Source organism: Silurus aristotelis (assembly GCF_946808225.1).
Source record: "Silurus aristotelis genome assembly, chromosome: 13".
Lineage (NCBI taxonomy): Eukaryota > Metazoa > Chordata > Actinopteri > Siluriformes > Siluridae > Silurus > Silurus aristotelis.
Window position 1 is genome coordinate 14,649,820 of NC_139586.1, and position 72,089 is coordinate 14,721,908.

General features: G+C 35.1%; 4 protein-coding genes and 1 pseudogene across 8 annotated transcripts in view; all 5 read right to left on the bottom strand.

The window, feature by feature from the left end:
• The window catches only part of slc29a1b (solute carrier family 29 member 1b), a 13,567-nt gene extending 10,405 nt beyond the window's left edge, over window positions 1-3,162 (bottom strand). For 2 of the 3 annotated variants that reach the window (XM_083558761.1, XM_083558760.1), the window contains exons 1-3: window positions 3,084-3,162; window positions 228-286; window positions 36-117 (exon numbers count right to left, since the gene is read on the bottom strand). In XM_083558761.1, coding sequence (XP_083414887.1) covers window positions 36-117; window positions 228-286; window positions 3,084-3,110 — 168 coding nt within the window. In that variant the 5' untranslated portion in view covers window positions 3,111-3,162. Of the gene's footprint in view, window positions 1-35; window positions 118-227; window positions 287-372; window positions 497-3,083 lie in introns of those variants that run through there. The other variant, XM_083558762.1, reaches the window with a different exon arrangement.
• Window positions 3,163-7,436: 4,274 nt separating this feature from the next.
• vipb (vasoactive intestinal peptide b) lies at window positions 7,437-10,385 on the bottom strand. 2 transcript variants are annotated; one of them, XM_083559520.1, is made up of 7 exons: window positions 10,326-10,385; window positions 9,701-9,821; window positions 9,485-9,589; window positions 9,210-9,314; window positions 8,673-8,804; window positions 7,897-8,002; window positions 7,437-7,600 (listed from the first exon to the last, which is right to left on the bottom strand). In XM_083559520.1, exons 2-6 carry the CDS (start codon window positions 9,817-9,819, stop codon window positions 7,897-7,899), a joined length of 567 nt encoding a protein of 188 aa, XP_083415646.1. In that variant the 5' UTR covers window positions 9,820-9,821; window positions 10,326-10,385; the 3' UTR covers window positions 7,437-7,600. The 2 variants fall into 2 exon arrangements, with proteins under 2 accessions (XP_083415646.1, XP_083415645.1); XM_083559519.1 differs by having other exon boundaries at window positions 7,851-8,002.
• A 9,102-nt stretch (window positions 10,386-19,487) lies between these two features.
• LOC310735772 (sulfotransferase 6B1-like) lies at window positions 19,488-23,159 on the bottom strand. Its single transcript, XM_083558839.1, has 7 exons — window positions 22,855-23,159; window positions 22,369-22,475; window positions 21,590-21,679; window positions 21,296-21,422; window positions 21,005-21,099; window positions 20,141-20,297; window positions 19,488-19,771 (listed from the first exon to the last, which is right to left on the bottom strand). Exons 1-7 carry the CDS (start codon window positions 23,057-23,059, stop codon window positions 19,644-19,646), a joined length of 909 nt encoding a protein of 302 aa, XP_083414965.1. The 5' UTR covers window positions 23,060-23,159; the 3' UTR covers window positions 19,488-19,643.
• A 2,813-nt stretch (window positions 23,160-25,972) lies between these two features.
• Window positions 25,973-33,148, bottom strand: LOC310735773 (sulfotransferase 6B1-like). The gene is made up of 7 exons (XM_083558840.1): window positions 32,789-33,148; window positions 32,321-32,427; window positions 28,125-28,214; window positions 27,826-27,952; window positions 27,636-27,730; window positions 27,336-27,492; window positions 25,973-26,504 (listed from the first exon to the last, which is right to left on the bottom strand). Exons 1-7 carry the CDS (start codon window positions 32,982-32,984, stop codon window positions 26,377-26,379), a joined length of 900 nt encoding a protein of 299 aa, XP_083414966.1. The 5' UTR covers window positions 32,985-33,148; the 3' UTR covers window positions 25,973-26,376.
• A 715-nt stretch (window positions 33,149-33,863) lies between these two features.
• Window positions 33,864-51,381, bottom strand: LOC310736193 (sulfotransferase 6B1-like; annotated as a pseudogene). Its single transcript, XR_014538191.1, has 9 exons — window positions 51,316-51,381; window positions 51,139-51,259; window positions 37,083-37,274; window positions 36,636-36,738; window positions 36,117-36,206; window positions 35,689-35,815; window positions 35,494-35,588; window positions 35,073-35,229; window positions 33,864-34,881 (listed from the first exon to the last, which is right to left on the bottom strand). The product of XR_014538191.1 is annotated as a sulfotransferase 6B1-like (transcript).
• Between the last annotated feature and the right edge of the window lie 20,708 nt (window positions 51,382-72,089).

The following is a 72,089-nucleotide window of genomic DNA, read 5'->3' on the forward strand; positions in this document are numbered from 1 at the left end:
TAATAATAATAATAATAAACAAAATGGCACAATACCATAATGGCAGTCATGAAGAAACTCCATGGCAATAAAGACACTAATCCAAGCATTAACATAATCAACCACACAGCTTTAAATCTAAATGAAAAAAGAAAAAAATAACAAACATTTTTGTGTATTAATATAATGTTCAATAATAAATCATAATCCATCTTATAATTTAGCTGATAAAAGACAAGAGTACTAACCTGTCTTCTGGATCCTGTATGGCCATTTTTCTGAAGAAATTGTGCTTTATCCCAGACAGCTTTAGGTAAAAAATATGCATAAATTAATGAAGTAATTTATCTTGAGCAGTAATATATATCACCTACATTTATAAAGTACAAATACATGTATGTTTCAATTTGTACAAACTGCTGAAAACTGCTCTCGGTCCAAGATTTAAACAAACTGTGTTTGTTTGTCTGTTGATTTCATTCAGAATTTTAACATCATTAATATGCAGACACGGTCTAAAGCAAAATCAGACAATGACCAGACTGAAGCTTTTAGAGTTAATCGTTTACTTAAGGCTTTCATGTGCTCAATATTACATCAAATATTTTTACATTTAATTAAACTGTTTATAACGCAGATTGCCACAGAAACACTTATTTTTGCAGTTACACAAATATGGAAACCCTGCTAGAAACCTACCACCAAATGTTTAAAAATTTTTGCTTGAGTGCTTTTAAGAGTTTAAAGTACACTTATGAAATACTGTTGATGGTTTCAAATACATTTGAAAAACAAACTACAATGATTACCCTGCAAAAAACTTGTAATTTACAGTTTTGTTTTTTTTTACAGCAAAAGAGTAAAATAGTGTTTGATTATTGTAGAGGATAGTAGAGCAGTGAAATGGTCATATATATATGGCTTCAGTAAATGTAAAAGTACTACAATTATGTGTCTACTTAATATTTAAAAATTCAATAATTAGGGGTGGGGGGTGGGGGGGGGGGCTGGCTGGTCGGTTTCCTTTTGACTTCTTGGCTAATCCTACAACACTTTATTTCTCAGTGTATTCCTTTGTATTTTAAAAATTGCGGCTTCCCACAGATTGATCTGCCCTTTATATAAAGTGCTCTTAATAAGATAAAAATTGATTGTCTAGTGTAAGACACAAGCTTAAAACTAAAAACAGTGATCGAAATCCACAGGAGGAAATAAGTCCCATTAGTTTTTTGTACAAGTTTTTTTGTACAAGATAATGAATGTTTGATTGTATTTACAGCTTATCCCATATGCATATTTTGTGGCAGTGACTGATCACTACATTATAAAACAGCCATTAAACCTCTGAAGTTCTTGACAATAATGTGAGATTCAAATCCTCAAAATTATGACTTTTGTAGAAAAGCTGGAATGATATTTATCTTTTGATTGGGAGCTGCTATAACAGGAAAAATTCAATTCGGCAAGTGTGTCCTGACACTTGTCTCAGCTCCTCCTGCTCATCAACTTTGCTGTTCAAAAACACCATGGAATGGGTTAGGGCCAGAATTGTTTCAAACAAAGCAGTACAAAATATAAATCAATTAATATCAAAGACTTACTTTAGAAAATATAGGTGTTTGTTTCCTGTGTGCAGATTTTTATGTGATATTTTATTTATTCTCAATATTTTTAACATTGCAAGGAAACAAAACGTTAAGCAGTAAACAAAAAAGTGTTAAACAACCCGAAATATGTTTTATATTCTTGATTCTTCAAAGTAGCCAACTTTAGCTTGATGACAGCTTTGCACACTCATGGCATTCTCTCAGTCAGCCTCTTGAGGTAGTCATCTGTAATGGTTTTCCAACAATTTTCCCAGAGGTGTTGAGTGCTTATTGGCTGCTTTTCCTTTACTCTCTGATTTAACTGATCTCAGTGGGATTTAGATCAGGTGATTGTGGAGGCCATGTAATCTGATCCAGCACTCCATCAGTCTCCTTCTTGAACAAATAGCTCTTATATAACCTAGAGGTGTGTTTAAGGTTATTGTCTGGGGATGGCATGTAGCTGAATGCCATGCTGGTTAAGTGTGCACCTTAAGTTTGACTAAAATCACCAACAGCATCACCATCAAAGCACCCCCACAACAACACACATTTTCCACCCTGCTTTGCAGTGGGAACCTCACATACCAACAAACCAAAAAATCTTTTTCACTAATCTAATTTCCATTCCTTGTGTTTCTTGGCCCAAGCAAGTCTCTTCTGCTTGTTGTTCTTCTGATGTAATGGTTTCTTTGCTGCAGTTTGTCCATTAAAGTCTAACTCACACAGATTGCTCTGAACAGTGGATGTTGAAACACGTCTGCCACTTAAACTTCAAAGATTTTTATAAATCAGCAGTTTCTGGGACTGGTAATTCTAAACACATCTTCTGCAGCAGAGGAAGCTCTTATTCTTCCTTTCCTGTGATGGTCCCTATGAGAGCCTGTTTCATCACTGTGTTTAATGGTTTTGGAGACTGCACTTGGGGATACATTTATAGTTCTTTAGATATTTTAGATTGACTTAGCCTCATTTTTAAAATAATGATGGATAAAATAATGTATTTTCTCTTTACTTAACTGAGTGACAAAATATGGATTGGTACAGTAGTTGTAGTAGCACTAATAGGGCTATTGACTATGTACTTATCCTTTCCTCTGCACAAGACTGTCTAAATGGGCTAAAGCACATTAATAAGAAAATAAATGTTTTTATCTAGTGTAGCTAACATAGACAATCAAACATTTTAAAAGATGTTAAAAAACATCTAGATTAAAAAATTAAGAGAAAACACTGAAAGAGTGTGTGTGTGTGTGTGTGTGTGTGTGTGTGTGTGTGTGTGTGTGTGTGTGTGTGTGTGTGTGTGTGTGTGTGTGTGTGTGTGTGTGTGTGTGTGTAGTAAACATAGTTTACTATAAACGTATAGTTACTGAATAGATGTTATAGAATAAAATCCATCACAAATTGAAATTTGACTGTAATTCTACTACTCTTACTCAACACATAGATGTTTCTCCATTTTCTGTGAACATCAGTACAGATTCATTGAAGAAGTGTACAAAAGCATCAGCTTCTTACCTTAATATCTGAGAAAACTTTGAACATGCATTTGTTTGGGATTCTTGGTCTCAGATAGTCGTTTTGCTGTCACATGTTCTTTCCATGGCACTGCACTTTTAATCCTTAGGCTAGCGTTTCCTGCTTTCTGGAGAAATCATTGAAGCTTATTCTGCACTTTTAGAGTATCGTAATCTTTCCTGTGGTTTGTTTAGTCAGACTGCTTTCACGTTTTTTTTAGTTTCTGTGTGTAAGTAGGTTTTATGGTAGGATTGCAAATATGCAAGATTTATGTCATCTTACAGTTACAGGGATTTCTAATTGTTTTTTTGTTCTATTAAATGTTGCTATAGTTTACACTGTATTGGTAATAAAAAAATATTTATCTATTTAAGCACTTTTTATTTGCTTTTGCCACTTATTTAATAAAGCAGTAAATAATTTTTTTTATTTTACAGGCCATTGATTTTGTTTTCCAGTAAAAATATAAATCGTTAACATTGCTCAGCTCACTCATACATCCTTCTCACTTTAATTTACTTTTCAAATTTCTAAATATTTCACTTGAACCCATTTCATCCAAACAAGTCTTTCTTTCAAAATTTATATTTATATCTATATCCAACTGTTTTTCATATGTCAATAATAAATGAGACTTGAAGAAAGACACAACTATTGAAATTCATTAAGCATTTATTAGACACTGAGAAATTATTAACAGACAATGATTGAGTTATTTCCGCTTTCGCGTCTTCAGCTTGACAGTACATTAGAAAAAATAATGTGTGCTCAATCACACTGACAGTAAAGCAGAGATAATAATATTCATACACAGCTGATACATTACTAAGTGTGTGTGTGTGTGTGTGTGTGTGTGTGTGTGTGTGTGTGTGTGTGTGTGTGTGTGTGTGTGTGTGTGTGTACTATTAAGGGCCTCACATTTAAAGAAATACAAAAAAAACCACCTGCCTGACAATAATTGCAAATCATTCATGGTTAAGTTAACAATAAGTTTTAATCTAACTTAACTATTGAAGAATTCAGCATTTTTTACCTAACACAAAATCAGTTAGGGATTAGAGTTGTTTTACACATACCTTCTAGCATTGTAAAAAAAAAAAACTGTTTGAGTTATAAAAACACGTGGAAATTAGTACCTGTATTTCCTAAAGTAACTTTTTAATATTTATTGAAAGAATATTTTTAATTAATTCTGGCCCTAACCCATTCCATGGTTTCGGATCACCTTTAACTCAGTAAAGACCAGTAGTGGATGGTGAGGAAGTATTTTTACTTTGTTACTGTACCTCAGCTTATTTTTTAAGTATCTGTTCCTTATCACAGAATTTTCATTTTGGGAAACGAATACATCTACATTTAATGTGTAATTCTTTACTTTTTACTCCACTATTCTTCAGGAAAAAACGTTCCTCACTACTTTAAAATGAAGACATAATTTGTCAAGTGAGACCGTGCCACAAGATTACAACCACATGCTTCCAGTGTGTGTGTGTGTGTATGTGTGTGTGTGTGTGTGTGTGTGTGTGTGTGTGTGTGTGTGTGTGTGTGTGTGCACATGAACAATAGAAATTCTCTACTTAAAAACTAAATGCAACAGTTATTGAACTATATTTCTCATATTGTAGATTACTACTTTTAGTTTTGGTACTTAAGTCGATTCAAAAGCTACTCTTTTTATACCTTTACTAATGTGGAAATGTAAAACAGAACTTTTATCAGCAAGATTTTGAGCAAGTAGCTCAAATATAATATATATATTTTTTAATGATGAGAGAGGACTTTAGCCTTTTAGAATATTATCAGACCTAGCCATTAGTGGATATTTTTGTAAATTAGACGGGTTCTGTATAAGAATGGTGACATGAGAGGAAACTTGCCAGGTTGTGCCTTCTTTCCTTTCTCTTTTTGTTCATGGATGTTACAGATATAGTGTTTCATTTATAGACATTGCCTTTTATTTTTGGTTAGTTTGTCTTGTTTTGACATTTTGTTTAGATTCCTTTCTCTTTTATGTTCACTGAGTAACAGGCATGGCTTTCCTTATTTTGTCTGCTAATTATAAGCTTCACATGTCTATAATTTTTTTTAAACAAAAACATGACAACAAATCAATGTGTTTCTAATTAGTTGTTACATCCTCACAAAAAAATTACTAGTGTTAACATTTGCTTGTAACTGGGGTTGTGCCGTCACGGGTATGTTTTGCTTTGTATCCTTTCATGTTGTTTAGATGCAAATGTGCTACCTTAATACTTATGTAAGGTACATAAGGGGTTCGGTTGTGTACTTTATATTATTTGTGAGGTATCACATTAGCAAACTAAAGGTATATACTAAAGGTATTAAAGACATTGAAAAGTAAACTCATTGCTTTTACTGGTGAATGTTAAAAAAACACCAGTTTTGAAGGTTTTTATGATATTGCCTATAAAATGGTTCCTCTTCTGGCCACAATGTGGTACAGCAATCTGTTCTTCGACAAGAGGAGCTTAAGAAGATCTACAAAAAAAAAGGTCAAGAATGATGCTTGGACAATTACATTACACCGGCCTAAATCTTATAATTGTTTTTATTATTTTTATTTTTATTTTTTATTATATATTCATAGTGTTACCATTCTTTATATTAGAATGATAACTGATATGGTCCTGCAAGATAACTCATCAGTTATCATAAAGATATTCTGTTCCATATTTCAGGATTCTTATTCACAATCTTTTTAGACACAAACATTCATAATCTGGGGTTCATACAGAAATAATGGTGACAATGTAGATTTATGATCAAATCAACTAGCTAGTTATGTGTATTTAAAGTCTTTATTTTTTTTACACACTATGATCATGAATATTTAATTGGGTAATCATTGTGCATTATTTGGTTGCTGCAACTTTAAATTAAAGCATTAGATTGTTCCACCCCATTATCTAGTTTGAGTGTCTTGGTTGATTCTGGTTGAGTCTGGAAATTTTTTCTTGTTGTCTGTCTGTCTGTCTGTCTGTCTGTCTGTCTGTCTGTCTGTCTGTCTGTCTGTCTGTCTTTTTTTTTTTTTTTTTTTTTAAGTAGCTGGCTTTTTGTTTGTTATACAAAGATGTAAATTATATATTACTGTTCAAGAACTCAATGCCCATTTTCTTCATACAATTGTTGCAATAGGATTATATTATTGTTCTCCTGTTTGAACAAGTGAGCTCTGTAGCTCTGTCAGTCTCATACCTGGTCTGTTGGACACTTCTTTAGAAGATGCCCATGAATTAGATTTGACAGTTGTAAGGTTGTTGTAAGGTTGTAGTGTCTTCAATACCAAACACTGTTGATCATCTTATAACTTTCTCCAACTCTCTGAATAACTCCAATTCAGTGATATATGAGCAGTTCCAGCAGGAGTAATCTAATCTGTCCTTTGAGCTGTGAAACCTCAAATAGGCGGATATATTTACTGTTACTTACAGATTAAGAAATTTATAATTTTTATTATTATTTTAAAGACATTTAAAAACTACCCTAAATTTAATATCTAGAGAGAGTTACTTCAAAAATTGCAGAAAAGTCCTATTTTAATATGCATTATGTTGCATGACAGCCAACAAAGAAATACTCATTTGGAAGTCAAAACTTTCTAGAGGATTATTTATATAGCTATGCAGATCTCTATAATGTAACATTTGGATATACTTATCCTTGCTAACACCAGATGTCATGATTTTGACATTTATCCAAACATGGTCATGGGATATTTTAAGGGTATTTCAAGGAATTCAAATTAGTCAGAAGAAAGACTAGACTAGTTGGCGGCAGACTCATCATTTTTTCTTCTAGAAGCATAAAGTATCCATTACCTCCTCATTGAGTAGGTAAATTGAGTGTAAAGTTAGCATTCATCAAAACAGAACACAAACTTACGGCATTGCATGACACATACTTAATGATTCCTACCCAGAACATACTTAATGTTTCCTACCCAGATGGGCCCACCCGCCCTGCCCACCCGCCCTAAATTTGTTAGTAATACCCCAGTGTTAGCTTTTTATTGCATCTCTGCCAAAGCTACAGATATATGTAGACACATCTTCTGATTTCTGCAGATATGATATTTTAGTCAGTAAAAAATTCTTAAATACTATGTGACAAATGTATCTGCTTTTTTCTATTATAAGATTATGGAGGCATGTCAATTTTTCTATTCTCTTGGCAAAAAGTTTTTCTTAATTCTGGAAGGTAAATTGTCCATGCTCATTTCCTGTTTTGACAAAATCACTTGCAAAACAACATTCTTCTTTGAATCTTCTTTTTTAAATAATTTTTTTAAACATTTTTTCTTTCATTTTGATACATTATAATTTATAACACCAGCAGAAATATTAAAAATAAAAATAAAGCTTTGCAATAAACAGGTACAGCAGAAATAGACTTTGTTTTCGATACACTTTATGTTTGCTCTACATCAACCAGAATACAAGTCCAATATTCAAGATTTAAGGTGCCAGATTAAATACTGTCTTCATCATCTAGACTTTCTGGAAAGAAAGAAACAAAGAAAGAAATTGTGTATTAGTTTATTGATGTTGTAATGCACAAATGCTGAAAATAGTGAACACAAAACAATTTATAATTTGAGCACTGGAATATATTTAAGCTTTTGAAGCGGTTTCTTGAGATTTGCAGTGGAACAGTTCATTTACAGTAATGAACAATAGAAATGAACATAGAGCAAAACCAGTGTTAATTAACAAACACAAGTATTAGTGGATTAGTCATGTGACAGACCTTGCAGCACAGTTTTAAGGTTAGAATCAAAGGAGAGCAGTCATACTCAAGGGAGCTGCTGGAGGAACTGATCAACCTCATCCTCATAGCTCTGAGGTAAGGATGAGTCAGTGCTTTTGGACTGGTTAGACAGTGTTAAGGCATCTTCTGGGCTACAAGGAGATATAAGAACAGTGCACAGCTTCTTACATGCATAGCTTTGGAGAACAAATTCAGCAGTGGGGATGAGTTTCCTTATCTAACACACCTAACTATTAGTCTTTGAGCAAGCAAATCAGCAAATGGAGTTTATATTACTCTTTATTGTTATGTATTGTTATTGTTGGCTATCTATCTATCTATCTATCTATCTATCTATCTATCTATCTATCTATCTATCTATCTATCTATCTATCTATCTATCTATCTATCTATCTATCTATCTATCGATCGATCGATCGATCGATCTATACTTTTACTTCAAAAAAATTAAGAAATAAATTTCACTTATTTAAAGGTGCACCTTTGGCACCTTTTCCTGTTATAGTTATTAAAAAGGTAGCATTAGTAGTGTGACCCAGCATGACCCAGTCACAACCAGTAATGGCCCAATCTTTCATGAATAATAAACTGTTAAATGAACAAAATAGAATGATCTTGTCTTGTTTTGTGGTCCTTACCTTATAACAATTAATTAAATATAGGTTGTTGTTGTTTTTTTTTTTTTTCTTAAAACATTTTAAGCATCAAGGTGCCTTAATTTCTAAATGTGAGGAATGGCATTTTTATATGCTTGCATAATTATTGCTTGCACAAATGCCCATCTCTAACAATCTTTCTCACCTTCTCTTTCCTGCTAAGACAGAGTTCAGGTACTTCTTCGCCGCCATCTGCTTGCGATATCGGCTGTAGTTGTCTGTAAACACCGCGTCTGAGTGACGCTTAATACGTAGGTCATCTGCACTCAGCTCATCGCTAAAAATTAAACCAAACATATACAGATATTCATAACCTTAATAAATGATTGTTCTTTGTAATGTCACTGGCCATTTATTTGTAATTCACTACTACTGTTTTATAGACATATACATCAATGTAATTAAATAAACCATGCAAATAAATGTTCATTTGGGATAATAGCTTACATCACAATATTGTGATGTAAGCTATTATCCCAAATGAACAGTTATTTGCATGAGTAATTCTGTTTGGACAGATATTAGTACTGGTAATTAAATATTCTGCTACATGAGACACACTGAACAGCCATTTGTACGCTTAATTAGGTTCAGGGTCATGGGTAGTGAATGTTTTTAGGGAAAATCTTAAACAAAATCTCTAAAATCTAAATTCTGCAATAATGGCGAAATTCATTTTTACCTGACACGCTTGGCAAGTAAGGATTCAAGGTATTCTTTAGCTGAAAGTTGTCCGAGCAGCTTGCTGTATCCACTGGTGAAGAGTCCATCAGCATGTCTTGGTGGTCTAAATAACGAAAGAAAAATTAATCCATATCAATAACAAAAAATATGAACATATAGTTATTAAATAGAAGTTTAAAACAAACATTAATTGATGCATCTTTTTAGTTTTAAGTAAATATTTTTAATCTACAACTTTTATACAAAGGCTGGTATATAAAAATATTTATTTACCTTTCAACTGTGTTTGCAATTTCATACAGAAGTTTGTACATTTCCAGATCCTGAGAGGGCTCCTTTGACCAGGCACCATCACCATCACTGTTCATACTGCCTGACCTACAGAACATCACCTTGTCATTCTGTACTTTATTTAAATATTTCAAAAGAGAAAAAATAATAGGCCATTTATAGCCATTTTTAAATACATTTTGAAGGAAATCTTCTCACCTGATAGCAGAGTATGTGTTGATGGCTGGAAGAGCTGAAAGTGTTCTGCAGCACAGCACGCTACACACAGCCACAAAAAACATCTGCGAGGTGTTCACTGATCTTTTAGCTTTCTTCATATCTAACACAATAAGAGGCAGTAAGAATGGGTCAAGTGCATGCTGAAAAATTATGGGACAAAGCAGCACTGTTTTTTGACAATGCGTTTGTTATCATCACATGGACATCATTTATAGCTTTAGTAATATCTTTAAAAACAGGTGTACACAGTAATAGCTTCCTAAGGACCACTGATATACCTTGAAGGTTTAATTAAAAAAATAATGAAAGGGACATGACATGCATCTTCTCAGGCAAAACACATACTAAAAAAATAAATGATATTATTTTAAGAATGTCTGCTATATCATCAGTCTAAACCTTTTTAAAACTTTAGATGTTGAATTTTAAACAGTGAATCTATAGATTTTCTCTATATTTTATTTTAAACTGGGGTTTAAGAATGTTGAATATTTTCACATTTCTTGCAGTTTGATCTTAAACTGCATTCCTAGAATTTGTAAAATGTTCAACATTAAGGTATGCTAGTTATAATATTTACGTATATTTTTATTTTGTCACTTACTGTATCAGAAGACGCTGTCCAAGGTGCTAGAACCCAAAAAGCCCTGCACACACACACACACACACACACACACACACACACACAAAAATCCCGATGTTCGGAAAAAAATTCTGAAAGTTTTCTTCTTTTGTCTTGTTATTCAGAGACGAGCTTTTCTACATCTGCTCCTGTCCTTCTCAACCTGCCGCATTTTATATACACGGTGGTTTCGTTTTCCTCTGACACTTTCCTGCGTCATGACGGTCCCGCGGGCCGAGCAGAGAAATGACTGGGAGGAAATTAACGGCCAGTGGTCTGGTACTTCGATGAAATCGCGTTTGTTTAACTGATGAGGCTGACTCGTTTTACTAGCAACCGCCTGTGTGCAAAGTGGCCAAGTACATATTCATTCTGAGTATAATTAAAAAATAATAATAATAATAATAATAAAATAAATATATAAATAAAATGCACACCGACGGACATAAATAAATAGACAGACAGAGAAATTCACTGATTTTGTCTCCCTGTACACAAAAGTAAATTCTTAATCAATGATTAAAATGTTTAACGTAACATTCAATCCACATATGGTGTATGGAGGCTTTTCAGCTGTCTGGAAAAACAGCTTCACTGTGGAAAGTCAGTGGATGCTTTGAAATACAGGAGGATATTGCGGGAAGGTTTGCTTCACTGAACAGTTGTTTTTTAAAAAGGAATGATCACACTCAACAAGACAGTGCTCCTGATCACATTGTGAACGCCACCAAAAAGTGGCCAGAGAACAAGTCTTTATTTTTTCATCCTTGCTCATTTCCAAGAACCCATGGAGAAGTCATCAGAACGCCACAGAGACAGCAATCCAAACTCAGGATTAGAAGCAAAATTCAACACTTTAGTATCTGCTTATAAACAACATACCTACTACAAGTGTAAATTGCATTTCCAGGTCTAGATAATTTTAGATTTTGATTATGTGGTGCTGATAAATTTTTTTGCAGCAGCAGCTCTGTTTGGTTGTAATTAAATTAACAGGTTTTAATATATATATATGCTTGTTCTAACGTTGTTTCCATAGTAACACCGGGACGTGCTGGGTGGACATGCCAAATAATCCAATTTTAATTAGTTTAAATTTTAGTGGAATTAAACAAGCAAACCATTTACTCTTTACTTTGTGACTGGCCAGTTAACACCATACTGCTGTTGATTATTTTCCTATGACAGCATGCCAAAAATTTATTATCATGTACACTCTCATAAAATTAGAAGGATTTGTGAATATATAGTACAAAAATACACACCGGCCATGTTTAGTCATCCCTTATAAAACGTTAGCTATGTTTGCCTATATTTAAAAGGGTTTTCAGGATCACTAAATCATGGTAGGTGTGTAGCTGAGTAAATGTTAATAATATATATTTGTTATAGGCTGACACATGTACAATTTCCATATCAGGTTTGAATTGCTCAATTTTCAAGTGAAGCAATGAAAATTATTTTGTTCATTATATATATTAGCTAAGTAAGCTAGTTAACTTAGCATGCAAATTCTTTAGATAAACCCTTTAATATATATATTTTTATCCTGTAATACTAAGAAGTGAACTGAGGTGGTTACATTGCTAGTCAATGTAATGCGAGAAGAAGAGTTAATTTGTGTACAAACTATGTTACTCTGATGTCATAAAATAATCTCAGACTGAGAGATCATGCAAAAGATCAAAGGATGACATGCATCCCCAAAATATTTTTTATTCTGAACCTGTGTGCTAAAATGGCTAGCTAGTGGTTGAATGCATGTCCAGTATTTTAAATCTATTATGTTATGTACAAGTCCATTTTTTTCCCCATTTGTTTTCAAATATCGGTTTTCAGATGTCACAGGACACACGTTCATCATCACCCTGATTAGATTCATAAACTTATGACTAGGAGAGAGTTGGACTGGTCATTACAGGCATCGTGTTTCATCATTACAAGTTGCCTATGCGCATCTCCAACTCCCAGAGTGCATTGGCCCACAGGGTCAATCAGATTACAGCATTCTGCATGTTCACTAATCAGATTGGACCTCTCATTTTCATCTGCTGTAGATTCAGGTCAGTGAGTAAGACACTTTATTAAACTTTTAAAGCAGAAAATGCAAAAACTAACTGCTGTAAGTATATTTTTGCTGTTTGCTGTTTGGACATTGTATTGCATTAGGTATTACCGTAAGGCTTTCAGAGGCCTTTAACCACATACATGTCCTAATCCAGTCTCATTCCAAACATTTTCTACATATTTGCTCTAGAGACAGTTTTGAACCAGAGTTGCTATCACACAATACATCTAACTAATTGTTAAATTCATCTATGTCTCTGCCTGAGCATGGCAAACCACACAATTACCACAGTGCTAATTGGTTAAAGCTGTTAAGCAACTTTAACAGTTTGATTATTTGTCAAAAAGACTTATAATCAAGACTTATAATTGAGAATGTATATACTATCAAAGAGTCAGATGAGCAGGTTGATAATTTAAGTGGGAGTGGCAGCTGTGTAGGGTGCAGGCTAAAAAGAATATTTCTATATTGCAAAAGAAACCATAAATTAATTAGTTACACAGTTTATATTTCCAGGACATTACTGGAGGACCAATTATGATGAAGTGGTTGTTGGAAATTAAAGAACATTGTTAATCAAAAAAAAAAAAACATTTACATTTTAAAATCAGTCAGATTCCAAAGTAATTAGCTACTGCAGAAGTCAGTTATTGGTTCCATAACATCTGTGCAGTTGATGGTTAAGGGCCTCATTCAAGGGACTTAAAATGTTCACCATTTATCCCTTGTATTAATTACGAACTTGCTAATAACATCTGACTAACATATAAGAACTCCATATCTCTAGGAGATAGATAAGAAAAAATAAAAAGTGCTTTGTACTTGTCACATGTAATTTTTTTACAGTGAAATTCTTTCTTTGCATATCCCCATGTTAGGAAGCTGAGGTCAGAGCACAAGGTCAGCCATGATAGGGCCTTGCTCAAGATCCCAAAAGTGGAAGCTTGGCAATACAGGAGCTTGAACCCCTGACCTTCCAATTAATAACCAAGAGCCTTAACCACTGTAGTAACTGTAGTACCTTTTTTAGGGTTTTTAGGGTTTTTAGGTTTTTTTCCGAGCAACTTGAACTTTTTTTAAACATGGATTAGCTCCTATAGTCTTATTATTAAAAACACTGGAAAAGTCCAGAAGTTTTTGTCCAGCCCAGTAGATTGTGTAAATTGTTTGCTGTTTTAGTTTTACATTATCCTAATAAGTGGCTCTTAGTTTGTAATATTCTCAATTTACATTGAAAACATTACGAAAAGGCCACTGCACTCTTGACATTTCTAACACGTGGCAAATTATAAAAGGAGTCTCCACTGTAAGTGATTGGTTTTCCACTATGTACATTTTCTTCAGGATTTCCAAATTATTAGTCAGATTACAAGCAGCAAAAATACTTTGGTAAAAAAAAAAAGTTTACTGGATAGCTGCTAAAGTATAAGTGATAACAGGTACTAACATGTTTCATGGATGTCCATGAAATGAGCTTGAGTAAGTATAGATTGTATGCATTGACAAGTGCTGTAGTTTAAGAGAAATAGAAACACTTCAGGATACTTTCCTATAACAGCCCACCACTAAAGTGTTTATTCTTCACATAATTATCTATCTAGTTGTCTATCAGAACACACGTGTTCTGGTAAAGGAAATGTGAAATAAACACATATATATACTGCTACTTAATGAAAGTAAATTTGTTAGTGTTTTCTGCAATTTATACATATCATGAGACAACGTGACACATGAAATTAGAAGATTTATTTATTGATATTAGTGATATAATCACGTCACAGGTTTCCAAGCATCAACAGTAGATTTATCTACAATGGGTTTTCGTGACGTTAAGAGCGTTTGCCTTGGTCTTTGTGTAGGCATGTGTGCTAAGATTGATGAAGCACTGCTGGAAAGCAGACATGGTTAAGTTAATGGTGGCCTGTGCATCTGTTATGACCGGACTGCACTCATTTCCTGAGACTTGTGCTGAGGGACTATCAGTGAAGAGAGGGAAACCAGAGAGGGAAATTGGCCCCTAATCTAGAAAGCTCTTCTGTTGATTTGAGCCTGGTTTTGTGGAGTCATGGGCAAATGCTGTGACGTCCTTCGAGCTATGATCATACCATTTCATGCCTTAGAGTGCTTGAGATTTAGGCAAAGACCAAGCAACTAAGATTGGCTTCTAGGTATGTTAGTCTTTTCTATTTGTTTAAAGTTGATGTTCTAAATCTGCTTTATTCATTGTTCAACTGTTTTCTTCCTTTCTTGAAGAAAAAATGGATAATGATTTAAAAATTATTCCATATTTATAGCCATTTTGTAGTTTTTGTAAAACAAATAAAATTCAGATCATTATACATCATATGGAAAAGGGGGTGCATTGTAGACCTTTTTTAAATAATTGTATTATTCAGCTTTATTATTATTATTTTATTATTTATTATTATTATCAAATTGGTGTGTTCACATTTTTGCAAATGTTTGAAGATATTCGGCTTTTGGTTGTACAAAATGAAAGTGAGATGCTTAAAAATTCCTAGCTATGATTTGGAATTATTGAAGCATTGTGAAAACATACAGTATTATTTAATAACTAGTATTATTCATACCAGAGATGGCAAATGTACAAACATCCTTCACTCAAGTAGAAGTACAGATACTCGTGTTTTAAAATACTGTGATAAAAGTTACTGACTATACTTTTTTACTCAAGTTAAATTGAAGGAGTTTGGGCTATGACTTTTACTTAAGTACAAATTAGCCAATACTACTACCTGTTTTAGTGTCACGCTGGTACATCATATTTATATATTAATACAAAATATTTTCAAATTGTGTTACCTAATGAATGAATCCAGGCTGAACAACCTCCATATAGAACACAAGCAGAGAAATGATGATGATGATCATATGATATCAGATGTCTCATGTTTACATCGGTGACTCCCTCTATCTCATCCATGTTATCCATACTTCTTGCTGCCTTCTGCCTTACTTGTTGTTAGCTCCATAAACTAGTCTACATCTGTGGTGTGTAAATGATAAACCAGTGGTTAATTGAAAAGGCTGTGCAATTACAAAAAATAGGGTAATAGGCTAAAAACAGCACGCAACGAGAAAGAATTGATCATGTCACCAAATAGATTAAAACTAAACTAAGAAGCCTGGTTGAAAAGTGGAAAGTACAGATATTTGTGTAAAAAAATATAAGTGTATAAGTGATAGTAAAATTTTGTCCAAAAAATTAATTGTGAAGTAAAGTACTGATACCAGAAAAATCTACTTAAGTACAGTAACAAAGTATTTGTACATTATTAAGTTACTTCATTGAAATTAATAGTATATGTACCTAGTTAGGAGATAAAGAAATCTTGTTATTAACATTAACCTTGCTTTACAACTGTCTTATAAAAACATGGGGATGTTTCTGGGGAAAAGGTTAGCTTTCTGGGTCAGGTTTTATGTTTATACGTTTTCTTATTACTTGCCATGAATTTGTTTAAAAATCCCAAACATGGATGGAAAGATGGAAATAATTTAGTTCCCTAGTAACTTCAAACTATTCAGTATCTATGGTCAAGCTAATAAAAAAGACTTATGGTGACGAGTGTCAGAAATGTAGTTGTTAAATTGAATCTTCTTTTCCCACTGCCATATGTCTTATGGTTGGTTGATTAAGGTTAAGGTAAGAGTTTGTGGGCAGGCTTTATGCTTGTACTTTTACGTACAACTTTTTTATAAGTAAAATCACAAGCAAACAAATTTGCAAACATTTTCATAATATTTGACTTTTTTTAGTTTGCTTGAAAATTCTTAGTTATAATATTAAATGGTGTAGCAGAAAGAAATAAAATTATTTAGTGTCAAATAAAGTCCAAATTCATACCACAATCATTTGTTCTTTTAAATTTCATATAAACATATCTTTATTTGTACAAAAAAATTATGTGCAATTTCTATCATAGCATGAAACAAATAAAGCTGCATTTTCTTCTGTGTGGTTTTTCTAGTCTTGTACTACATAGCAGTGAGTGATGTAAAAGGAAGCAGGTGTCAGAAACACAACCCGAGATGCTCAATCCTAATCCTGTGAGAATCACTGGTGAAAAGGGCAGCCATGCGACATTTTACATTGTGCCTTCACTAACTCGTGCAAAATTGCTTTTTAAAATGTTGATATATTGCTTTATTGAAAGTGTAACCATGATAGTGTAACGTGTGATAGATTATTACTATTTAAAAAATTGACATTATATTTTGGTTTGACGTCACAGATCTAATTGCACTCTGATGTAGGTTTGACCTGTCTATACACAGGGGGCCCTTAAAAACAAACAGTATTTTAAAAAAACAGTATCTTTCTCTTCTTTCAGCTGCTCCCATTAGAGGTTACCACAGCAGATCATTCGTCTCCATACTACTCTGTTCTCTACATTTGCTTTTTCAAACCAACTACCTGCATGTTTTCCCTCACCACATCCATAAACCTCCTCCTTGGCCTTCCTCTTTTCCTCCTTCCTGGCAGCTCCATCCTCAGCATTCTCCTACCGATATACCTCATGTCCCTCCTCTGCAGAAATCATCTAATTCGGGCCTCCCTCACCTTGTACCTAAAACATCCTACATACGCGGTCCTTCAAACAAACTAATTTCTAATCCTGTCCATCCTCATCACGCCCAATGAAAATCTCAACATTTTCATCTCTGCTACCTCCAGCTCCACCTCCTGTTTTTTACTCAATGCCACTGTCTCTAAACCATACAACATCGCAGGTCTCACCACAGTCCTATAAACTTTCCCTTTCACTCTTGCAGATACCCTTCTATCACAAATCACTCCTGCCACTCTTCTCCACCCACTCCACCCTGCCTGCACTCTTTTCTTCACTTCTTTAACACACTGTCTATAACTTTGCACTGTAGACCACAGGTACTTAAACTCATCCACCTTCACCACCTCTTCTCCCTGCAACCGCACCCCTCCACTGCCCTCCCTTAAATTCACACACATGTTCTCCTACTGACTTTCTTTCCCCTTCACTCCAGCACATACCTTCCCCTCTCCAGGCTCTTCTCAACCTGCTCCCTACTCTCACCACAAATCACAATATCATCCACAAACAACATAGTTCATGGAGACTCCTTTCCGACCTCATCCGTCAATCTGTCCATCACCACTGCAAACAGGAAAGGGCTCAGAGCCGATCCTTGATACAATCCAACCTCCACCTTAAACCAGTCTGTCGTTAAAATTGCACACTTCACTGCTGTCACACTGTCCTCATACATGTCCTGCACCACCCTCACATACTTCTCTGACACACCTGACTTCCTCATATAATATCACAACTCCTCTCTCTGCACCTTGTGGTACGCTTTTTCTAAATCCACAAACACAAAATGCAATTCCTTCTGTCCTTCTCTATACTTCTCCATCAACATTCTCAAAGCAAATAATGCATCTGTGGTGCTCTTCCTCGGCATGAAACCATACTGTTGCTCACAGATGGTCACCTCTTCTCTCAGCCTGGCTTCCACTACTCTTTCTCATAACTTGATGGTGTGACTGATCAACTTTATTCAAAACAGTAATGCAGGAGTATATTGGTCGAATTAATTGAATTTAATATGTATCCAGTATTAAACTCTAATGTGTTTGGATGTCTTCAAGGTATTATTTTGTCACCCAAAGGTGTCAAGTCTCCATCCACAACGTGACTTAGTGTACACAGCATTCATTAATATATCAGCTCAAAGTCATCAACTCTGATGAGACAAGATCTTCATTTGTGAGAGAGTCTCAGCAAGTGCCCTGCATTCTTTTTTTTAAAAGGACAAATGATTAGAGACACTCGTCTACTTGAAATATCCTCCCTCATCACTTCAAAAAACCTAATTATCTGCAGCCCCTTGACTGTTTTTTCCTTGTATAACACACATTTTTCACATATTGTACTTCTTTGCTAAAATTGACATCAAACATAAACATATATATTTAATAAGATTAATATTATTAATTAGAAGTGTCTCTTTTGAATATGTGATCATTTTTTGTGTATTAAACAATTTTTTTAATTTTCACATTTTATATTTTTCGTGTGAATTCCCACTTTATTTACTTCACATTGTTAGTTACATTATTCATTTATTGTCACTAAATTCACCTAATTTGGTTTTTCACTTTAATTTTAAATATTTATTAGTCTTGTGATTTTTACACAGTTTATTTATTTTCAGATGATTCATTCTTTTAAAACTTTTCTTTACTATTTATTTATTTTCATGGTTTATGTGCATTTAGTTTGATTAGATTTTTATGACTTTTGTTGAGTGACTTTTTTCCACAGTTTATATTTATATAATTATTTCTGTATAAATTTCGAGGTGATTTATTTATTTCCACATGATTGTTTTGCATTTTTTAATTCAGATCACATGGAAAAAAATCTCCACATATGATCATATACTATTTATATGCATGTGTATTTTAGGGGATTACATTGTGAAATGCACATTCTTGTGCTTTTTACAGAGTAACATTTTACTCACATGAAACATATTGACAGCTAATCAGATGAATCACTTATAAACAAGTGTGAAAAAGTGTTCTGGGCAAGGAGCAGTATGCTCTGCTCAGATCACTAATTTGCTGTTTTGCATCTTATTAATAATCCCAATCCACTTCACTGAGAAGTTCACAGCCACTCAATGCATTTCTGTGTTTCCTAAATGAAAATGTTGTTTTAATGAAAATAGCAACTTATTAGTAATAACTCTACTGTCTCATGTTTCTTTCACAGTCCCAGCCTTGTTGATTGGCTTTGCTCTGCAGGGGCCCTGGCCTGATTAGCGCTCATTAGATTGGAGAGGGAGCTCTTGAGACTGAAGACAGAATGAAAAAGGCTTTCCATGCTGACTTTCATGTATAGCTCTGGGTTTTCGGCAAGAAGTAATATTTTCAGGCTAATTTGAAACAGAGCATGAGTGACCTGTAAATTGTATAGAATATATTTTTGGATTTATTTAATGCGTGGGGAAAGTTTTTGAGCGATAGCGTCCTAAATGATGGGTTGACCATGAGTCGTGAGGCATAGCACCATCTAGTGTCCAATCTTTAATTAGTATTAACAAACATTTACATCTAGTAAACCAATCGAACAAAGTTATTATAATTATAATAATTATTAATGCCTTGTCACTGCAGATCATTTCAAAAACACAATAATTTTCACAGTTTTTAATATTTGAGACTACTGACAATACTTTTCATATTTAAGCTTGGCTCCTATTTTGGTTCCTGAAAGTTTCTTTTTGAACTCCTCATCCATTTGCTTACTCTGAGCCTCACTGAAGTGGTTCTTCCAGTCTCCTACCTCACCTGTTACAGAAGAAAAAACAAGAGCAAAGATAAAAATGGATAGATAGTCTCCAGTCAATGTTATATCAATAAAAGTCAGAGACAATTAACATTTTACAGGGCATTTATTATACAGTGATATGTACTGCAGACAATTAATTTCTAGAAGGAAATACTTTTCATCCTCTTTCCTACATAAGCTCACATACACCCATGATTGATGACTGTCTCTGTGATTGGCAGAGGGATTAATATTCCAACCTGCCCACACAGATCTATAAAGTAGATATCTACAGAATTAATGTTTTTGGAAAATAATGAACAACAGAAAGGTGTGGAAAGAAGTGGCGTTAGCGTTGGAAATCTAGTAACACCAATTAACTTAATTACCTTTTCGGAAAATTATTTTGGCAAGTTGTCCATGAGAAATATTAGTGCTTGACTGCATGGCACTGAATGTGCTTTCTCCAGTGATCGTCTTGATCTGTTCCTCTGTCAGGGTGAGGCTGAAAAAGTCTGTAATTTTCTTGAGAGCCTCAAGCAGGTTCTAAGGAAATAAGGCATGATATTGTAGTAAACACTTTTCTGTGTATTGACTGCTTTTTGTAGCAGTACACTGCTACTGCTGATTTTCAAATAAGACAAGTTCATTATAATTAGTTTTCACTCCAGCATCAGATTGTCCGTTCATAACTGTCTAGCATCACCAATTCCAAGCAGCCTTTAACAGAAACACTAGGCCAGGCAAGAATCAGAATGCATGGCAATCAAACAGGTCAATAAGAAAATCGTAATTAGAAAAAAAAAAAGGTTTGGTCATGTCAAGGGTACATAGATGAGAACTGAGCAAATATCAAGGTTTGTAAATAAACTAGTCTCTTTTCATGGTAAGTATATGGTCAATCAGTAACTCTGAATGGGTGCATTGTAGCGAGTGGAAACCAGTCCATGTTGGCCAAAGACTTTTTTGAAGGCCATGGATTTTGCTGGGAAATTGAGTTGCCAGAAGGATGTGACTTGACAAAGTATACTGAAAATAACTACAGTTTAAGATAAATACATAACAACACTCAAAAGACACAGAAATGGCCTAGAAGTGGATTCCAATATTATTAAATTATAAGTTGTTGTTTTTGTCTTTTTTTCATTCACAGAGGATATATTTTATATAAGAAAAATATGTACACCAAACCTGGTATAATTATGATATTGGATTTTTACTTGATATGCTCAAATTCATAATCAGATTTATACCTCCTTTAGTTCTTCATAGGTCACAATCAACACATTAGGGTCATCCATGTGTTTTTCCCAGCCCAATGCATGGTCAAAAAAAGAACCCCAGCCGACTGTGTATAAGAATTGGGTCAGTTTGAGACTATATACATATATATATCTATACATATATACACATATGAATATTTACTTACATTTATAATTAAACATGTAATTATAAGGATTAATTTCTCAAGCTCTTACATACTAATAGTTAGAAAAATGTAGTCATTATGATTGAATATGTGAGCTCTAGGGTGTTTGACTCACCTTCACCAGACATGAAGTCGGAGAAGAATTTATCCCAGGACTCAGCATTGGGTAGCACTGGGTTGTTGTTCATAAAATGGTAATAAGAGACGACAGTGTCCTTGGGGTTTCGAAACACCACCAAAATCTGAGGTGAAGTCCAGCATAAAACATGGAATTGTTTATCTAAAACAAACCATGTGCTCCAAACTCTAATTTTAAGTTCTACTGCATGCATGATTGAACATTGATTTAACACACTTATATTGCATATTAATTTAAAGTGTAGTTTCTAGTGTGTTCTCTCACTCTGACCTTTGTTTTATTGGTTTTAAATGAAACAGGAATGTTATCAGGGTGTAAATGTGTTGCAAGCAACCGTCTTGATGACATCTGGGCTAGAATCTGCAAAAATAAACATTGGGGGGGAAAAAGAGTGTTAAAATGTGGCAGAGCGTTATCCGTGTGAAAAAACTATAGCGTTGCACTCTTGGCACTAGCACATAGCTTTTATTCATCTCTGTCGGGAGTGACTGGAATGCAAAGCTCTGCAGCTTAATGTTTACAGTTAAAGGAAGTCCAACTGAGGGAGATTAAGCCGGGGGGGGGGGGTGTTTTGTTTTGGGGTTTTTTTTTACTTCTTGACCAATCAAGTAAGGCTGGAGAAGAAAAGAGAGGAACCAATATGGAGAACTAAAGTTTTGGTCTGTTTAGTAAGAGAATATAAGAAAATGTTGAATAGAAAATATTCAAGCTAAAATTCCAATGTTGAAATATAATAAAAAATAATAAAATGTATTATTAACAGTCACACAAGCAACTCAAAATGACAATAAAGGCAAACAAACACCTCATTCAGTATTAAAATTGAAACTAGTTAGAACAAGCCAAAGTTAAAAAAAAATTCTACTATTAGCTTATAGGACTTAGCTAGGATTTATGAGAGGTTGTGATGGTTATATTGTGCTCCAAATAATGGCAGCTAAATATCAGTTTGCTCAAGTCTATAAACTAATTAAGGAAAACACGAAAGCTTTCAGTATATAAAGGATGTTATGTCTCAAATGCTTTGAAGCTTCCGGAACAATATAAACCTTTTGTACATCTGGAGAGTTGAACTCAATCAGTGGGGGTCTATCAGGGAGAGTGTATCCACACGTAGCCATCATTTTCCTCAACACTCCCACCATCCAGTTACAACCTGGCACAAAAACAGAGAGAAAAAGAGCTTAGAGTTTAGACTCCCCCCCAACACACACACACACACACACACACACACACACACACACACACACACACACACACACACACACACACACACACACACACACACGGAAGTGTGACTACAACACAATATCCTGTGAAACCTGGGAATTTTTTTTACTGTAGTCCAAAACTGCTGAACAGTGAACTTAAAAACTCGGATCTGGAGTCTGGACTGACTGTGTAACCTGATCCCTTGCCAAACCCCATTTCCTCACATATTACTGAGTTATTTTAGAGCAGAAAAACCAGCTGAGAAGTTTACAAAAAAATGTTACAGCTGAGATTTCTTAAATGTAAAATCTGGTTTTACGGACCACATTTGGGATATGCCACCAGCATAATATCATCCTCCCTGGCCTCTAGGTCCTTCAAGGCATCCAAGTTCTCCGGTGGGCTCATGATCGTGGGGTAGAGGATCCCATTTCGCTTGTACAGCTTCTCTTCATCCTTCATATTGTTGCCCTTCTCCATGCTGGACTTTATATTTGCTTGAAAAGTCTGAGCAGATATTTGGTCCATGTTTCTGAAGGCACTGTTTTGTTTTACTGCTGGCTGTAAAGTGGCTTAAGAGGAAGTATGTGTGTGAGTATATGTCTGTGTTGGGGGTGTGCGCATGTGTGCGTGCATAAAATGCATGCGTGTGTGTGTGTAGGAAGGGCTTGCGTGAGAAAGACTTGTTTGGGCGTTTCAGGTTGTTACCCATTCAAAGATCTTTGATCTTTTCTCATGATTACACATTTTGGTTTAGTATATTAAGAGATGTATAAGGGGTCCAAATATAAAAATAATAATAATAATAATAATAATAATAGTAGTAGTAGTAGTATAGTGTTACTGTGTGTTAAAAGTGTCATATAAGATTCATGTATTATTAAGCACAACTACTTTTTTCCAGGAAGGAAATTTTGTGGTAATGCTACAAATATTAACATTGAGGATGTGTGGCATTCAAACACAATAAGCCCTTCAGAAAATTGTTACCACTAAAAAAGTTACCACTAATTTTCCTTGATTTGCTTTAGTGTTGGAAATGTAAATACTAAACTTTATAAGGACAGTTTTTTTATTATTATACAAATGTGTGTTTTGAACACTACATTCAGCAACTGCCCTTAGACTTTTGTTATAACTGAGTGAACATAACTTACTCAAACAGTGGCTAGAGAGTAAGTTCAAAATCAGTTTTGAATTATTATTTTACTGAACTAATAACTATTAACTGTTATTTCTAGAAATAACATGGAAAATGTCAGTATAGTAAATGTGATAAATGCATGACACTGATTATGTCTTGAATTTAACATTATTTAAATGTTGCTCTAAATCTAATTTTTACAATGTGTCATGACATACATGTCAATGTAGGTGTGGCTTTTAGTGTATGTGCATAGCAATATTACATTACAAATTTGTCTAATAATGCACATGAAGTTAAAGCAGTGATGAAGGTAAAACAGAGCAGTTTGGGATTACAAAATGATCAGGATTGATTATGTGCCAGAGTTTATGAAAGTTTAACTCCTCTCCTTTGGCAAATCATGCAGGTTTATCCAAATTCCAGAGATACTACACACACACACACACACACACACACACACACACACACACACACACACACACACAGACAGACAGACACACACACACACACACACACACACACACACACACACACACAAACAGACAGACACACACACACACACACACACACACACACACACACACACACACACACTCGCGAACACACGTGCGCGCACACACACACACACACACACACACACACACACACACACACACACACACACACACACACACACGCACACAAAAAAGTAATAGCATGCATGACAAGCACTCTTTCTCATTCATGCACATGCTCATCTTGGTAATTCTGATATGCAAAAAAAAAAATCAGAAAAAAAAATGTCTTGGTTTTATCCACATTTGTGTAGATTTCTTTGTATTAATACTGTATTTTCTTTACTTACTATAGTGCTTTTCAGGTATATTTTTAATGAGGTTTTTTTTTATTGACAACTTTTACAGAATCTTTATCCCCCAAAAAAAAAAAAAATGGCCCAGCCAGAGCCCAGACCTCAATCCCACCGAAAACCTATGGAATAATTTTTTTCCAAGACAATTAAAATTTATTTCTATAGCGCTTTACACATTGAACACTGTTTTAAAGCAGCTTAACAAAATGTAAGAACTATGGAACAAAAAAATTGAATAAGTGAACTATGTGTATTTATCCCCAATCAGCGGCATGGGCTGACTGTGGCAAGGAAATACTGCCTTTGGTAAGAGGTAGAAACCTTGAGAGAAATCAGACTCAAAGTGGAACCAATCCTCATTTGGGTGAAACCAAGAGTGTGATTAAAATCATTAAAACCACAATACAAAAACCAGAGAGTGAGAAATATCATAAGCACATTGTGATTATGAGTAATGTCCTTTCTACAGTCTAATACGGTCAGTTGGAGTTAACCAAATAACCTAAAAATAGCCATTCATATAAAACCCTTTTGCAAGAAACTTTTTGCAAAGAAGAGTGGGATAAAATTCCAAAGTCTAGATGTATGAATTTAATAAAGACATATTCACAAAGACTTGATGCTTTAAAAAAACAAAGAGGTGCTTCCACAAAGTATTACCTTAGAAGGGTGTGCAGATGAATGCATTCAGCTATGCAATCAAAATTCCTAATAATTAAATATTTAATTCTTTGGATTTCTGTTTGTTGGCAGATCACATAGGATATAACAAAGTCAGATATTTATGATGTTCTTATTCCGGTCTTTATATTTTAAAAACAATATACATAAGGGTCTGGAGACCTTTTATATCTACTGTACATAAAGTATTTACATTGCAAATAATTATGTGTAAACCTTCGATATACTTCGGTTTAAAGATTTATAAAACGTAGAAGTTTAAGTGGTTTTCAGTATTGGTAATAAAAAAGTATTCCGTCACATTGCAGGTGCAGATGCAATTGCATTTATTCAATGGTTTGTTAAAAATAGCAAACAAAATAGAGACATAATCCAAGACAATGCTGAGCTTCAAGTAAGGGTCTGGCGATACAGATAAAAAAAACCTGAACTAAGGCAGACAAGAGGCAGATAAAAAAAAAACAACAGAATGACATAATATCCAAAAGGACAGTTAATAGACAAAAACTTTGTATAGACTGTTATTGAAACATAGTGTGTTGAACAAAGAAACACATACAGTGTAGGCTTAATTACAAAGATTAATAAAAAATTATATCTATAATTTAGATTAGTTTAGTATTTATTAGACAGTATATATATATATATATATATATATATATATATATATATATATATATATATATATATATATATATATATATATACATACAGAATGTGTGCGTGTGTGTGCGTGTGTGTGTGTGTGTGTGTGTGTGTGTGTGTGTGTGTGTGTGTGTCTGTGTATAAAATATATTGTTTTTTTTTTCACTGTTTTATTAGTGATGTTTCATTCATGAAAGAATTAGTTTGTTTGAACAAATTGTTGTATTTTGCTGCCATGTACTTACTTTCACAATTTTATTCTCCTTCGTGACTACTGACAACCTACAAAAAGATTCACTGAACGAATCAGTGAACAAATTTGTACAAATCATTTTGTACAAATTTGAGTCCCTAGAGTCCCTAGTGGTTAACTGTAATTACCAGAGCTACATGTTAGCCAGCTACCACATACTGATATTGTATACTGTATATGAGGTCAACATGCAGTGTATTAATTTTTTATGCCTAAAAAATTACTGCTGAGGAAAAAAGTATGTTTTTCACAGTGTTTTATATTTCAGATTACTGACAGTACTGCTCATATTTAAGCTTGGCTCCCAGTTTGGTTCCTGAAAGTTTCTTCTTAAACTCTTCATCCATTTGTTTACTTTGAGCCTCTGTGAAGTGGTTCTTCCAGTCTCCTACCTCACCTGTTTAAACAAAAATATATACAAATGTTTGGATGCTTGGTCTTTAGCTAATGCTGCATTGGTAATATGCTAAGAAACAGTTAGATTTGTACCACTTTATTTAAATATACTCTGTCATGGAGCATATTACAGCGACATAACGGTAGTATGGGAGCAATTCAGAAATGCTCAGAAATCCCAGAAATGCTCATTTTAATTGGACAAACAAAAATAAAGAAATGCTAATTAAAAATATTTTATCTTATCTTTTATCTCGTTTGCATCTTTTTTTCCCACACACAACTGCCTGAAATGTTGATCCAATCGACATAATCAGACTCAGGATTTCTTTTGTGCTGATGCTCTGTTGTTTGTTTGTTTGTTTTGTTGCATTTTGCCTTCAGTTTTGCCTTTGCCAAGTGAAATGCAGGTCAGGTGACTTGTTTATTGCTAGGTATATTGTTAAACTCTTAAGAAGGGAACACATGCTTTCTCTAAAACATGTACATTGCGCTGAACTGCTGCATCACAAGACAGATTAAGACACTTGAAGCGAACTATTGATAATTTATTTTGCATACATCATCTCACAAAAACCCAAGAATGATTAGTGTCCCTGTTGTTGACAGAAGAGTGTATGTCATCCCTCCCAACCAGAACAGTTTACTCTTGAATCCTGGCCATATCCCAATGCTTTTCTGTTGCATGTTTAATGATGGGAACAGTTTTAGCACTATATATACATACAATGCGCAGTCTTCTCTGTTAGGATGTTTTGTGGGTGTCACTAAATTGGCAGAAAAAACAAAGAAGCCCATTCACATAACCAAGATTCATGCTCAGCTTAATTACCTTTTCGGAAAAAGACGTTGCCAAACTTTCCATGAGAGGTTTTAGAGCTAAGCTGCATGGCACTGAAAGTGCTCTCTCCAGCAATCCTTTTGACCTGTTCATCTGTCAGAGCGAGGCTGAAGAAGTCTGCGATTTTCTGTACACCCTCAAGCAGATTCTAATAAAGGTTAAAGAACAGTACTGATGTAGACATGCATTCTGTATTATTTGTTGGTACAGGTGTCAAAACTCACTTAAAATATTATGGCCAGTTTGTAACCATATACAGTATATATGTATTTAATATATACATTTTTATACCTCTTTCATTTCCTCATAGGTCACAATCAACACATTAGGGTCATCTATGTGCTTCTCCCACACCAGGGCATGGTCAAAATAAGAACCCCAGCCCACTGTGTTTAGAAAATCAGGTCACTTTGAGACATCTATACATAGAGTTTGAAAATGTAATTATAATAATGTTTGAATCCAATAGTGTTCAGCTCACCTTCACCAGACATAAAGTCGGAGAAGAATTTATCCCAGGATGCGGCCTTAGGCAACACTGGGTTGTTGTTCATGAAATGGTAATAAGAGACGACAGTGTCTTTGGGGTTTCGAAACACCACCAACATCTAAAAAAGAAAGACTTTTTTGAGATTTTGAAAATAAACGTGAAGAAAATATACAAAATACTAATACAAATAATCATTTGAGAGCTAAGGATTGGCTATTAGTTGTAACTTAACATGGACACAGTGAAGTCATGTAATTTGTCAACTCCTCCAGAATTGCTCTCACACTGACCTTTGTTTTATTGGTTTTAAATGAAACAGGGATGTCATCAGGGTGCAAATGAGTCGCAAAAAAACGCCTTGAGGGCATCTCAGCTTCAATCTATAAAGATAAACAATAAAAAAAAATTAAAATTCACCAGTAGGCAAATGCTCTAAAACTCCTGATAATTATCTATAGGGCACCTGCACACTGTTACATGTAATCCATTAATAAATACAGTGCACTTTTTTTTTTTTCGTCACACAAAGCCTGCAAAATGAAGTCAAGCTTTATTTTTCAATAATTATGGGGCAGATAAGGGGTCAAAAGCAGTCAAAGTCAGCACCTAAAAGTTCACAAACTCCAAAAATTGTAAAATATCAGGATCCGTATTTATCAATTGTTTGTACACATAGTTTTGTATTATAATTTTGTTTTTTAAACAGAACTGAAATATCCCAACAGCCTGTAAAACTGAATAATAACTGCACAATTAATTTCGCTCACAATGCTTACATTATGTTTCCAGAATTAAAATCCACACCATTTAAGAGTTCTAAATGTAAATTGGGAAACACACACACACTCACAAACAAACTAACCATAAAAGTATCACATAAACCAATTTTTTTTTTGCTTTTTCTCATGCAGCAGAAACTATCGGAAGTTTTTGGCTTGTTTCGTGTCAACTTGTGTATTTAAATGTATTTAGCCAGTGGTGGACAAAGTACACAAACCATGCACTTTAGTTAAAGTAGAGATGCACACGGTGAAATATTTTTCCAGTAAAACTAAAAGTGCTCCCTTTAACTAGAATAAAAGTACAAAGATATTTGGTTTCGAAGGCACTTAATTATCCAACGTACTATGGTTTATTATGGCTATATTGTTCCTATTATTATTTATGTAACAAGACTTAATCAACTGTGGTTATGTAAAAAGACTCTAATGTTACTCTAGGCATGTCAATCTATTGATAGAATGATATTAATTAGTCAAACACTGATTGATATCTATTATAATTATCATGAGCCCAAAACTTTCTTTTCAACTACTTCTAAAAATCACGCAAATAAGGCCAGGTGTATTGTGGCAAGTTAGAGTCAGAAGTTTCTTCCATCATTTATTACTCTTAAAATGTTCAGCTTGCTGTTGAACTGACACTGAACTGTATGTAATGTAATCTATAGATCCGTGTTCATAAACACAAATTTCCCTCTTTTTTTCATGCCACAAAGGACGACTTTCTGTGTATTGTATTTCAATAGGAAGTATTTTTGGTGCCAAAGTTTTCTTTCTGCCACTGGATCCCACTGAGGCTGTATTGTTTTTTTTTTTTCTCGTTTCTTATAGATTTTTTGATCTTCAAGCACTATTAATCAACATTTAAGCAGAAAATTCTAGCATTGGTTTATTCAGGGGTTTCTTCCAGTCAAAATACAGTTAATATATTCTCCCGTTTATTTAAGGAGAATGCATTAATTAGAGACACAAATGTTTATTAAAGTATAATCCAAACCCTCACTATTACCCTAACCCTAACTGTATAGTTTCTGCCTTATTCTCTGATAAAAATGCAGGAAAAAGATTACCTTGGCATTTTTGTCAGCATTAACCATGATTCTCTGCCTCCGTTGCTATGGAGACAGAGCCAGGTATATATATATATATATATATATATATATATATACAGTGGGTACGGAAAGTATTCAGACCCCCTTAAATTTTTCACTCTTTGTTATATTGCAGCCATTTGCTAAAATCATTTAAGTTCATTCTTCTTCCTCATGAATGTACACACAGCTCCCCATATTGACAGAAAAACACAGAATTGTTGACATTGTTGCAGATTTAATAAAAAAGAAAAACTGAAATATCACATGGTCCTAAGTTTTCAGACCCTTTGCTGTGACACTCATATATTTAACTCAGGTGCTCTCCATTTCTTCTGATCATCCTTGAGCTGATTCTACACCTTCATTTGAGTCCAGCTGTGTTTGATTATACTGATTGGACTTGATTAGGAAAGCCACACATCTGTCTATATAAGACCTTCCAAATCACAATGCATGTCAGAGCAAATGAGAATCATGAGGTCAAAGGAACTGCCTGAAGAGCTCAGAGACAGAATTGTGGCAAGGCACAGATCTGGCCAAGGTTACAAAAAGATTTCTGCTGCACTTAAGGTTCCTAAGAGCACAGTGGCCTCCATAATCCTCAAATGGAAGACGTTTGGGACGACCAGAACCCTTCCTAGAGCTGGCCGACCGGCCAAACTGAGCTATCGGGGGAGAAGAGCCTTGGTGAGAGAGGTAAAGAAGAACCCAAAGATCACTGTGGCTGAGCTCCAGAGATGCAGTCAGGAGATGGGAGAAAGTTGTAGAAAGTCAACCATCACTGCAGCCCTCCACCAGTCGGGGCTTTATGGCAGAGTGGCCCGACGAAAGCCTCTCCTCAGTGTAAGACACATGAAAGCCTGCATGGAGTTTGCTAAAAAACACCTGAAGGACTCCAAGATGGTGAGAAATAGGATTCTCTGGTCTGATGAGACCAAAATAGAACTTTTTGGCCTTAATTCTAAGCGGTATGTGTGGAGAAAACCAGGCACTGCTCATCACCTGTCCAATACAGTCCCAACAGTGAAGCATGGTGGTGGCAGCATCATGCTGTGGGGGTGTTTTTCAGCTGCAGGGACAGGACGACTGGTTGCAATCGAGGGAAAGATGAATGCGCCAAGTACAGGGATATCCTGGACAAAAACCTTCTCCAGAGTGCTCTGGACCTCAGACTGGGCCGAAGGTTTACCTTCCAACAAGACAATGACCCTAAGCACACAGCTAAAATAACGAAGGAGTGGCTTCACAACAACTCCGTGACTGTTCTTGAATGGCCCAGCCAGAGCCCTGACTTAAACCCAATTGAGCATCTCTGGAGAGACCTAAAAATGGCTGTCCACCAACGTTTACCATCCAACCTGACAGAACTGGAGAGGATCTGCAAGGAGGAATGGCAGAGGATCCCCAAATCCAGGTGTGAAAGACTTGTTGCATCTTTCCCAAAAAGACTCCTGGCTGTATTAGATCAAAAGGGGGCTTCTACTAAATACTGAGCAAAGGGTCTGAATACTTAGGACCATGTGATATTTCAGTTTTTCTTTTTTAATAAATCTGCAACAATGTCAACAATTCTGTGTTTTTCTGTCAGTATGGGGAGCTGTGTGTACATTCATGAGGAAGAAGAATGAACTTAAATGATTTTAGCAAATGGCTGCAATATAACAAAGAGTGAAAAATTTAAGGGGGTCTGAATACTTTCCGTACCCACTGTATATATATATATATATATACACACATATATACACATATATACACATGCACACAAAAGTCTCCCCAAATGGAAATACTTTAGTAAAGGTACAGAGACGTAAAAAAGCTACTTAAGTACAGTAGCAAATTACATTTACTGCGTTACTGTCCACCACTGATTTTAACTGTGATTCTAAATTGCCAAGCACAAGCAAAAAAAAAGTAACTTTTTATTTTTTTGCAGATTACAACAGCTTGAAGTAGAAAATGGTAACCACAGAAGCTACTAGCTAATTCTGCTACTACATGTAGACCCCAATTTACGATGTAGATAGGGACCAAAAAAATGGTCGTAAGTCAAGAAGAGTCACTACTCTATGATGCATTCTGATGCACACATAAAGAGGCACTGTAACACAAATTTTTTTTACATAAATAAAAAACTTTTTTTTTTTTAATAAATAAAAAAATTGTATATTATATATATATATACACACACATTTTTATTTTATTTATTTTATTTTTTTTTTACTTTATTTGTACTTTTTTTTTTTTAGGTTTTTTTTTGGGGGGGTTTTTTCGTGTGAGGGTCTGTCGTATCTCCGAAATGTTGTACATCAAGGTTGTAGGTCGGGGTACTTACTTAGTGAAACATGCCATTTTTGTTGTTCTGTAGACATGTTTGGCTGCTGGTAAAAAAGCTAGAAGCACATTCAAGCTAGTTTACATGCGGTTAACTGGTCTACTATCTATTTGGGACCACAAAGGGCATAGTTGTATTTCCAGTTTTCAAAATGTTATACTAATAATAACCTATAGAGGAACACTAATAAAGGACAAAAAGCAAAAGCTTTCAGTATATTTGGCATGTTTTCTGCACTTAATCTCAGAAAGCTTTGAGGCTTTTGTAACCAAACAGACCTTCTGTACTTCTGGAGAGTGGAACTCGATCAGCGGGGGCCCTTCAGGGAGAGTGTATCCACATGTACTCATGATTTTCCTCAACACTCCAACCATCCAGTTACAACCTGGAATAAAATCAGAGCTTAGAAAGTACTCTGTTTGCGGCTGTGTTAAGTCTGTCAGTTTCATTTGTTGTACTTGAAAAGTAAACATTCATTAAGCAGTTTTGGCGCAGTGCGCACACACACTATCTCATGCCACTGTAAGTGTTACGCAACATATTTGGGAAATATTCACTTAACTGCAATGCATAGTTTAGTATTGCACACTGGACTCTGAACTACAGATCTGGAATGTGTAGCCCGATCCTCACCTCTTTTCCTCACATTCCAGAACTGAATGAGAGGCTTGCTCTGCTTTCAAAGCGTTGCAAAAATTCCTGAGAAGAAAAGGAAATTCTTTAATCCACAATAAGATTTTACGCACCACATTTGGGATATGCCACCAGCATGACATCATCTTCCCTGGCCTCCAGGTTTTTCAAGGCATCCAGGTTCTCTGGTGGGCTCATGATCGTGGAATACAGGATGCCATTTCGCTTGTACAGTTTCTCCTCATCCTTCATATTCATGCCCAGCTCCATGTTGGACTTTATCCTTGTTTCAAAAGTCTGCATAGACATTTTTGTCCCTGCTGCTTTAGACACTGTGCCTCTTCTACTGCTGGCTGGAGAGTGGTGTGAAAGGAAGTGTTTGTGTGCGTGTGTTTGTGCGTGTGTGTGCGCGTGTGCGTGTGTGTGCGCATGTGCGGCGTGTGCGTGTGAAGGAATGGCTCGCGTGAGAAAGGGTTGTCTGGGTCTAGGTGTACAGGTTGTTTAGTTATTTATTCACAGATCAAAAATGCTGATTACATGGATACAGCAATGCAGTATGCATTATTGAGGAAAAAACTCTAATCTTATTCTTGAATGTATAATAAGAATAATATTTTTTTTAATTATTATTATTAACATTTGTATAGCATTATACAGTCATAATATTCATTATACTCTCACCAAGTAATTAGCATATGCTATACTGATACAGAGTAAAGGCCTTGCTTTGCTCTCAACAAACTCAATTCTTCATGTCATTACGTCAACAAGCTGTTGGATGCATTAGTCTTTGCATGCATTTGTCAGGGTGAGAGGAAAATAAGTTACACATCCATACATTTGTGTGTGCAGTAAAAGTAAACCATGTCTTATATATTTGAAATAATTTTGTTATTATTTAGATGAGATCTTTTTAAATAACTGATATATTTGTTGGTCTTATTTGATTTGAGTTATTGTGTATAAAATGTAGACTTAAATGCCTGAGATATGCTATGTCTGCCACCATCAGCCATGTTGGTTGAGAAAAGCAACAGTAAAAATCAGGATAAATGTGTTACTTTTGGCGGCTGTAAATGAGCATGTCATTGATGGGAGTTATTAAAACAACAATACTTTGTCTGAATAAGAGTTTTACCATTTTATATGAAGTGAAGAAACTGTTCATAAGAGTTTTGAACAAACTAGTTATTTTGGTTTGAATGCAAGTTTTACTGGTTCAACGAGAGGAAAAGGGACAAATGTACAGTAGAACTTTGGAGAAGTTTTCAATGCACAAATGATTAATACGAATAATATGAATATATAATGTTTGATGATGTCTTTATACAAAAAACATGATGTAGACTAAAATTTGAGTCATGCAAAGGAAAAAAAAAAGTATTATTTTTCTATTTGAAATTCAGCATATGCCAAAATGCAGGCAATTATAATATATTTGATGTTGGCTTAGGTGAAAATAGTTATTAAGCAGCCCTTTTTTTCTCAGTACATTTGTAAAATAAAATAAAAACACACAAACTTGTAACAGTTTTTTGTAAATGAACTGAATAACTAAATGAAAATCTGCTGACTCACTGATGCAGCTCAGCTTATATATGCATGGTTAATTAAGTCTCCACCCTTCCAACAAAGTAGAGGGAGGAACAGTGAATTTGAAAAGAGAGCATGACAAAGCCAAAACTAGACAATCCTTATCCTTGCTACTGTTGTTGTGGTGTTTAAAGTATAATAAGCTGTATATGAATGTATAAAAATGAGAGTTTTTTTGTTGCATTGAAAAACTAAAATTTTTTTAATTATATTTGTATTCTTATCAGTGACCACTCTCTCAAAACTATCATGTAATGGCAATGTACAAATCATTAAACAAATAATTTTGTTGAATGTAATCAAAAGATTTGTGTCCCTGGTGCTGAATTGTAATTACTATGGCTATCACAGTATGTCCGAGTTTGTAATTAATATATTGTAGTATACTGTAAACAGTGTCATTGGCAAAGTGCAATGTGCAATTTTTTATGCCTTAAAATAACTGTTGAGGAAAGAAATATTGTCATTTTACCACAGACTTTAGATTACTGACAGTACTGATCATATTTAAGCTTGGCTCCCAGTTTGGTTCCTGAAAGTTTCTTCTTGAACTCCTCATCCATTTGTTTACTCTGAAACTCTGTGAAATGGTTCCTCCAGTCTCCTACCTCACCTGTTGCAGAAAAGCAGATGTAGCAAAGGTAAATAAATAATTGGATACCTAGTTTTTGGCTGATGCTACACATACAATGTGCAAGTTTCTCTATTAGGATGTTTTTTGAATGTCAGTAAATGAGCAGAAAGAAGCAAGACCCGATAGGAAAACCCATTCACAAGGCCAAGATTCATGCTTGGCTTAATTACCTTTCCGTAAAAAGACATTGGTGTACTTTCCAAGAGAGGTTTTCGAGCTAAGCTGCATGGCACTGAAAGTGCTCTCTTCAGCAATCCCCTTGACCTGTTCTTCTGTCAGAGGGAAGTTGAAGAAGTTTGCGATTCTCTGTACACCCTCAAGCAGATTCTAATAAAGGTTAAAAAACAGTGCTGTTATAGAAAAGCATTCTGCATTATTTGTTACTTTATGTGTTAAATGAGACCAAGGCATTAGAATAACTTTAAACACATTATAAATCATGAGGGAATATATGAAAATGGAGTTGTTTCATATTAAGTTTAATACTACTTAACATTAATACATCTTTATACTTTACGTGGCATGTTAAATCAGAAGTATGGCCAATTTGTAACTCTATGTATATGTTTTATTTTATTTTGTTTTTTTTACCTCTTTCAGTTCCTCATAGGTCACAATCAACACATTAGGGTCATCCACGTGTTTCTCCCAGGCCCTGGCATGGTCAAAATAAGAACCCCAGCACACTGTGGGTAAAAGTCATGCCAGTTTGAGACATACATACTAATAGTTAGAAAAATGTAATCATTATAATTGACTATGTAAGCTCTAGGGTGTTTGACTCACCTTCACCAGACATAAAGTCGGAGAAGAATTTATCCCAGGATTCGGTCTTGGGCAGCACTGGGTTGTTGTTCATAAAATGGTAATAAGAGACAGCAGTGTCTTTAGGGTTTCGAAACACCACCAATATCTGAAAAACAAATAACATTTTGAAGGTAAAGGTGAAGAAAATACACTTGATCCATCACACAACATTACCTGAGTCCCTGGGACTAAATTGTTTAATGTATCTGAAACTAACCATGTGCTCAAAATTATAATTTTTATGATTAAAGTCCTTCTGTATGGTTTATTTAACACTGATTTAACCTCAATCATATGCATGTTAGTTTTAGTTTAAGTTTTAGGATTAAATATTTGATAAAACTGAATTTAACACAACAAGGCCACAGTGAAACCAGTCAACTGCTCCAAACTGCTCTCACACCAACCTTTGTTTTGTTGGTCTTAAATGAAACAGGGATGTCATCAGGGTGCAAATGAGTTGCCATAAATCGCCGTGAAGGCATCTCTGCTTCAATCTGTAAATACAAATAATTTACACATTTTTGTAAATAACCAGCAGCAAATCATTGAAAATACAAGCCAGGGATCAGTATGAAATAAACCCTGTAATGTTAAGATATTCTAAAATAGAAATTGGGTTGAATCTGAAGCTTTCTCTATTATAACATAGCCCCAGCAAATAGGTTAATGATTACTAACCATTATTTTAAGTCAGTTGTCATGGTTACAGTAGGCATACTGAGTGAAAAGTTTTTTGTTTGTTTTTTTCTTCCTAAATTATTATCAGAAAATGTGTTCCAAAATGTCAGGTTTGGAAGCATCTTAACAGTTGCTTGCCTGCAGAGGAATACTAATTAAAGACAACACAAAAGCTTTCAGTATATGGGGCAAGCTTTGTACACTTATACTCTGAATAATTTTAGGCTTTTGAAACAAGTTCAGACCTTCTGTACTTCTGGAGAGTGGAACTCAGCCGCGGCCTTTCAGGGAATGTGTATCCACATGTAGTCATGATTTTCCTCAACACTCCCACCATCCAGTTACAACCTGGAACAAAAATCAAAGCTTAGAAAGTACTCTGTTTGTAACCATGTGAAGTCTGTCAGTTTATACAGTGATTAGAAAGTTTTTTCACAGTGCACAAACACCCATGTTTCTTTGTTATGCAACATATTTGGGAAATATTCACTAAACTGCAATGCAAAGTTTAGTATTGCTAACACTGCTGCACACTGGACTCCAAACAACTGGAGCTGTTATGTAATGTGTAATCCGATCCTCATGTTTTTCTCTTTTCCTCACATTCCAGCACATTCCAGAGAGACTTTTTTCAAAGAGTTGCAGAAATATCTGAGTAAGAAAAAGGAATACTTTAATCAGCTTTTACGCACCACATTTGGGATATGCCACCAGCATGATATCGTCCTCCCTGGCCTCCAGGTCTTTTAAGGCATCCAGGTTCTCTGGTGGGCTCATGATCGTGGGGTAGAGGATCCCGTTTCGCTTATACACTTTCTCCTCATCCTTCATATCCATTCCCCGCTCCATGTTGGACTTTTTTTTTCTTGAAAAGTCTGAGACATCTTATCGCTGCTGCTTCAGGCACGTGTCTCTTCTACTGCTGGCTGAAGTGGTGTGAGAGGAAGTGTTTTTGTGTGCGTGTGTTTGTGTGTGTGGGAAGGGCTTGCATGAAAAGGGATTGTCAGGTGTTTCAGGTTGACAAATTTTGACAAATTTTAGGACATTAGGTGATCCTGTATGCATTGTTGGGGTCTTATTATTATTATTATTATTATTATTATTATTATTATTATTATTATTATTATTATTAACAACATATGTGTAGCATAAATTAAACAGTATAATTAGACTTTAGAGTTAGGAGAGGAAGTGTTATTTTTTATTATACTTTCAGCGAGCACTTTATAATTAATGACACTACACTAATACATTATAGGGCACTACTTAGCTCTCACCAGTCTCAATTCAAAATCATAAATTGCACCAGATGTTGGAAGCCCCCTTTGAGATTGTGGTCGATGTTGAAGATTGCTTCACACAATTCTTGGAGAATTTTAACATGCACATGTGCTTTCATGCAGCAAATCTTCTGTTCTACCATAATCCAGAGGTGTTCTGTTAGATTCAGTTATTTTGGATTGGGATAAGCAATAAAATAAATCAATATAATAGTTAATATAACAGCAATTAGAATGGTTAGTAACACCCTATATTTTTCTAAAACAGCTTTTACTATATATTTAAAGATTTCTGTACTTTGACACCCAGCAAATTCTGCTTTTGGCAGGGCATTTTTCATTGTAGCAGAGTTGCTCTGCTGAGTAAATTTAAAGGAAACTTCCATTTCAGCAGCATCCTTCATTTACATGCAGGAGGGATTCTTCCTCCTCCATAAAGCAATAAGTAAAAAGTAAACTACTGATTACTCAACAACTCTGCTGTGGAAAGGGGGCTTTTTTTATAATGAGTCACATTTAGACTTTTTTTATTTAGGTGCTAATAATTCCAATCTTTTTGCGTCAACAACATATTCATAACATGTTGTCTTTAGCTGTATGTTGAGATTCTTCAATATGAGAAAAGAAGTAAAGTTAAAAGAAGAAAAGTTGTGGATGTTCTATTTAGTGAGGATTCCACGGAACGTTCATTCATTTGCGAATTTATTTTTTATAAATGGATCTGGAGAATTTTCAAGAATCCTTTTTATTGAAATATATAGTATATTTATAATATGATCTTAATGGACATAAAGTCTTCAGGCGATTTTAAATGTAGAGCTGATATTAAAAAACAAAACAAAATTATTTTTTTTAAGTTCAGTATGTGTTTGGCTCGTGTTTGGAATAATGTGAATAATAAACAATGTCCAGTAGATGTCAGTGTTGTCAAGTCAAAAAGGTGGTCATTAGAATTGTGACTCTTTTCAATGAATCATATAATTTTATTCAGTTCAACAGTAAGAGTCGATTCTTTCGGCTCCTAATCACTTTAACCCTCTGAAGTCTTAGAAAAAGTTTTATTTCACCAAGAGTGTTGCTCTTTTACTATAAAACCACTTTTTAAAAGCTTTTAATACATATTTTAGTACATATTTACGTGACCCACTGTTAATATGTCAGTGGACACTGTGTAAAATAAAAGATCCAGTGAGATGTCTGTGAGTGAGTGAGTTAAGGGTTCTGCATTTGATCAGTCAACTGTAGATGTACTGTTTATACAACATGCTAATAGATGTGATTTATCTCCTCTTAGGGACTTAATCCATTCAGTATTACAGCATAGACATTTCAGCATCAGCTGCCTGGAGCAGCTTTCTGTTAAAGAGAGGATGGAAATGAGTGATCTATCTGCTGGAGAGATAGACGAGTGAAGCCATTCATGTATTCATCAACCGTATGGATACACACTGCTTTATTGTTTAATATGAAGATCTGTTTTATATGATGATAAATTCCAGAGAATCAACACATATACGCCTCTTTCTTATCCTAAAGAAAAATTTTGTTTTTCAATCATTTACATTCTACAGTATCTTTAAAAAAATATCTATTCAAACTGTAATAAGGGATAATATAAGCTTAAAAATATTGTGACCAAATATAAAGTTTTATTTAAACAAACAAAAAAAAGATTTCTGACAAACAATAGTTTTTAATACTATTGCCAGCTATAGTTTCTATGTCTTCCACTAATTTGTCACCTCATAATTCCAACCCACAAGCCAGTTCTTTTTACCATACAACAAAAACAAAAAGAGAGAAGGTGAAGGCTAACACATGCTTTTTCTGGAACATGTGACTTCAAAACATGTAATCAGGTAAGGGTTTCTTTCTGCCAGTGTAACACACTTGCAGATGGGCATTTTCTGCCCCCTTCTCATACATGAGCTCACAGCAGAACACAACTGTCTAGTCTTCCTGTGACATTAGTGAGAGAGTATAACTGTGTGTGTGTGTGTGTGTGTGTGTGTGTGTGTGTGTGTGTGTGTGTGTGTGTGTGTGTGTTGGTTCTAACACTGGCAGAATGAATTAGATCTCAGCCACATCTCAGAACTTTAGACAGATCTTTAGTGTGTGTGTGTGTGTGTGTGTGTGTGTGTGTGTGTGTGTGTGTGTGTTGGTTCTAACACTGGCAGAATGAATTAGATCTCAGCCACATCTCAGAACTTTAGACAGATCTTTAGAACTGACCTTCACTAAGATGCCTCTGGCTTACTGACTGTACAACTCTGTGTGTGTGTGTGTGTGTGTGTGTGTGTGTGTGTGTGTGTGTGTGTGTGTGTGTGTGTGTGTGTGTGTGTGTGTGTGTGTGTGTGTGTGTGTGTGTCTAAGCAAGCCGGTGGTGACTGTTGCGAGGAAAAACTCCCTAAGATGGTATAAGGAAGTAAGCTTGAGAGGAATCAGACTCAAGAGGGTCTCCATTCTCATCTGGGTGGCACTGAATGTCCATTTATTACAGCTAAACAATGTTGAGGTGTGCAGTGATGTTTGTGTGCAGTGATGTTTGTGTGTGTGTGTGTGTGTGTGTGTGTGTGTGTGTGTGTGTGTGTGTGTGTGTGTGTGCACTGTGTGTTAACCAACAAGGAGGCATAAAGCACATGTTGTGGTTTGCATACACATCTATGTATGCACACACACACACACACACACACACACACACACACACACACACACACACACACACACACACACACACTGTGTGTGAGCCAGAGGTGAAACTGAAAGGTCTTCTGAGCAGTGTGTCAGTGAGAATAAACAGTGTGTCCTCAAAGAGCAGATTCTATTCCTCTCTCTCTCTTCATCTCTCTCTCTCTCTCTCTCTCTCTCTCTCTCTCTCTCTCTCTCTCTCTCTCATTCTCTCTCTCTCTCTCTTTCTCTTGTCTGTCTACCATTGTTCCTTGTCTGTCTCTCTGTTTCTGTTTGTCTTTTGTTTTCTCTCTCTCTCTCTCTATTATACTCTCTATTAGTATGTATGTCTCAAACTGGCATGACTTTTACCCACAGTGTGCTGGGGTTCTTATTTTGACCATGCCAGGGCCTGGGAGAAACACGTGGATGACCCTAATGTGTTGATTGTGACCTATGAGGAACTGAAAGAGGTAAAAAAAACAAAATAAAATAAAACATATACATAGAGTTACAAATTGGCCATACTTCTGATTTAACATGCCACGTAAAGTATAAAGATGTATTAAACCATGAGAGAGAAGTAAAGTTAAAAGAAGAAAAGTTGTGGATGTTCTATTTAGTGAGGATTCCACGGAACGTTCATTCATTTGCGAATTTATTTTTTATAAATGGATCTGGAGAATTTTCAAGAATCCTTTTTATTGAAATATATAGTATATTTATAATATGATCTTAATGGACATAAAGTCTTCAGGCGATTTTAAATGTAGAGCTGATATTAAAAAACAAAACAAAATTATTTTTTTTAAGTTCAGTATGTGTTTGGCTCGTGTTTGGAATAATGTGAATAATAAACAATGTCCAGTAGATGTCAGTGTTGTCAAGTCAAAAAGGTGGTCATTAGAATTGTGACTCTTTTCAATGAATCATATAATTTTATTCAGTTCAACAGTAAGAGTCGATTCTTTCGGCTCCTAATCACTTTAACCCTCTGAAGTCTTAGAAAAAGTTTTATTTCACCAAGAGTGTTGCTCTTTTACTATAAAACCACTTTTTAAAAGCTTTTAATACATATTTTAGTACATATTTACGTGACCCACTGTTAATATGTCAGTGGACACTGTGTAAAATAAAAGATCCAGTGAGATGTCTGTGAGTGAGTGAGTTAAGGGTTCTGCATTTGATCAGTCAACTGTAGATGTACTGTTTATACAACATGCTAATAGATGTGATTTATCTCCTCTTAGGGACTTAATCCATTCAGTATTACAGCATAGACATTTCAGCATCAGCTGCCTGGAGCAGCTTTCTGTTAAAGAGAGGATGGAAATGAGTGATCTATCTGCTGGAGAGATAGACGAGTGAAGCCATTCATGTATTCATCAACCGTATGGATACACACTGCTTTATTGTTTAATATGAAGATCTGTTTTATATGATGATAAATTCCAGAGAATCAACACATATACGCCTCTTTCTTATCCTAAAGAAAAATTTTGTTTTTCAATCATTTACATTCTACAGTATCTTTAAAAAAATATCTATTCAAACTGTAATAAGGGATAATATAAGCTTAAAAATATTGTGACCAAATATAAAGTTTTATTTAAACAAACAAAAAAAAGATTTCTGACAAACAATAGTTTTTAATACTATTGCCAGCTATAGTTTCTATGTCTTCCACTAATTTGTCACCTCATAATTCCAACCCACAAGCCAGTTCTTTTTACCATACAACAAAAACAAAAAGAGAGAAGGTGAAGGCTAACACATGCTTTTTCTGGAACATGTGACTTCAAAACATGTAATCAGGTAAGGGTTTCTTTCTGCCAGTGTAACACACTTGCAGATGGGCATTTTCTGCCCCCTTCTCATACATGAGCTCACAGCAGAACACAACTGTCTAGTCTTCCTGTGACATTAGTGAGAGAGTATAACTGTGTGTGTGTGTGTGTGTGTGTGTGTGTGTGTGTGTGTGTGTGTGTGTGTGTGTGTGTTGGTTCTAACACTGGCAGAATGAATTAGATCTCAGCCACATCTCAGAACTTTAGACAGATCTTTAGTGTGTGTGTGTGTGTGTGTGTGTGTGTGTGTGTGTGTGTGTGTGTGTGTGTGTGTGTGTGTGTGTGTGTGTGTGTGTGTGTTGGTTCTAACACTGGCAGAATGAATTAGATCTCAGCCACATCTCAGAACTTTAGACAGATCTTTAGAACTGACCTTCACTAAGATGCCTCTGGCTTACTGACTGTACAACTCTGTGTGTGTGTGTGTGTGTGTGTGTGTGTGTGTGTGTGTGTGTGTGTGTGTGTGTGTGTGTGTGTGTGTGTGTGTGTGTGTGTGTGTCTAAGCAAGCCGGTGGTGACTGTTGCGAGGAAAAACTCCCTAAGATGGTATAAGGAAGTAAGCTTGAGAGGAATCAGACTCAAGAGGGTCTCCATTCTCATCTGGGTGGCACTGAATGTCCATTTATTACAGCTAAACAATGTTGAGGTGTGCAGTGATGTTTGTGTGCAGTGATGTTTGTGTGTGTGTGTGTGTGTGTGTGTGTGTGTGTGTGTGTGTGTGTGTGTGTGTGTGTGTGTGTGTGTGTGCACTGTGTGTTAACCAACAAGGAGGCATAAAGCACATGTTGTGGTTTGCATACACATCTATGTATGCACACACACACACACACACACACACACACACACACACACACACACACACACACACACACACACTGTGTGTGAGCCAGAGGTGAAACTGAAAGGTCTTCTGAGCAGTGTGTCAGTGAGAATAAACAGTGTGTCCTCAAAGAGCAGATTCTATTCCTCTCTCTCTCTTCATCTCTCTCTCTCTCTCTCTCTCTCTCTCTCTCTCATTCTCTCTCTCTCTCTCTTTCTCTTGTCTGTCTACCATTGTTCCTTGTCTGTCTCTCTGTTTCTGTTTGTCTTTTGTTTTCTCTCTCTCTCTCTCTCTCTCTCTCTCTCTCTCTCTCTCTCTCTCTCTCTCTCTCTCTCTCTCGTGTTCATATTTCTGTCCTTGTCTCTGTTTCTCTTTTTTTATTATTGGCATGAATTTTAAGTAACTGTTGCCAAAGCATGTTGGGTAAGGAAAATAAATAAATAATAATAAAAAAATTTTGTTTTTGCTTTACACATTTGGGTTTAAGATCAAAAGATAAATATGGGATAATAGATCAGAATCACAGCTAAATGTATTGATATTTATGTCTACAAGTTTTAAACAAGTCAGAACATGCAACCTTTTGTCCCACTAATTTTTCTTTACTTGGTCAGAAATATTGGAACACATGACTGGAACAACATTAGACAGAGACATTGTGACAGCTGTGAGGAAAACCACCAGAACAAAAGTAATACCAGAGTCAGTGACATCACCCACAATTTTTAGACAGGAGTTAAGATACCAAATCCAACCATCAAATAATTATTTGAAAGCAACAATTTAGAGCTTCATTCTAGCTGATTCAAACCACTCATCAGAATCAGAAGGCTAAAGTTAAATTCACAAAGAAATACAAAAATAAGCCATAAAAGATTAACCCCAAAGTGACCAAAGAAATTGAAAGGACAAAGTGTGGAGAAAGAAAGGATCAGCTCATAATCCATAACATACATCTGTGAAACATAGTGGAGATTGTGCTGTGGTTTATGCTTGCATATCTGCTTCTGTAAAAGACTCACATCTTTTTTTATAGAAAACGTGATTGTAGCATTAGTTATCTATCCTCTCAATATACATTTAGTTTCTTGTGTCTTTTTCTATCTTTCTTCTTTGTGTTCTCTCTCAATATTTTTTTGTCTCTGTGTCTCCAGATCACCTGTTAATCCACTGCTTTATTGGTTTTGTTAATCTGAGAAAAACCTCTCTAACAGAAACGGCCAAAAAACACAAAAATGAGGCCAAAAGGGTTTATTTCTGACACACTAAGCCATTCAGTGGCTCTAATCATGATTAGATTGTACAAATAAAATAATAAACTCTAAACCAGTTTCAGAACATTTTCTGTATAAAAAAAATCTTCCCTGAGACTCTGTTCATCTTTTTTGCTCTCCCCTCCATCTCTCTATCCATCCATCACTCCACACGTTTCACTTGCTGTTTACTTAGAGCTCTCTCAATAAACATGCTCTATTTAGAAAACAAACACAGAGATCGGTGTGTGTGTGTGTGTGTGAGAGAGAGAGAGAGAGAGAGAGAGAGAGAGAGAGAGAGAGAGAGAGAGAGAGAGAGAGAGAGAGAGAGAGAGAGAGAGAGAGAGAGAGAGAGAGAGAGAGAGAGAGAGAGAGAAAGAGTGTCTAGGGACTGTCGTGTTCAGTTCCTCTATGTTCCAAAGCCTGTAGTTTGTACAGCTGGGTGCAGCCATGCAAAAGGAGGTCAAACGCCTCGCCTTGAGCCTCCCTAATGCCTCCCCTTGCATCCTGCTGCAGCTACACGTGACTGTGGACAAACATGCATGCATGTGTAAGTGTGTGTGTGTGTGTGTGTGTGTGTGTGTGTGTGTGTGTGTGTGTGTGTGTGTGTTTGGTGTATATGTGTGTGAATTGCAACTGTCTCTATTTGGCACAAATCCATCTTTAGTAACCCTCTTCTAAGAGTCTTTTGTTTTTAAAATGCCTTTTTATACATTTTAAATCACATGTAACTCAGGAACGTGGGTGAGATAAAGCAAGAAAAAGATAGACAAGAAAGTTCTCTTTGTGTGTATGTTCCAAATAAACGTATAAACAAAAACATTTTATCACTGAGATAGTGAAGCCTCCTTTTTTTTTAACTAATGATATTGAGGAACATTTGTGTTAATCATTATTCCCTAAGAATTAACAGGAACAAATTTTTTATGCGGTAAATAGATAAAAGTATTATGTCATTTATTGCTAAATGTAGATTATGCATACTATCTGGAAGCTGAGTCATGTCAACTAGACTTCTATCAGGTTAGATCGAAACATTTCACTACTCATTCGAGCAGCTTCTTCAGTCTGAATTATCTGGTTTTAACTGAAGAAGCTGCTCGAATGAGTAGTGAAATGTTTCAATCTAACCTGATAGAAGTCTAGTTGACATGACTTCCAGATTACCGCACCTGGATGGCTGAGAATCTTCACAGATGCATAATGCTGGTGTATAAAAAGAGTAAATCACATCTATAATTTATTTGTATTTATTATTATTATTATTTTGTTGTTGTTGTTGTTATTATTATTATTATAGCGCCAGAATGTGGTTCAATCATTATTCAAAAGTATTCACATCTTAATGGGTGATTAGTCTTTAAGTCTTTTCCTCAGTGTGTTTGTGTTTACACATTAAACAAATTGTGGGACTAAGCCCAGTGTCCTAGAGCTGCGGATTGGCACTGACCTGCTTGTGTGTGTATATGGATTATCACTCGAGTTGGATAAACATGTTGACATGATGTTTGGAAATAGAAGCACTTCCCCCTCTATTCAAAGTTTATCCACTTAGATTACCTAAAGCTGCTCATTAGCCAATCCAGACAACACATCACCCGTGTGTCCCTGAGAACCCAGTTTATAGTGTAAAGAGATTCTCAGTCAGGGTTACAGTTCTCAACATCCAATTAGTTATTGTTTTGCAATTATTTCAACACTATCTACTATAAAGCTGTGATGGTGAAACCTCAGTTTTAATTAAATTAAAGAATAACATTTAATTAAACAATAACACACTTTTGAGAGTTATAAGAAATTATCAATGATGAGACAAGAAGAGGATTCATTTTTTTTTGCCATTCATCTGATAATATTATAACAATAGTGTTTTTTTCTCTTATGCTGCAGAACTTTGCCAGTGATTGTGTATGAATATTTATTGTAAAATGACATCACACTTTTTGAATCAAATAAAATTTATTAATTACATTTCTTCCACTGAATCACTGCATGTCTACAGCACAAATGAAAAAATTTTAATAGGATTGTACTGAATAAAACAATACAATGTTATTATGATTGTTATATGCCTAAATTCCCAAACCCGATTTCAAAAAAGTTGGGACACTGTACAAATTGTGTATAAAAACAGAATGCATTGATGTGGAACTTTCAAATTTCAATATTTTATTCAGAATACCACATAGATGACATATCAAATGTTTAAACTGAGAACATTTTAAGGAAAAAATAAGTTGATGTTAAATTTTATGGCATTAACACATCTCAAAAAAGTGGGGAAAAGGCCATGTTTACCACTGTGTGGCATCCCCTCTTCTTTTTATAACAGTCTGCAAATGTCTGGGGACTGAGGAGACAAGTTTCTCAAGTTCAGGAATAGGAATGTTGTCCCATTCTTGTCTAATACTGGCTTCTAGTTGCTCAACTGTCTCAGGTCTTCTTTGTCGCATCTTCCTCTTTATGTCAAATGTTTTTAATGAGTGAAACTGCAGGCTGGCCATTTCAGTGCCCAGATCCTTCTTCTACACAGCCATGATGCTGTAATTGATGCAGTATGTGGTCTGGAATTGTCATGTTGGAAAATGCAAGGTCTTCCCTGAATGAGATGACGTCTGGATAGGTGCATATGTTGTTCTAGAACTTGGATATACCTTTCAGCATTGATGATGCCTTTCTAGATGTGTAAGCTGCCATGCCACACTCACTAATGCAACCCCATACCATCAGAGATGCAGGCTTCTGAACGGAGCGCTGAAAACAACTTGGCTTGTCCTTATCCTCTTTAGTCCGGATGACATGGTGTCCCAGGTTTCCAAAAAGAACTTCAAATTTTGATTCGTCTGACCACAGATCAGTTTTCCACTTTAAATTAGCCTTGGCCCAGAGAAAACGCCTGCGCTTCTGGATCATGTTTAGATATTGCTTCTTTTTGACCTATAGAGTTTTAGACGGCAACGGCGATTGGCACAGTGGATTGTGTTCACCGACAATGTTTTCTGGAAGTATTCCTGAGCCCATGTTGTGATTTCCATTACAGTAGCATTCCTGTATGTGATGCAGTGCCGTCTAAGGATGAAAATCCAGTATGGTTTTCCAGCCTTGACCCTTATGCACACAGATTGTTCCAGATTCTATGAATCTTTGGATGATATTATGATTATGATGTAGATGATGATATCTTCAATCTCTTTGCAATTTTTTTCTAAGAAACTCCTTTCTGATATTGCTCCACTGTTTTTCGCCACAGCATTGGGGGAATTGGTGATCCTCTGCCCATCTTGACTTCTGAGAGACACTGCCACTCTGAGAGGCTCTTTTTATACCCAATCATGTTGCCAATTGACCTAATAAGTTGCAAATTTGTCCTCCAGCTGTTCCTTATATGTACATTTAACTTTTTTTAACCTCTTATTGCTACCTGTCCCAACCTTTTTGGAATGTGTAGCTCTCATGAAATTTAAAATGAGCCAATATTTGGCATGACATTTGAAAATGTCTCACTTCAACATTTGATATGTTATCTATATTCTATTGTAAATAAAATATAAGTTTATGAGATTTGTAAATTATTGCATTCCTTTTTATTCACAATTTGTACAGTGTCCCAATTTTTTTGGAATCGGGTTTGTCATATAAAATAAATAAAATAGAAAATAGTGAATAAAAACAAAATGCAATGATTTGCACACCTTATAGACCCATATTTTATTAAGAATAGAAGATAGAAAACATATTAAATATGTAAACTGAGGAAATGTACCAATATAAGGAAAATAAAATTTTTGTTTAAAGTTAATAATATAACTACATTTCTGCAAATTACTTATCTAATAATTGTAAGTTAATATCACCTGATTGCAACTTTGTTTATCTTGTAGTTGTGAGTATATAGCACTACTTTGCATCTTTATCTCGCAATTTGATAATTGCAAGTTACTTTCATGCAACTTTACAATTAGTATTATTCACTTGTTAATTTTTTTCTCATAGTTGTAAATTAATGCCATTAGATTAAATTGCATCATTGTAATTATTTTCTCAACATCCTGCATCAATTTCAGTTTCCCCTATAGCACCTTAATAAACAGAAGTTTGATGTAGCATAAAAAATAATACAATTGTGAGATAAATATTTGCAAGTATGAGATATTGTCTCAAAAGTGCAACACAAAAACTTAAAATTGTGCAATATAAATTTACACTTGAGTCTTTTTTAAAATTTTCACTCCATATGACATGATAACAGACCTGAAAATCTATCAAAATTAAGCAGTCCAATTGTTTGTATACACTGTGTATAACTAATATATTTATGTATAATGAGAGACCCTATGAGAGACAGACTTTTCTGTTATGCACACACACACACACACACACACACACACACACACACACACACACACACACACACACTTTCTCCACTGTTCTCACACTGTGAACTTGAGTTGAACTGCTGAGCGGCCTACCTACACACACTGAACTTTAGCTGACCTGCGCATGGCTGTGTGGTGTGTACATGTTGTGGCTTGTCATTGGCCAGTGTGTTTGTGTGTGTCTGAGAGAGAGAGAGAGAGAGAGAGAGAGAGAGAGAGAGAGAGAGAGAGAGAGAGAGAGAGAGAGAGAGAGAGAGAGAGAGAGAGAGAGAGAGAGAGAGAGAGAGAGAGAGAGAGAGAGAGAGACTGAATATGTAAGAAGGGTTAGAATAATGCAGCATTAGTGACAGATAAAACAAGAGGTCCCCTGGTAGTCTAGTGGTTAAGATGCAGCGCTCCCACCGCTGCGACCCGGGTTCGATTCCCGGTCAGGGAACCATCCCCAGCCACTCTTAGTGCCGGTCCCAAGCCTGGATAAATTGGGGAGGGTTGCGTTAGGAAGGGCATCCAGCGTAAAACATGTGCCAAATCAAACGTGCGGAGGATCCGCTGTGGCGACCCCTAACGGGAGAAGCCGAAAAGAAAGTTTTTTAGTGACAGATAAAACAAGAGCTAATCACCCGCTACAGATAAACACACACAAACAAACACACAGACAATACAAACACAGCTTAACGCTGGTGATTGCAGGATCATATGCATTATATTTCGTTGTGTCTGGTTCATTTGTATATTGTATATTTAAGTATATTTATCTAACAGGTAACGAGCAAAAGTTGAATATGCTAAAAAAGGAACATACATCAACATCGCAATTAATTAATAGGATACTCCATATAAGAATACTACATGCAGGTTAAGATAAGAATCTAAATAAAATTTAAAAGAAGATTACAATGTGCTAAGGCATGCTGTTATAAGAAAATAGTCAGGGAAGGGGTGTTGTGATCAACAAGCAGAAGCAGAGTTACTGTTTCATTGATGTTGATTATTGACCGATAACAGCACATGCTGAAGTGTTTTAATTTTGCTTATATGACAGCAATAAGACAATGATTAATCTTCGGCATTCACAGTAACAGTAGGTTCAATCCATGACACAAGTTTATTTTGTTCTTTACGTTACAGCAGCTATGAAAAGTTATTTTTTTTGCCAGCTTCTCTTTAATTTCTTGCAGCTTCTTGATGAATCCATGAAGACTTCGGATATAAACAATTTTAATACAATAACTCAGCAAACATCGACTAAAAAGCCTTCATGTTAAAACTATAATGAGTTTCCTGTTTGCATAATTCTATTTTTTGACTGTCAGATAATTTTCAACAGCTTCTGAGAACTTTATCAGAACTCAGTATGGCCAATGAATATGGCCACAGGGATTTACAGACTGTCACCAAGTAACTAATCATATACACTGGGATACTAATGCTACACACCTAAGAGTAATCACATTTCACATTATTTAGTTGCTTCAGATTCACCCTCTTATTGCAATTTAGAATACAGTGCTCCTATTCCTCACTTGTTTGGGGTTTAGTTTTTTTGCTCATGCTTGGTTTTGCCGTTTTATTTGGCTCACTTCTTGCAAAAGTTTGCCTGTCCATTTGAATTTGTTTGCCTGTTTTCTACCAAATAAAAATACTCAGTAATTGCATCCATATGCACTCACCTGTTATGACACTGACTCTCGGTTATGTATGTAACCCTAGTTCCTCTCTACGCCGCGTCGAAATGCTTTGGGAACGCACCTGATTGTTCACGCTCTGAAATAATGTGTGTAATCAGTCAAAAATTGTTTGGGTTGAAAGAGGCAGATGTAGAGGACAGGGGGTATGGAGACGGATGATCCGCTGTGCTGACCCCTAATGGGAGAAGCTGAAAGAAGAAGAAAAATCAGTGGAAAAATTGGACACTGGCCATTACTGGCAGGGTGAAGTCACGACCAGGAAGTATAAAACTTACATAAAGTAAAGCTGCGTCTCGTTCCCTCAGGGAACTAGGGTCAAATACGTAACCTAGAGACGTTCCCTTTCAGGAACTCAATCTGCGTCGAAATGCTTTGGGAACGAGTGTCCAATTACACCAGACTGACCAGTCCCTGCCTAGTGTGTATGTTTAAGCAGAAGGTGGACAGAGGAGCCAGGAGTGGCACTGTCGTCCAGGTTATAGAACCGCACAAAGGTCAGTGGGGTGGACCAACCCACAACGTTGCAAATGTCTTGGAGGGGTACTCCAGAGGACCAAGCTTTTGAGCCAGCCACACTCCGGGTGGAGTGAGATCTGACACCTAAAGGAGTGGAGAGACCAGGGAACTGCTTATTAGCCGCTCCTAGGAGGTCCGTAGCAGACGAGCAGCTGATCAGTCTTCCTTTGAAGACTGAACAGCCAGTTCATTTTTTCCTGGTCTGGGGCCTGGAATGGAGGAGGATAGAATGCCTGTAACCTGACCGAGGGCACCTTGGGGATGTAACCCATTTTGGGGTAAAGGAAGGCACTGGCCATACCTGGGGTGAACTCCAGGATGGATAAGGCCACAGAAAGGGCCTGCAAGTCTCCTAGTCTCTTGATAGAGCAGATAGCCAACAAGAACGCAATCTTGACAGAAAAGGTGCCCCAAAAGCGGGGCTGGAGGAGTAAGAGACAACCAGAAGGAACAGTGCGATGTCTCTAGAGACGCGTACAGATCCACCTGGCCTTTTCCGAATCTCCCCCAAACCTGCTCCACCACGTTGGGGTGGAGCTGGCATTCCCCAGGTCTCAACCCCTGCCTCGACAGGGTGTCTGCTGCTTCTTATAACTGACCCAGGATATGAACTGCAAGACATACGAGCACAATGAGCGCAGTCGGCTCCCTTGAGAACAGACTTAGAGTGCTCTGCTCCCAAGGAGAAACGCTCAGTCAGAAATTGGCTTGACTTTCTTGCTTGCTTTAATTGTTTCTTTTTTTTTTTTTTGATGATTGACACTCCATGTGTGTTTTAAACTTTCTGGTGGTGACGTCACCCCGCCAGTGACGACCAGCGTCCAGTTTTTTGACTGATTACACACAATATTTTAGAGCGTGAACACTCATTCCCAAAGCATTTTGATGCAGCTCAAAATCCTAAAAGGAACCATATAGTACACAGTTATTGAAGGAAATTATTTCTAATGGTGCTATCCCTGTGTCTATTGTAGTTTGTTTCCCCTCACAGTTTCTTCCTCATAATATCTCAGGAAGTTTTTTTGACACTTTGACCTCTGGCATGCTCATTAAGGATACATTTAAAAATTGTACAGTGTATATCCTGAATTTATATATTTGTGTAAAGCTGCAATAATAGCACAATTTGTATTGTTAAACTATACAACTATATAGTATACTATACCAGTGGTCCCCAACCCCGGGACCGCGGACCGGCACCTGTCCGTGGGTCAATTGGTACCGGGCCGCGTAGAAAGAATACATAACTTACATTATTTCTGTTTTTCTTTATTATCTGATTCTGTTTTATGTTTTATTTTGGAAAATTACCGGATTCTTTCTGCTACATCTGTCTATGGCTCACACTTCATGCATGTCAGGATGCTTGCCTCGGTCACATGTCTTACTTACATCCTCTACCTTCATGAAGGGGCTGCTCCGGCCGGTAACACATAATACATTACCGCTAAATTGAAACCCCCAAGCAAGCAAAATGAACAAAAATCACCAGTTTATATGCCGGTCGTATAATTTTATTTTGCTGTATTTATCTGCCACACCTTAAAGGCTGGTCTGTGAAAATATTGTCTGACATTAATCTGGTCCGTACTGCTAAAATGTTTGGGGACCACTGTACTATACCACTATACAAATAAAATCAAATTGTTACAGAGAAACAGTAAAAAGCTAAATCTTTTGTATCCTTTGTACAGACTATATTGGAATGGAGACACTTTACATACAGAAAACTGCACCATATCAACGATTATACTTTATTCTTTGTTAAATAACTAAATAAATCATTATATGAATTAGAATGAATATCTAAATCTTGATATAAATCAATCTCTAATAAGAACCCTTGGGGAAGAAACGGTAGAGAGTGAAGCAGGACATTTGCATTACATGTCTTCACTTTTTACTGAACTGTACAGTTATGTTGCAGCTGCTGTCAACACCTAAGGCTGTCTCTATGGTATGTTGATTAAATATTACATTTATGTTGAATAAAAACAGTCCTTCAGTGTCAGAAGCCAAAAGGCTTCATAGTGTTGAGAGTAATGACTGCAGGTAAAGTAGTTATTTAGTTTTGTGTGTGTGTGTGTGTGTGTGTGTGTGTGTGTGTGTGTGTGTGTGTGTGTGTGTGTGTGTGTGTGTGTGTCACTAGATCAGACTAAGATTTACACATGTGTACAGTAACCAATGGTGGACTGTAAGGATGTATTATTACCCCTTCACAGAAAAGCTTCCTAACTTCATTGAAACTCAGACAAATTTCGTTAAACAAGAACTTTTTGTGAGACCACAAGCATAACCGTGCACTTCTAATATAAGAGTTTGTATGAAGTAAGGGTTCTCTCACTGTCTGTACCAATAGAAAACTCTTATTTAAAAGATATGATGTGCAGGAGAATGGAACACTGAATTGCATCAATTATTAAAATGTAGTTATTATAAATCTTATTTATATATCTTTTAACTTATGTCCATTAAAAAAAGTACCTTTGCACTTTTATTTAAGTCAAAATGTGAAAAGAGTACTTTTACTTCACTGGAGTACTATTATACAGTATTTAAATAGACAATTGTAAGTACAAAAAGGTTTTACTTCATCCACAACTGACATTATCACGATTAAAACTTTACACCATAACACACAGCTAAGATTAACAAAGAATATATATTTTTTTTTTCACAAAATGTAACTGGGTAGTTACATTTTAGCTAGTATAAGTAATATTTTGTTCATATTAATACACACCCAATCGGAAATATGTACTAAACATTTTTATTATTTGTCATTTAATATAATTGCAATGCATATATCCACTTTAAATCTACCCACATAATGTAATTTGACTTTGTACTTATGAAGAAGAACTATATGTATTTATAAGAATAAGCAAAACTATGTGTAGAACATGACATTCAGAGTAAAAATAATTTAAATACCACAAATGATTTTTAATGAAGGACTATTACATTTATAAAACCCTTGAATGTGTTAAGACTTCTAGATATCTATGGAAGGATGTAATTTGCATTTATTGTATTATGATTAAATTGTGGCATGTGCTTTGTATTACAGTTTTTTTTTTTCAGTTGCTTTGGAGCGTTTCTCAGATCAGAAATGAAATTCTCAAAACTACTTGTTTAACCGACACATCATTTAGTGCTCATATAGAAACATTTCTTGTTACTTTGATCAAATTGTGAATGCTTTAGTACATTTATTTAATCAATTGTGAACAATTGTCTGCTGTTTCCTACATTAACAGTTGTTTATGTCATGCTGATCAAAATGTATTATATTAGTTTCATCCAAATAGTCCCCAGAACCCCCCAAAGCATCTCGGCATCAGTTCATCGCATTTTTTTTAAATGTTCCTTGAATTGATTAATTGTGCAGATGAATCTTGAATTTTACTAATGAAGGAGAGTGTATGGCATCAAATCAACCAATAATCAAATAGTTCTCTAAAAAGGCCAAAGGTGAATCTCATAAACCTTAAATTGGAGAGTGTATACAGACAGAGAAAAACACAGAATTACAATTTCTGAAAAAGTATGAACAACCAAGAAACAAACAAACACTATTACAGTACAGTAAAAGTGTGAATCCTGCTCGGTCTCATGCAATCAATATAAATCAAATATGTAAACAAATAAATAAATTTGTGCTGCATACAGAAGAAATTCAGCCTTGTGCATTTTCAATCATTGTAATCCAAACCGTAGTTTATATCAGGAAATACTGAAACTGTGAGTGTCATACTGACAACATGACTAAACATGTTGATGATCTTGTTTGTGAACAATGACAAAAGGACTTGTTATTCTGATTGCCATGATATGTTCATTGACACAATTACTTTTAAGAGATAAAATAAGGATTTTGACACATGTTAAGAACTGAGCTGTAGCGTCCTCATCTAGAAAATTTTCTCCACTTAGTATGTTGACATATATACAGTATGTCAGCCTCAGAGCTTTAACAGCTGAGCAAAATCAAAATGAAACTTTAATAATGTTTTAATAATGAATGATTTATTGGCTTTTCCGATATGCCGAACAGGGCGTGTACACATCAGAGATGCGTTGACCTACTTTAATGTGACTTTAATGTGCATGAACCGTGTCTGGACACTGCACACTTCATAACCCAAGAGGAAGGGTGGGTACGGGTGGGAGGAGAAGGTTCAATTGACAGATTGTCATATCACAGATTCTCAAAGCTTGTGTTTCCATGGCATGTTTGGGAACATCTCAAGAGGGCTTTTTATATGCAGTGTAAACATGGTCCGAGTCACTCACCTTTAACTGAAGACCACAGTAGAGTTCTTGCCCTTGGGTGGCTCATACCACTCAGTGGCAGCAGCTGTACACAAGAGATCTTCTTGTAATGCATTTTGACTTTCTGTCTGTTTTTGAGCAAAGTGATATGTTTTGATTAGTAATCTGCAACTGTCATTTATCTGTATCTATTAGCACCCAGCACAGCCTGTCAAAATTGATGTCTATCACACTTTGACAAGATCAGTGAAAACAGCAGTGTGACCTAATATGTTATTATAGTAGTAATAATGCAGCCTCCTGTTGCTTAATTAAATGTGAGTCTCCACTTTCGAGGAGGGATATCAACTTATAGATATTAATTTATGGGCTCAAGCTATTTGATTTGTGCTCATATTGTTTGTGGTCTCTAAATATTAACTAATTAACTCTATAAATGAATTTGTTGCCACATCTTTTAATAACCACCATGTCAACACTGTTCCATAGATTAATATTATCATAGGCTTACTACGATTTTATCACATACTTATAGGCTATTAGCAAAATGCTAATTGAAAAAATTAAGTTTAATTAATGTGATCACTATTGCATACTGCTTACATTCACACTAACATTTCAGAGTTTTTTTTAAATGTCTGCCAATCCGGTAAGAACACTAAGTAAACATAAAATGTAGCAGAGTGGTTCATTTAAAGGTTCATTGTGGTTCATTACTGTTTATGCTCTGACACACACTCAAAGCGGAATTGGAGCGTTGACTAGTGGCTGACAAAGCTCTCCGAAGTGTGCGCTGGTACTCAGACCCAGTGTAATCCATACATAAATTCATACACTGTATTATTTCTGTCTACCGTTTTTTGCTGGTTGTTTAAGCATGCAAGTTTAACTTTCAAGTTAAACTGCAGGCTTATACCACAACTGAATCATGGTCATATATAATGGCATTTTTTTTTTTTTTTTTTTATGATGATGGCATGTTTTTGTCACACTCTTGATATCACACAAATGAGGATGGGTTCCCCTTTTGAGTCTGGTTCCTCTCAAACTTTCTTCTTCATAACATCTAAGGGAGATTTTTTCCTTGCCACAGTCACCCCAGGCTGCTCATCGAGGACAAACACACATCATTCACTTTAATTCATAAATTCTGTAAAGCTGTAAACATACTTATTCTCAATGATATCGCTATTTCTCATAAATGCATTAAACCACAATAGTTTCATGAGTCATGTTTTGGGGGTTGAGACTATTCATTTTAATATATATTGAGAAACATGACATAAATAACTGATAATTAGCGATACCGCAGACACTTGTACACACTCAATTAGTATATACCAAAGCATTCACAATTTGATCGAAACAACGAGAAATGCTTTTATGATGTGCACAAGTGACTAAATGATGTGAAGGTGGAAAAAGTAGTTTTAAAAATTTCATTCCTGAACTGAGAAACGCTCCAAAGCAACTGAGAAAAATATTGAAGACATTTAGTTCAGCTAGGACATCGCTGAAGGCCTAGGGGTGAAATACATGGCCAGCCAATGATATGCAAAACCAACGCAAAAAAGCAATAAAATAAGATAACTAAATTTAAGTAGCTGGGTGAAGTTGCAGTGTCTTAGTAGACATGTTAACCCTAAAAGGTTAGCTGAACCAAATGTCTTACAGTTTTTCTCAGTTGCTTTGGAGCGTTTCTTAGTTCAGGAATGAAATTCTCAAAACTACTTTTTCCACCTCCACATCATTTAGTCACTTGTGCACATCATAAAATTAATGTTCAGTCTTGAAGATTTATTTATGTTGAAGTAGCACTTTGCTCCTACAGTGTTTTTATTATGTTTCTACTATCACCTCCTTTGCTTCAAAAACCTCATGCTAAAACCATCACAACTGTTTACTTATAAAAAATTCTCTGCTGCTACCTATTGCATTCTAGGTCTTTGACTCTTTTGAAAGTGATATAAAGTTAAATATGACATAACTAGAAAATACTTTCAGACTTTTTATCCATTTAAAGTTGAATTAATGTTGTGGAACATTGTTGGTGCTGTATGGAAAATGAATTATTTTCCAATTATGAGAAATCGCAGACTTGAGAATTCATTTGTGCTGCCTTTTTATGACAATAATGCAGAAACACAGAGAATTTGGAAGAGAGAAATAGGAGAGAGAGTGAAAGAGAGATTTTCAGGACACTGTGATAAATCATTACATTCTGGGATTTTTAATCCAACCAACACTTCTAGGCTGGATTTTACAGTAAATATGTCGTTGAATATGATATCACTAGAAAATTCAGAGTGAAAAAAAAGGCTTGTTCTTTGGAGAAAAAGAGAAGACATTTTTTCTTTCTTTGTGCAATCCTTAATGCAAGCCTTGAAGGCTTCTGGTATTTACATATATTCACAACTGTTTCCCCAACAAGGTCACAAGACATGCCAGTTTGATCATGCCAGCCCTGCGCACGCAGATTCCCTCGGCATGGCACTGTATTGCCAACAAAGGCTCAGTAATGAAAAATTGTTAAAGCTTGAGAGTCGTTGCTGCTGCAGGGAGGTTGTGTTGGAGGACGAGCTGTCAAACACGCTTAAGAGTGGGCTAGCATGAAAAGCAGGGATGTCTGAGTCAAGGGGGGACTGTCTGGTCCTGAATGCTCTCTCTTTCTGTCTCTCTCTCTTTCTCACATACATTCACAAACACACACACACACACACACACACACACACACACACACACACACACACACACCTGTAACTACAATGAATTTTAAGAATTTAATGTTTACATGCAGTATTCTCTGTGTCAACATCATTGGAAAAAATGTCTCCAGTACTCAAACATCATTCCGGGAAGGTTCACATACCCATCTCTCATTTTTAGTAATATCCATGTCTGTATGTCTATGACCTAATCCATGTGTGTATTTGGACTAAACATCTGGCAGATTAAAAATCTCTTGGCAAAATAAAGCCTTACTGTTTGTCCATTCACTTTGTATAACAAAAAAGATTAACAAATAAATTAAATTAGAACATGACATTGGATAATTTGTTATGGAAATTGCTGTCTCTCAAGGCACACCACAGGTTGGTTTTATGGTTAGAGATTATTAATTTAATATGAAGGTAGATTCACAATTTGTGCAAAATGAATCATATTTTGCTAGGAGGAAGAGGAAGTGTTGTTTTCTGTTATTACTAATTTTATAGTGTCAGGTTGTGCTGGAGATGGTTGCAAGGCTTTTTATAACGACAAAAAAACAAACAAACAAAAGAAAAAGGGTCATAAGTCAAGCAAAACAAAAGCAAGGAAGTTAAGCAATCAAACAGAGTTACAATCAGATTCTTAGCAAATACATAAATACTATAATACTTTTGATTTAGAAAGAATTTCAGAAATGGACTTGTGTCTAGTGTCTATAAACATAAGATGGGTATATAAACATTTATATGTTGATTATTATTATTAGTTCATTTACTTACTTACATAAACTTTTTCTAAAATCTTCAGAATAGGTGTAATGTAGATTTTTAAAGAATAGCTTGCAGTAGATTATATCAATCAAAATTCCCAGACTTGTTCAAATTGATTGAGTATAGAAAATGCAGATGTAGTAGGTGTCTTCTGTCAGCAATACATAAACGTTATATTGAAACAGATACAAATATTAGAAGCAAAAGGTTTGTGGACATCTGATGATCAGTGTGCTTTTTAAACATTCCAATTCACTTTTAGTCATCATTTGCTGTTATAATATCCTCTACTTTTCAGGGAAGATGTTCCATTAGATTTGAAGTGTAGTTGTGGAGATTTTTTCAGCCACAAGGATGTTAATTAAGACAGGTACTGATGTAGGGTGAGTAGGCTTGGGGTGCAGTCAGTGTTTCAATTCATCCCAGAGGTGCTAAACAGGGTAAGGTCAGAATTCTATAACAGTCCACTCCAACCCATGTAAAAAAATGTGTTCATGGTACTGGTTTTTTCTGCACAGGACATTGTCATCCTGGAGCAGGTTTGGGTCTTATAGTTCAGGTAAAGGAAAAATCTTTATGCTACCACATCCATACACAATTGCATAAATGCTGTAGTTTAATATTTTAAGGAAGAACCACTTTTGGCTGGAAAAGTCAATTGTCCCAATACTTTTGTCCATATAGTATGTAAAACATAATTGCATTACCTTATATACCTAGGTGTGAGGGAACAAAGGAAGAGCCTGGCAAGGGAAGGTCAGAAAATACAAACGAGGAGAAAAAAGGAGATCTAGAAAGAAGGAATTTGGAGCAATCATTAAGATTTAAAAAATAAAAAAAAAGTAGGGCAACAGAAAAGGAGGACTACCATTATACTGTAACTACCATCAGAGATGCTGTTATAGAAAATTCAACATCTTTCAACCAGTCAGATTTGAATATTTAGCAACACTGTATACAAAAGAGATTCAAAACTAGGAAAAACAGAATAACATTAAAATAGGAAAAACTATATAAAAAAAAAGAAAAGAATGTAAAATACAGGCTGCCTCAAAAGTACACAGAGTACAGCTCACTGAGGTGTGATCTGATGTACATACTAATGCTTGACCTCAGCTTGGTGGTCTGTACATAGCTGACCACCTCAGTCTGGCAGCTGAATCCTATTTATTCGATTCAGTTCCACATTAAAGACATGGCAGTTTAAAGGGAAGTCATGTCCAATCAGTGTCAGAGCAGTCATCCACATCAGCAGATAGTGTCTATATAATCTGTTAACAAAGAAGAGGACAAAGTCTGAGTTGTTCATGTAATTAGACATTTTAAGACCCTGAATTATTTGAAAAATATCATAATAAATTTGCAGACAGAATATGGTGACAATGTGGGTCTTTATAGATGGAGCAAGGTGTGTATACTCTTTAGACACGATACAGAATACAAAGTATTTATAGTAAACAGTAATTTTTTTTATTTGGTTTTTATAGATTTTTACAAAACAAATCGTCAACTGGCAAAACATAAAGTTTACCTTTGCACTCAAATGTAATCATCTCAGAAATTCTAGTTATTACTGTAGACATCTTCTTAAAGACAGATTAGTATCATCACAAAAACACAACATACAAATATGTTTTCTGTCTATTGTGCAATTTGTGTTTGAACAACATGTGTTTGGTCTGTATACTTTTTCTTCATTTAGGCCAATGTGGGAGAAAAGTGTGGAATGATAAATAAATAAGTTAAACAGCCCTGAATTATATTTGGTGAGAATTATTTCAAGATGCTGATCCATCTATTTAAATGCAGATTATAAAAATAATAATAATGCACCAGTTATTTTTTCCTTGTAAACAGTACAGCCTAAAAAACATTGTGCTCTTTCTTGCACAAATAAAACCGCCTCAGAAAAGTAAAACTGGTCCAAGCCATTCTCGACCTTCTGCGGCTCAGCAGTGATGCAGTGTTTACTTTGCTGATGGATATAGGGCACTCTGATCTAATGGACAGGCAATGTTACGAAACAAGCAGCAGAGACGCTTAGGCCTTACAGCAATGTTTATGCTCCGAGTAATCTGATTAGTGCAGTATAGGTCAGAGCAACTAGGCTTTTTTCCTTGGCCTCACATGTTAGCCATAGAGATGTGTTTTTTTCCCCAGGGCTCTCTGGGCTGCAGAATGATGCAGAAACCCATCATTTTGTGAGTGAGTAACATTAAGGGATTAGGAGGAGATAAACCATGTGGTATCAACGATTATAAATATGCTCTGATTGCTGTGTTGATAAAATACCGAAGTTTCATTAATCAGAATTTTTATTAGATCAAGTCATATGTCAAATATGGGGTAGTCAAGCAGGGTAGAAAGAGGATACTGAAGTTTTATCCACAGTGCTTTATCATAGAGAGAGAGAGAGAGAGAGAGAGAGAGAGAGAGAGAGAGAGAGAGAGAGAGAGAGAGAGAGAGAGGGTGGTTTGGCCCCCAGGTTTTGTTTTGATCTTCTGCCTCTTTGTGTGTGCTGACAGAATCCCTGTAAACTGTGAGCCTGGAGTGCAGCATTACTGCCTTTACCCACTCTAATGTTTTGTATAAAACTAATTTTTTATTTTATTAAGGAAAAAGGATGTTATCTTATAACTATATTATTATTGACAAAAAAAATGTACATTATTATTAAACATTTACACATAAATGTGAGATTTACACTTTTTTCCTGTTTTATTTGTACATATTAATTTAGAAAATAAATAAAACAATTGAAACATTTCTGTGTTTGTTTGTTTTTCATTAGTGAATTATATTTTCAGTGATTCCATGTTAGTTACTGAGCAAGCTGGGATATGCAAAGAACAAATTTTACTGTGCTGTAATGTATATGTGACAAATAAAGTCTATTCTCTTCTCTCTCTTATGTATTTGATCTCTCTTAACTATATTTGAAATGCCCAATTCCATCTGAATCTGACAGAACAACCAGTCATATTTCCACAACAACACAGTCAGTTGGTCTCAATAAGTAATACTGAACATTGAATTACTTCAAACACCTTACCTAAATATATACAGTATATAAGTACTTAATTCTTCTAAAATCAGCCTAATCACTGGTGCAATGCACAAAATAAGACAACTAGTTGAAGTAATGGCTTAACTTTATTCTACAATTGACTTGAACCCTTTTGATGAAAAGATTAAACCCTGCCAGTCTTTTGCTACCACCCCTGATAATTCAGTATCACTTCTCTGATTTCTTTCTACAATCCTTGAACACACCTTCTACAGTCTTTCTCTCATAAAACAGAGTCTAACCAGTCTGGCTACAAAATGGGATATTTTACAGATACCTTTTGTGGCCATCAATGAGAAGCTACATGCCATTAGATCATCCAAGCTGTCATCAATCATTATCCTCCTCGATCTTTCAGCTGCATTCACAAGATCAACCCCAAGACTCTTGTCCTTAATAATTTTGTAATTCATGGCATGACATAAGATCCACATCTGCTTCACACTCCCCACTGATATCCCACAAGGCTTAGATCCTAAGATCCTTTTGTTCTCTCTATTTACTTAAACTTTCACTGAGATTATACCCTTGACATTATTGTTTCTTTTTTAATCTTAGCTTGTATGGCAAACATCTAATTGTTGATAGAACACATTGCTAATAAATAATTCTAGCAAAATGAACAGCTGTTAAATCCAAAACCAAATTGGACAACATTCATAGTACCTTAAAGCATTTATCACAACCTGCACTTCTTTTCATTATCAATTTCTGCTCAACCATCCCACCATCTCTCGGGGTACAAGAAAGGAACACATCAAGGATTTTCTCGATTCCAGTACCTAATGTACATTGTGGAATAAACTTTTTTAGATGTCTGAACAGCTGACAAACAATGTTTAAAGAACTACCTCTTCATTAAGTGCTTAAATTAGCGCTTTATAAACAGTCTTGTATAGTCTTGTATTGTAAACAACAGAACCAGAATATCTATATCTATATCTATATCTATATCTATATCTCTCTCTCTCTTATATATATAAGAATATTGAATTGGGGACCAACACTGATGTTGTGTATAACATCAGTGCCAGAGATGCAGGCAAGATCAATGAAATCATCCGCAAGGCTGAATACAAACTGGACAGATTGCAGACAGTGAGGGACAACAGGTTACTGAACTAAATCCTGTCAATCATGGAAAATCCATTCCAGCCACTACATAATCGCATATAAAGGCACAGAGTTCATTCTCCAACAGACTGATTCAACTTTGCTGTCACAAAGAACGGTTCAGGAAATTACTTCTGCCATATGCAATTGCACTGTACAATGATTTACCTCAAATAATAACAGATGATAATAGTAATTTACATATATATGCCATTATTCGCTGTCACTTTACGCACACTTACATACACTGACAAATTGCAAGCTTAATTTCTTCTTCTTTTCTTAATTTTCGAATTGCCAGTTTACACTGTTTATGTTGCATCATCTGCAATATTGCATTTATTTATTTATTGAAGTACAATTATTTATTTGCTTTTTTTGTTTGTTTGTTTGTGGGGTTTTTTACCCTACTGTTTGTGTAGTGTAGCCTGCTGCTGCTTTAATGCAATAATTTTCCCCCTGGGGAATCTAAGTCTATCTATATGTTTTTCTCTCCCTTACACTTTGTCAAATAGAGCCTCAGTTTTGATTCAAAATTAGTTATAATCACTTAATCTTGACTTTATTCGAATGTAAAAATTGACAGTGGTGAGCTTGACTATAGCAATAGTCATTATTTATATAATGAACAAAAAGCAGGTAGTGTTGGTGGAAACAGGGAAATATATATTGTTTTTTGTGTCATGTTTTTTCACAGTTTACTAATAAAATATGAAATGGTTAAATTGTGTCCAGCAAATTTAGTTTCCTAGCTAAACATTGTTAGTAGTCATCTAATACAGCTCCACATTTAAGACAATGTAAGACTACAAAAAGCAATTTTAAGCGATTCCAAGTAAAAAAAATGTTTACCTGTTTTGGCGACTGACTTTTATTGCGACTGACTATTAACATTTCAGTAGCAAATACTTTAATTTAAAGTGGGAGCCGTTTAAATTTAAAGTCTGGAAGAACCCAGCTGTTAGAGCCAATGAACAAAAATACAAAGTAAACGATTTCTATAATGCAAAATTTCCAGCAATTCCCTAAGCAAACCAAATAACCCAAGGCAGAGTCTGTCGACATGCAAAAATAAATAAAACTTGACAAACCATCCCAAGTTTTCAGAGATCAACATGACTTGTCAAAACAAGTGTGTGACATCAGAGTTAGAGTCCTGAAGAATCTGCTGTATATCTTAAAAAGAGCATTATTCAAGCAACGTCGACCATGTCGAGAGTCTGGCTGCCTCCACTTGTTCCGGCATAGATTTAGAGAAATCAAGCATGAAATCCAGGAGAGTGGAGATGTACAGTTTACAAATCCTATGTTCACCTGATATCCTCCAAAATTCACCACTAATCCTCCTTGCAGCATTAATGTCAGTGACCACAGGATCTTTTCTCGTGCACTGTTCTGTCATCTTTGCTTTCAGCATGCACTACACCTTCACACTCCCTTCTCAGCATGCTTCCACATGCCTTTTATACAAGTCTTTAAGAATGGGTCTTTATTTAAAGGGATGCTTTCACATTTTTTAAGGTGAACCTGAACACTGTAGGGCACTAAGAGCCCTCAGCTAAAAAAACGTAAGAACTTTAAGTTCAAGGTTCCTGTTACAAATCAACCTGATTAATCACCTGTTTTTGTTTCCCCTTTCCACACTTCATGGATGAAGCTTCTCTGTTGTGTTTATAATAATGATCTGAGTATCTAAGAGGTCAACTCATACAGCAGAAATGAATGGAAAGTGTTTTGGAGCTACCTGTCAACAAGATTTGTAGATACATACATTTTTAGGTAGATATCTGACTGTCATGAACACTCAACCTACATTAGCACTGAACGTTACACCTGGGTTCAGATAGTATAGTCTTAAAAAAAGAATCAACCCAAAGTGTTAATGTTAGAGACCACAAGTCTCTAGAACTGCCCTTGAGCAACGAACATCATTCTTCCAGTGGATACTCCAACAGTTGTTGTTTGTTTTGTTGACTGTTGAGTCCATAGCATTGTTAATAATGATATACATTGTGCACTGAGAATGGGGGCAAAATCATCCTGGATCGCACCTATCAGGATAGACATGTTTTATTATAAGTCAATTGTGAAATTTTAGAAGAATTTCAAATAAAGTCAAAGTATCCAAACAAAATAATGATAATGCAGACATGTTTACTTCACTTGATTATTTAGTAAAAGCTACTGAAACTACTGAAACTAATCAGTGTCTTCAAATTAGAATTAAATACATGATCTTATATGAAGACATACACACTTTCTTTTTGTTTTATTTCCCTTATAGCACATTAACAATTTTCTAATAAATTATTTGTATATTTGTAATCAATTTATGGCTGCAGTGCATGTTCTATAATGACTGTAAAACAGGTTAGCTCCTATTATGACTTATGTTAGAGCAATTATAAAACGTCTATCAGACACTTTTTTCACTTTTCAACTTTAAAACTTAAAACTTGGAAACCTTAAAGTGTAAAGTATTTTGTGCTCTCTCCTGTAATTAAAGTTAATACATGCAATTTGTCCTGTTAGAAAAAACACAAATTGCAAGAAACCACAAAGACTACTCATCTGCTTTTTAAAGGTGTTTGAAAACGTACAGCTTGATACTTATGACATTTTAAGGCATGATTTCCTAATCCAGCCCTTACAGTTCTCTCCTTTATACAAGTGAGCAGTTAATAGTTAAGTTGCTGGCTCAAGGGCCCAGCAGTGGCAGATCTATGGTGCTGGTATTTGAATTCTTGACCTTGCAAGCACAAGTCCACTGTGTTACTACTTTCCCTAAAAATTGTGGACATTCTTACCATGAAAAACAGTGGAGACTCCTTCCAAAGAAAATTCACTTAATTGTTTTCACTGTAAAATAAATAAATAAATAAACAAATGTTAAGGGTTACTTGGTTGATTGGTTTAGAGAACCATTAAAGTCCCTGGGATGTGCCTTGAAAAGTGCAGCTTTATTTGATGTGTTGACTTAGTTTCCATAGAAACAGGAAGTCAGGGCCTGAACTAATGAGTGACCCCTTCCTATTTTAAATAGCCAATAATGTTTAAATTACCTTACAGCCCTAAGGGTCAAGACACATTGGCAGTCAGTAGAATGGATTTTGACGGTTGAGAGATATAAGATTTTATGAAGGATTTGATTAGACAGAAAATCTGATTATATTAGAGTGCAGAATAAAGTCACCAAACTTTTTGCTAATCTATTTAGTGGTAAAAAGAGATTGTAAATATTGAACTACAGGCTAACATTAAAGTCCCAAAACCTTTTTGATTTCATAAGGAATTTAAAGGTTTTATGTTCCAACAACTGCTTCCTTATTAAAAGAGTATAAATATATATATTATATTATAATCAGAATTGCAAACCTGCAGTTCTGTTTAATGTATGCTTGTATTATGTATCCATATAAACAGCATTTAATAATTTGTTTAATACAAAACCTGGAATCCAGGAGATGTTTCTAGACCAACGTTTCTTCAAATGCTTTATTTTGTGAAATTTCAACTGCTTTGTTTCAGTACATGTGCAAATGCACTCGTGGTGTGTTTTGGCTGCGAGTGTTTGTGGATGTTTCTCGCTTGGCTGGAGCCTTTGAGGGAAATTACCCACGGCTGGGCAGCCCAGAGAGACGGAACTCGTCTGTACCGAGGGTTGGTGTTTTAAATATTGCATAATGGGGATAAGCCTATGTGGCAGGATCTAAATATAAATTCTACACTGTCTACCGACATTGTCAAGGAAGATCAGTTAGCAGCCAGCTGTCTATTAAGAAAATATATTTTTTTTATAAATATTATTAGCTGTCTGTAGTAATGGTTGGTTATTTAATTTAAAAAGTTCTCAAGGTCAGTCTGGTGAGAAGAATTAAAGAACAATGGGGAGATCCAGCATGCACATTATTAGTTATAAAAATATTTATTTAAATCCTTGAAATTGGTTTAGTAATGCATTAGTATTAATTGATAATTAGTTAACTGTAGTTATACTACATCACTGTTTAATGCTCTATTTTGACTGGTCAAAACGTAATAATGAATTTTGCAATCAGCAATTACATTTGTGCAACAGTACAAATCACAAGGAATATTAATCTGTTTGTGCCAAAGCATGTCTGATTTCATTTATACTACATCAGTTTGTCAGTTACATGTTTTTTTTTTTTACATATGATTTTATATGTCTAAATCTATTTATAGTTATTTCTGTTGAAAGTCTACATATCAATTCTGATTTGCTAAATTAAATCACACTGATTATCTTGTTACAAGCACCTGTCATTGGGATCTATTATGAAGCAAGTGAACAGAGAGTTCTCATAGTGTTGGAAGCAGGAAACATTGGCAGGTCATTTCCTCTATTAAGACAAAGAATAAAGCTTGTCATGTTACCGAGAAATTGCAATGTCTTCTGTCTTGAAGGCCTTTCTGTTAGTATTACAAAGTGGAGACTTTTTCAGCAAATGGTAAAAAAACTGACTTTACAGAAAATATTGCCATATTAAGTGCATTAAAATAAACTTGCAGTTCGATTTAACTCATATATAACAATGTTCAGAGTTCAGCAGCAATGTGTTTGGCAGCAAAATAAAGAAATATTAGATTTGACTTTACTTTATTTACTACTTTATTTAGACTTTAACACGTGTCTAATGCTATTGCGGCACATTAACTTGTACAGAAACATTGGTTTTTTTTAGTAAATAAATTAGGGGCACATCCAAATCTCCTCGCATAAAGATCTGCCACTGTACAGCCTCTTAAGTGCTGACATCCTCAATAGGCATCTTCACCTGAACAAAACAGCTGTGTACACAGCTGTCAAACCAAGTCAATTTCCCACCTGCCAGAATGTGTGTATAAGTGTTTGTGAATGACCGTGTATAGCGTTCTTCTCAGGAGCTCCTACTTTGACCTAAACTGCTCTCCACCATACACCAAATGTGTGATGTGTGTCAGTAGTGTCACTGTTATTTGATATCTGGCTCCACAAGAATTGCTTTAAATGCCATTTCCCATGCCCGCTGGTTCTGGATGAGTTTTTAATTGCTTCAAATTTAGTTCCAGAACTCATTTACAGAATGATGCTTAGTCATGACTAGAATGACAATAGAGGGCAATCTCTGAAGAGCTACGTATTAATGCTGCAGCCACCCAATGAAAATGGGTATTTAATTTAATTATTAAGTTAGTCTATAAATTTTGGTCTCCGAATTATAGGGGACTATGTATACAATGTTTCTACAAATTTCTACACTGTTGCCTTGAATTGGATAGAAATAACATTACATCTAACCTGAAAGTGTAGCCTCTGGTCCCCTCTAAAAAAGGTTATGACACTCAATAATCAAATATACACAAAGTGTTTAATCGGCAGATAATTTTGTTCCTTTGTGGAAAAACAGTATATCTTTAAAAAAAAAAAAAAAACTATATATTTAAAATGTATTTTCAGTTAAACAAAACCGGTCCGAACTTACAATTTGCAAACATGGCTAGGAATATATTTAATAATCTTTATAATAATTGTTTCACAGTAACAAACTGTCAATCATCAATGTTGTGCCACAATACATTATACTTCCTCAAGGAATCGCTCAATAGTTTACTAATGTAAATATCTTTGAGCAAAACCTTTAATAACATTATTGTTATAATTTGTAGTAGTAGTAGTAGTAGTAGTAGTAGTAGTAGTAGTAGTAGTAGTAGTAGTAGTATTAGGGCACAATGTAAATGATGCATCCTAGTAACGTAGTAGCTTGTAGCTCACTGGTTGTTTGTGAGAGGAATAATAGGAGGAGCCGAGAAGGATGTAGGTCAGGATGTTCCCACATCCAAAGCTCACTTAACCCATTCACAGCCGCTCAGGCTGTAAGTCAGCTCCATTTAAGCACACAGGTGGAATTTAATATACTCTCTCAGCAAGATTCTTCAATTATTTAGTAATTAATGAACAGATGTGCACAGTAGAACCAGAGGCAGGATTGACAGTTTTTTGCAATACAGAATAATTTACTACATTTCTAAGTTGAATAAATATTAATGTTACCATTTAGAAATATGTTAATATTAATATCGTATTATAGTAACTGTTTGCGATACAGGGACTTGCATACACTATACATAAACATGTATAATAGTTGACATGGTGATGTTTTTTGTGAGTGGAGGATTACTTAGCATTTTTGGAAGGAGTCTCCAGTGTCAGCACTTAGCAGTAAGTACATTTTTAGAGCATTTTCAGTTTTTTTGGTTTTGTGATTTTTCTTTTAAACTCAGAAGAGCAAAACACAAACAAAGACTCTGGATGTTCACCAACAAATCAAATCTATAAATTGTAACAATCCAAATAACAAATAATAAGGATGATGTATTTAAACAACAATATTGTTGTAATATCTGTAGTATAAAAAGAATAAAACACTTCGAAACATTTATTGAAAAATAAATATCAAGGTGGTGACAGTTCCATTACATCACACCACTCATTGTTGATTATTTTTCAACAGAAGTTCAAGTAAAAACAAAGTGTCATCAGTTTGCTCTCTATTAAACAGTCAGTTACTGTAACAGTTATTAAGTCAGTAAACCTTTGTTTTTAATAATATTACAGATTCACTTTCTAGACAGTTTCACTGCTTTGCCCTTTGAACATATTCACTGTTGCTACATTATATTGACATATTATTCTTCCACCATAATGAACTATTTATATATGTGTGAACATTTTTTGTGTTATTTTATTGTAAAATTAAGGCAACCTGTGTAAGAAAAAAAAGCCTTAAAAGGCTCTGTAAGCACAATGATTGTTCCAGGAAGTTTTATCTGGTACTTTCTAACGAGTGTATGAGAACCCTTCCATGTAGAGTTTTCAGTAAGGAGGTGTTTAGGAGAGTAATTTACAGTACAGGTCTGCCAATCATAACCAAGGACCAAAACCATATAATTTATAAATATATCATTTTTGAAGGCATCTCCATTGTAAAGCACAACAGCAAATAGCTTCTCAGTTACAAAATACTTTCCACCATTTTAGGTGTTCTTGTGATGGTTATGCATTCTTATTGTTCTCAACTATCTAGTTGCGTGGTTTCACATAGAACCTTATTGTTTGTGTAAGATGTAAGGAAAACAACACATGAACAAAATACTGGAAGTGTGTTTCTTAGACATTTGGTTTTTGGAAAATGGATAAAGAATTCTTCAAATTCTTCAGGATTAATTTTTTTTAAGAGTTCACCTGAAAAGGCTCGATTTGTAAGCATTTCTGAAAAAGTAGCAATCTGTTGTAAGGTCGTTTTAATAATGCAGTCATATTTAACACCTAAAACTTAGATAAAAGAGATTTACTTTAGACACACACACACACACACACACACACACACACACACGCGCGTGCTTGTTTTCATGTCTGTAACTACCTATGCTCATTAAGAATTTACACAAAATAATTAATAGGCACAACATTTTTTTTTTTACTGTTTCTGTTTCCATTTAGTATAGTGTTTAAAAGACATATTATGTCTTAAAAACAAGAACAAACTCTCTCTCTCTCTCTCTCTCTCTCTCTCTCTCTCTCTCTCTCTCTCTCTCTCACACACACACACACACACACACACACACACACATATACACACACACACACACACACACACACACACACACACACACACACACACACACACACACACACACACACACACACACACAGAAAGACCAGTGAAAAGCCTGTTTGAAAATAGTATTAAGGGTGATTATGTAATACAGTGTCCAACATAGAAATTCTGCACTACAACACTAACAACAATAAACACAACAAATGTGTCACAGCTGCATACTGATACCACAGCTTATTTTTCACACTGGAACTTCAGGACACAGGCAAGGTCCTCATCGTTACTGCGATTAGTTCACAAATCGTCGAGCACAGCAGGACAGAGACCACAACTTTATGAGAAAGAGCTTCTGGGTATGGAGGTTGAGCTACAAAGAAGAGCCAGGATAAACGTTTAGGAGTGTTTATCAGTCAGAAAAGAAATATATGGATTTGTTTTTAAATATTGAAGATATTTAGGCCGGTAAAGAAATAGCTGAAGAAGGAGGAGGAGGAATGTGTTTAAATGTATGATACATGATGGCATAGATTTCATTTTGTTTTAAAGTAAAACAAGCAAGCAAAACTTTTATCACTTTTAGAAACTTTTTTAGAATTTATAATATTAAGCCACATAGTATTTGTCATTAAAAAGTATGTATAAATGTATATTGCTGTGATTGTGTATTGGGAAAGGTTACATTCAGGTCAAACTTTTTCAAATTAAAATGCATTGTTTACACTAATTACATGTTGTTAATTTATTAAAATAATAATAATAATAATAATAATAATAATAATAATAATAATAATAATAATAATAATAGTAGTATATTTCACACAGACACACAAAACACAAAATAATAAAACAATAAATTCATCAATTTTTTAAAAATATAATTCTTACTGTCTTGTTCTTTCTTTTACCTTTATCTAAATGAGTAAAAGCTGTTCACTGACAAATATATGGCTTCATGACATTGCTGTGAAACTCTGAAGCTTGTTTTCCTGGCAAGAATTTTTTTTAAATAATAATAAACTTTTCTTAACCATGTCCTGATACATCATCTCTTAAATCATATTCACTGATAGTTAGCATGCAATAGTAGAAAATACAAAATGCCAATCCTTTTTTTTTTTTTTTATCACAAGAAATCTCTGATATTCTGTTTATTTTTTGTTTAATATCAGTGTTTCAGTTAAATAACAAAAAACTTTAACTCAACAACACTTTTTCAAGTTTTAGATACATATTAAATATTATAAAAAAGCATTTGTGATAAAGGACATAAAACTTTACCTGCATATTTCAGCTATTAATAAAGCGAGTTACTAATATTTTTGGACGTATACAAACCCCAATACACCAAATACAATACAAACACTAAATATATTGTTTATAGCTTGTTTTAGTGTTATTGTGTGATTATTTGTGCGACTATTTGACCAGTATAATAAATTATGTATTTTACTATGCAATCGGGGGAAAAAGCAAAACTGCAGTCGTAATTTCAGTAACGTTAAGAGACGATAAAAATAAATAAATAATGAATCCAATTCAGCTTTTTAATAATAGTTATTAAGTTTCACATTTTAATCTTCTGAATTTCTAATAATAATTCAGATCATTCGGATACATAGCACCTGATTTTTCCACACTCGTATCTGCGCATTTGATGGTTCATATGGAGATGCTTCTGTTCTCTGTTTCACACGCA

Bases quoted from the DNA above. Each gene is read 5' to 3' on its own strand.
- LOC310735773 (XM_083558840.1), bottom strand. From the start codon at position 32,984: ATGTCTATGCAGACTTTTGAAACAAGGATAAAGTCCAACATGGAGCTG. The intron at 28,215-32,320 runs GTCTGTTTGGTT...TTATCTTTATAG, and splicing joins ACTCTCCAGAAGTACAGAAG to ATTGAAGCTGAGATGCCCTC. The intron at 26,505-27,335 runs GTAATTAAGCTG...TTGTTTAAACAG, and splicing joins CAACGTCTTTTTCCGAAAAG to GTGAGGTAGGAGACTGGAAG.
- LOC310735772 (XM_083558839.1), bottom strand. From the start codon at position 23,059: ATGGACCAAATATCTGCTCAGACTTTTCAAGCAAATATAAAGTCCAGC. The intron at 22,476-22,854 runs GTCCGTAAAACC...TTTTTGTGCCAG, and splicing joins GGTGGCATATCCCAAATGTG to GTTGTAACTGGATGGTGGGA. The intron at 21,423-21,589 runs GTCAGAGTGAGA...ACTTCACCTCAG, and splicing joins TTAAAACCAATAAAACAAAG to ATTTTGGTGGTGTTTCGAAA.
- vipb (XM_083559520.1), bottom strand. From the start codon at position 9,819: ATGAAGAAAGCTAAAAGATCAGTGAACACCTCGCAGATGTTTTTTGTG. The intron at 9,590-9,700 runs GTGAGAAGATTT...GATGTTCTGTAG, and splicing joins AACACATACTCTGCTATCAG to GTCAGGCAGTATGAACAGTG. The intron at 8,003-8,672 runs GTGAGAAAGATT...ATCTCCTTGTAG, and splicing joins GTCTTAGCAGGAAAGAGAAG to CCCAGAAGATGCCTTAACAC.